The sequence below is a fragment of the Bufo bufo genome, chromosome 7 (genome assembly GCF_905171765.1).
Source record: "Bufo bufo chromosome 7, aBufBuf1.1, whole genome shotgun sequence".
NCBI lineage: Eukaryota > Metazoa > Chordata > Amphibia > Anura > Bufonidae > Bufo > Bufo bufo.
Genome location: NC_053395.1, coordinates 225,732,019 through 225,804,107, shown reverse-complemented (window position 1 = coordinate 225,804,107; position 72,089 = coordinate 225,732,019). Strand labels below are relative to the sequence as shown.

The following is a 72,089-nucleotide window of genomic DNA, read 5'->3' as shown; positions in this document are numbered from 1 at the left end:
CCTGCATTAGCCAAGACAAGCCTTTCTCTTCATATTCCAACTGCCATACACACAGTTTTACTCCAGGTTTCCATAACAACCCAGCCATTTTTTTTAGATTTTAGGCTTTGATATTGTCATGGTGTGTCCGCTGCAGCGACTGTTAAGTATTTTAACATATTGTGCCAAATTAAATATTGTGTAGTAACACTACTATTATTGCTCTATTTCCATGCAAGGGATGGGCAGTCTCATAATATACATTTTATATTTAATCCCTTCAATCACTACACACACACACACACACAGTATATTAAATATACAGTACATAAATAGTAAGATTATATTCAACAGATAATGATATTTAACCCCCTCAATTGCATTGTTCAGATTATTTGGCATTAGTCAACTGAACAACCCAGTCCGTGTGTCCGGCGTCGATTTATTTCTGTACAGAAAGGCGCAGGGCCCTGTTTAACCCAGTGACGACCACATACCTACATTACCTGTCGAAACATTGAATGGAAAGGAGCGGCAGTCCCCATCCGCAGGGGGCGTCCTCCAATACAGCTTTTTACCAAGTTGCGTCAGACATTTACATAAACGCATTTTGCAAATTTACCAACGCGTCTGCGCCATTTAAGGCTTCACACTATGGAGCTCCTTTTGTTTTCCGATCTCATGTAGCAATTGCCTTTAGGGGCATATACAAAAACGAAGAGGGCCCAAAACAAAGTGAGCGCCTCCGTTTGCTTCCCACCCCTTCATCCGCAGCTTGGTCGCCATCTTCTACCCTTTCCTGGGCAGGAGCCTCAGTTCCCCCCGCATCGAGCTGCATGCCATGTGTAGAAGTAGTGATTAGAGACCGCTGCATGTATAGGTCATTGGTAATATTATTAGGATGTATATCCCAGCACTGACAATGAAGAAATCCATAAAATCCAAAGAACCAGAAACCAATAAATAGTTTATTACAAATTTATTGGTGCTAAAAACAAGAACTACATAAAAGTCAAACAATAGAAAGAAACCAGTAAATCCAGCCATACGGATTAGAGTGCTGCCAGATGAACATTTCAGCCATTCCTCCCAACCCTCCATACACATGCATGCTCAGGACAGCCAAGTGTGCGCGTGTTCTCAATATGGAGAGAGGAGAAAGCTGCTGTCAGACCCATCAAGAACCCTCTGTCCTCCTCCATCTGGCAGCAGCTTATCTCTCCCCCCGAGAACAAAAGGATCAGGCATGATTATTGGGCAGACTAGATGGGCCAAATGGTTCTTACCTGCCGACACATTCTATGAAGTCCAACAGCCCTATCCTCCTCTCCCCTGTCATCTTTGGATGGTTGGCTGGTCAGGTCCAGATGACATTACTATGCATGGCCATCTTACATCTTATACTGGCCCCATAATTACATAAATAAAACCATGATGGGGGAGGACAGGGAGACGCCCCATGAACTGCCGGGCACACGATTCAAGTACAGTATAAAAGATTCACTGCCCGACAATCACAGATATACAAAGTGACAACGGAAATAAAATGTAACAATTCACTTTATGGACTAAAATACTAGAGGAGAAGGGGGTGCAGTAAAACCGCCAGATCAGGCTTAGAAGTGTAGAGGCGACATCTATTAGAAGTTCTCTCCTGCATTATCTAAACCCAAAGAGTGAAAAAAAAAAAAAAAAAAACATGGTGTCCCACAATGCACTGCATCTTGTGAATGCAGCTCTGGATGTGACAAGTATATGCATTTCTTAACAAAACTGAGATACAGATGTAACAAGGCTGAGTTGGTTATTCTGAAGATCCCATTATATATATATATATTTATTTATATTTATTTATTAGGGGATCTTCAGAATAACCAACTCAGCCTTGCTACATCTGTATCTCAGTTTTGTTAAGAAATGCATATACTTGTTGCATCCAGAGCTGCATTCACAAGATGCAGTGCATTGTGGGACACCATGGTTTTTAAATTCCTACTGCATTAAAAAACAAACAAAAAAAAAAAAAAAACACAACACTACATCTCTTACAGAGCAACACAGCAGAGCTCTGTGCGGACACTGGACCAGCAGTGGTTTCTCAGAACTTGGCAGAATAGTGAATACTGCTTTGGATGCAACTGAAATAAAACATTAGGCCTCATGCACAAAATAGTTTTTAATCGTCGGTCTGCAAAAAAAAAAAAAAAAAAAAAAAAGTGAAAATGAGCGAAAATTATGTGCATTCCATTTTTTTTTTTTTTCACTCCCAAAAGGGCTATTCTAATCTGCAAATATGGACAGGAGTAGGACCTGTGGGGAGATTTGAGGATCGATCTGTGAAGAAGAAACAGGTGTGTGCATGAACCCACAGAAATGAACAGTCGTGTGAACGAGGCCTTTTGTGAACCGATTAAAGCAATGACATCAAGAATAGAGAATTAAAGGAGTCTTTCCATGACAAACAAGTATCCACGTTTGTGCGATTGCTGGGTGTCAGGCAGTGGGGCCCCCATTATTCATCCATTGGAATCAGTCTATGGCATGGGACAATTAAAGGATTTTTGTGTAAATAAAGCGTCATTTTATAAAGAAAAGTTCTGCCACTTTTTTTTTTTACTTTTCCATCCAAGATCTCTGCTTTCTGTCAGTGAATGGAAACCTAAGGTTATGGTCAGACAGTGGATTCTGTCCACAGCAAAATCTGCTGCATATCACAAGGCAGAAACAGCCATGTTGTGGGTTTTCATGCGTCGTTCCCCCCCCCTCTAGGTTTAGCTCCATTGAATGGAACTAAACCACAAGCAGGCTCCCGCCGCAACTGTGCCAAGAACGGACCTGTACAGTCTTGTCGTGGTTTTGAAAATCCTCGGCCGTATGAGCTGCAGCACGGCCTCCCACTGAAAAAAAAAAAATGGGAGACGGTTTCAGCACAGATTAGGCCCAGTTTCCGGCACCAGATCCGCACTGAAACCCATGTCCAAAATCCTCCTTGCAAACATACTCTAATGCTTCTCGCGGAGTTTGCCACAAGTGTGTCCAATCTAGAAAATGCGCAACTATATAGAGAGTGGTCTCCAGGCTGCAAACATCGATACTGTATAAACTGAGACAAACCCTCAGCTGTGAAAAGCAATAGGGTCTGTACAGGTTTAATAAACAAATGTTTTCATTCACTGTCAGAAAGCCAAGATCTGATAAAATGGGAAGAATTGCAAAAAAAGTCTCAAAAAGTTGCAGAACTTCCCTATTTATTTACTGGTCACACTACACGATACCACAGAGATTCAGGACACCCAGCTTTCCCAAATTTCTGACTCAGGGGATTCTATAGTAAATCCAGGTGACATGTTGAAATAGATGCATCTAGGGCTGGATAGGAAATTAATAACTTGAGACAACGGGCGACTTAAGAATTTCTAGTTACCAAGTCAATGTAGGGAATCAGGTCTTCTGCTCGTGTAGACCTAAAGCTTCATTCTTGTATACGAAAAAGATGTGAAACTTTCTAATAAAACCATGTTTCAGATCCATGCCCACTTGCTGTCACTGAATGGAACATTAACGTCATCATAGGCTGAATACTAGTCACAGTCGAGAGGCTTTGTACAATTGTGTCCAGTGTCAGAAATCCTCTATGGACCCCAGACTGATACACTGTAGCAAGCTCTCAGTTCTGGAGAGAGGCGTCTGCTGCTATAGTTCAGAGGACTGGATGTAAACTGGATACAATTGTAACAAGCCCTCAGCTGTGTGAGCAGGATGGAGTTTGTGCAAGTAGAAGGTTCCTACTCAATGACAGAAAGCAGAGATGTTGACAATAGTGTGGAATTGAAAAGCAAAGTCTATTAGAAATTTGCAGAACATTTCATTATAAGAGGAAAATCCAAGAAAAATAAAAATCTGTTATAAACTAAAATGATGCCAAAATGTTCTGTACCATAATCTGCCACATCAGATGATGCCAAGATGTCCTGGGGCCCAATAAACTAGGGGGGAGGCACTCTGGGAAGTCGTCCCTTCCATTTCCTGTCTTGGGGCAGATTTCTTGGTTACTCCGTACAGTACAAGGAAAGTGCAAGAAAGAACGTCTGTCACAATCTCCTTCAAATCAAACGCTCCGCCGCTTAAAAAGTCTGGAATTCATAAATTCTCCTGATAGGGGTTGTAGTCCTTCAGTAGCTGGAGATCGCACCTCCGTCACTTACGGTCCACATAACGTACATTGATGGCACCCACTGGGCAGAGCAGTCCGTGTGTTTTTGGAAGGACACTTTGCGTCTTCGGTGAAGTCTTGATCTCAAATTTCTGAAGGAGCTGTGGGAAAATGTGAAAAATTAGGTAGATCTGGTTTTTAATCTAATTGGGTCCAAAATGTTCAGCCAGTTAATTTTATAAAAATATTCTTATAGCGGTCGGAGCTCCAAAGCCCCAGAATAGGTCACGAAATAAAATTCTGGTTACCAGCGGACACCACTAGGGGGAGCTCACCTATTCAGATCTACAGGAAGTGTGCGCCTCCTAGTGGTGACTGGCAGCAAAGAGACCAAGACCCGGTGACTGGTATAATGACGGATCGGCTTGGATATCTATTATAAAACTGGGGTCATAAAGACGTGCCGATTGTGAGGGTCCTGTTCCCCAAATACCCTCCGATGAATTGACATTAAACTGCAGTTTAAAAACCTCAGGAAAACATTGCTTACCGGTAATCATTTTTCTCGATACCCATGACGGCACCCTGTGCGACTCAGGACCTCCCATCAGGACAGGAAACCTGAGAAGATAAAAAAGGACACACCTCCACCCAACACCAGTGGAAGAAATAAATTGTTCTCCGGAGAGAAGTGACCAAGGGTTAAAGACCCCCCCCCCCTTTTTTTTTTATATATATTACTTCATATAGACCTGGCAAAATGAGAGAGATATATCTCTACCTGGGGAGGGAAATATCGGGTGCCGTCATGGGCATCGAGAAAAACGATTACCGGTAAGCAATGTTGTTTTCCCCTCACCCATGACGGCACCCTGTGCGAGATAAACTATAAGTAGAACCTAGGGGGGGGGGGGGTAACAGCCTGAAGGACTTTTTCCCCAAAAAAGGCATCAGAATGGAGCTGCAATCTGTAATGTTTAAGAAAGGTATGCGGGGAGCTCCAGGTAGCCGCCCTGCAAATCTGGGCTAAAGATACATCAGCTCTCTCAGCCCACGAAGTAGCCACTGCCCTAGTAGAATGGGCGCCAATACCTGAAGGAGGGGGGAGACCCAGGGAAATATAAGCTCTAGCTATGGCCTTCTTCACCCATCTAGCAATAACCCCGCGAGATGCTTTTTTCCCCTTATTTTCTCCTAAAAACTGGACCAGGAGGTTCTCGTCCTTTCTCCAAGGAGCCGTAACATCTAAGTAGACTAACAAGCATCTCTTAACATCCAGGCAATTAAACTTTTCCTCCAAGCTATTGGAGGGGTTAGGAAAAAAAAGAAGGCAACACAATGTCTTGGCTCCTATGAAAATCAGAGACAACCTTGGGAAGAAAAGAAGGCAGGGGCCTGATAACTATCTGGTTATCCTGGATGATCGTATAGGGCGGATATGCCGAGAAGGCCTGGATCTCAGAGATCCTCCTAGCAGAGGTAATAGCCAGGAGGAAAGCCATTTTAATGGATAAGATGTCAATTGGGACCTCTAATAAGGGCTCAAACGGTCTATCGGTTAGGGCCGTCAAGACCCTGTTCAGGTCCCAAGGAGGGGAAAGAGGTCTTACAGAAGGACAGATTCTGGCAGCGGCAGAAAGGAAACGCTTGACCCACGGGTGAATTGCTAATTGGAAGTCAAAAAAGTAGCTCAAGGCCGACACCTGGACTTTTAAGGTGGAGGCCTTGAGCCCCTTGTCTAACCCTGCTTGTAAAAAGTCTAAAATCTTAGGGATTTCTGGAGGACTAAATGGATCAGGGCTAGAACCTAGAAAGGAAGAAAAGACATTCCAAACCCTATTATACTTCCTAGCTGTTGAAGTTTTTTTGCCACCTAGAAGGGTGGAAACAACTTTGCTAGAAAGCCCTCTCTTCAACCAGATGTCCCTGTCAATCTCAATACTGCCAATTGAAGAATCCCTGGACTGGGATGCCATACGGGCCCCTGGGAGAGTAGATCCTCCCTTGGAGGGATCACCCAGGGAGGGCTTCTGGCTAGACTTAAGAGGGTGGAGTACCAGACTCTCGAGGGCCACTTTGGGGCTACCATGATTATGGTGGCTCCCTCCCTCCGCACTTTCTTCAGAACCTGCGGAATTAGGGAAATAGGTGGGAAGGCATAGCCGAGTTCCTAGCTCCAATCCTGAGCCAGACTGTCTACCGCTGTAGGATTCTCTGTGTAATTTAGGGAGAAGAATCTCTTTGTCTTCCTGTTTTTCCGGGTGGCAAAGAGGTCTATAGTTGGGGTCCCAAACTTTGTTACAATCTGGGAAAAAATCTCCTCGTTCAGACTCCACTCTGCCTGACTGAGCTCTACTCGGCTTAGAAAGTCGGCCACCGTGTTCTCTTTCCCTTTCAAATGTATTGCGGATAAGACCAGGTTTCTGTCTTCCGCTATTCTGAAAATTTCCTGGCAGAGGAAGATTAGGGATGGTACTTTTGTTCCACCCTGATTTATATAGGCCACTGTCGTTGAATTGTCCGAGTAAAAGACCAACTTTTTGTTGGAGACATCTGGAACTGCCACCTTTAGTACTCTTTCTACTGCGTTGAGCTCCTTGTAATTTGACGTGCAGTCCCGGGTTTTTAAATCCCATCTTCCCTGCCAGTATTTTCCCTCTGAATGAGCTCCCCAACCCCACGGACTGGCGTCTGTCGTTATCAGCATGCGTTCCATGAAGGACCAAGGCATTCCTACCGAGAGGTTCTTCTCGGACGTCCACCACAGAAGGGAGTACCTTGCTCTGGAGGAGAGATGAAATTTTCCCTCTAGTGTTTGTGGAAGACCATTCCAATTCTTCAAGATGTCCGACTGTAACGGTCTTGTGTGGATCTGTGCGAATGGTACGGCTGGAATTGTAGCCTTCAGGTGCCCCAGTACTGCCATCGCCTCTCTGATGGAACATCGTAAGGACCGGAAAAGGAACCAAACATGCTCTATTGTTGAGGACACTTTCTTCTGAGGGAGGAATGTCTTCTGAGCCGTGGAATCTAGCTGCATTCCTAAAAAGGTTCAAATTTGAGAAGGGGTTAGACAAGACTTCTCCTGATTCATCTTCCACCCCAGATCCTTCAACAGAGAGCACACCAGGACGAGCTCTGTTTGTAACTGCTCCCTTGTTTGGGCTACGAACAAAAAATCGTCCAGATAAGGTACTACTACTATCCCAGACGATCAAAGGAATGCCACCATCTCTGACACGACCTTGGTGAAAATTCTCGGGGCTTGAGAGACCCCAAACGGAAGTGCCCTGTATTGCAGGTGTAGAAGTTGGCCCCTTACTTGAACAGCCGTCCTTAAATACTTTTGGGAGGAAGAGTGAATTGGGATGTGATAATAGGCATCCTCTAAGTCTATACTTGCCATCCAGCAACCTTGGTATAACAGGTCTAAAGTAGTCTTTATAGTTTCCATCCGGAACTTCTTGTATCTCAGGAATTTGTTTAGCCGTTTTAGGTTCAGAATCATCCGAAAGGAACCGTTGGGTTTCTTTATTAAAAAGAGTGGGGAGTAGAACCCCCTGCCCTCCTCCTTCTTCTTTTGGACTTGGCAAACAACTCCTTTGTCCAACAATAACTGAACTTCTCTCTCCAGAACTGTGGATTTTAAAGGATCCTTTGGAGTTGGAGTGTGGGTGAAAAAGGCTTGGGGATAGGAGCGGAACTCAAACCTGAATCCCTCCGCTATCCCCCCCCAAAACCCACTTGTTTTGGGTGACGTTCGCCCAAGCCGGGAGAAAGGCAGAGAGTCTTCCCCCAACCTGGAGTCTGGCGTCATTGCTTGTCCTTTGGTTTGCTATCCTGGGATTTAAAAAGGAAGCCGCTAGTTTTTCTTGGAAATCTATCCATTTCCTTCCTATCGTAGGGCTTACCCCTCTGTTTTCTAAAGCCCTGCTGGTGTTTACGAAAAAAGGGGGTCTTCTGAGGGACAGGAAACCCTTTTTTCTTGTCGGATGCCTTCTCCAAGATGTCATCCAGGGAGGACCCAAACAATCTATCGCCCTCACACAGAAGGGCACAGAGTCTAGCCTTAAACCCCTGGTCTCCCTTCCATGATCTAAGCCAAATGGCTCTTCTTGCCGCATTCGTCATAGCTGAGGATTTGGCCGCCAAGCGCATAACATCCGTAGAAGCATCCGTTAAAAAATCCGCCGCTTTAGCAAAGGTGGGAAGAGAAGCTAAGATTTCCTCCCTGGGCTTCTTCTCTTTAAGATGTGCCTCTAGCTGTTCAATCCACAATCTTAAGGACCGGGATACCCAAGTGGCTGCAACTGCGGGTCTAAGACAAGTAGCGGAAGTTTCCCACGCCCGTTTTAGGTATATGTCTGCCTTCTTATCTAACGGGTCCGAAAGACAACCCAGATCATCAAAGGGGAGGGCAGATCTCTTAGCTATCTTAGCGACTGGAGCATCTACCGTAGGGGCCCTATCCCAGCTGGAGGAAACTTTTTCTTCATAAGGATATTTCCTTTTCACCGAGAAGGGTAAGAAATTTTTTTTATCAGGATTTTTCCATTCTCTATTAATGATCGCTTGCATATTATCATGAATAGGGAAGACCCTATGTTTTTTAGGGCCTAATGCCTGAAAGGCCTGGTCCGCAACTGATCTGGTCTGCTTAACGTCTTCCAACTGCATGGTTGCTCTGACCGCTTTTAATAACGGCTGCGTATCCTCAGGGGAAAAGAAGGATCTCCCTGAATAATCTTCATCTGAAGAGTCCGAATTACTAGTCAACAGTTGTCCGGATCCTCCACCATCATCGGAAGAGTCCAACTCAATACTGTCGTACTCTGTATCCCTCCCTGGTTTATCTGGGGACCTGGCACGGCTTTTACTGAATGCTTTAAAGGATGCCTTAATAATAGACTTCATGGACTTAGTAAGGGTCTGGGATTGCTCTGCTACCAGTTTATCTATACACGCTGAGCAGAACGCCTTCTGATAAGATGTAGATAGGGACGTTCTACATTCCGCACATTCCTTGTGTCTTGGCTTGGAAGACGATTTTTTAGGTGGCTTAGGGATCTAAAAAGAGACAATCATATGAAACACCACATTAGAAATAAAAAGGAACGCTCTCACCCCTTGAAGCTTTTTCCTTTTCCCTTTTCCCCCCATCCTCAGACCAGTACCGGACTTGCAGGCCTCAAGGGTTCCTGGAGTTCAGTGCGTCCTTCTGTAGGCTCCGACATGATTGCAACCAGGATCGCTACACGGCACATCCAAATTGTGCCCCAGCTGGCTGCCTGAACCTGCCGCCGTATTTGTATTTTAAAGGACGCGCTCCGGCCTCTACTTCCGGGTCCTGCACGGGCTAAGCCCCGCCCCCTCCGACGTCATCTCCAGGAGACGGCCCCGCGCATGCGCATAAGCGCACGGACGCGCGGGCGCCATCTTGGAACTGGGCAGAGCGAGGAAGAGCATGGGGAGCTGTCTGAACACGGCCACAGCGGCTCCCCGCAGGGCCGGAGAGAGGGCAGGCGCAGGCAGACTTATGGGGAGCGGCTTCCGGCACGGCCACAGAACTACCGCTCCCCAGGGATAGGACTTCCTACGGCACACAGCCACAGACCTTCCCCAGCTCCGGTGTCTTGGAGGTACGTCTTCAGCAGTGACTTGTGCTGCTTCTCAGGAACTCCCATCCGGAGGACAGGAAACCTGAACTGGTGTTGGGTGGAGGTGTGTCCTTTTTATCTTCTCAGGTTTCCTGTCCTGATGGGAGGTCCTGAGTCGCACAGGGTGCCGTCATGGGTGAGGGGAAAAATAAAGCATGAATTACATGTCACCAATGTCACTCACTGGGTGCCATCTCATGTAGGGCATAACTCTGGCTAATAGAAGGGGTTCCTTTTCAAGGCACCCAGGAACCACCTGCATTACCAGCTCAGCCAGCACACAAAGGGTGTAATATGCACAATCCTTTGCAGCCCTACAGCAGGGTTATACTTTCAGCAGTTTCCAGCTCCGCTTGACATATGGCTATGTCTCTGCAAATACCCCACCAGGGGGCAGGCTGTTGACATTGGCTGCAGGTGGGTATAAGTGCACACTCCTCCCATGCCCCAGCTACCTGTATAAGCGCCAGGTGAATCTCCAGTTCCGCGATTCTCCTCCCGATGCAGCTGCGGATTCCATAGCCAAATGGAATGGAGCCAAAGTTCTCGACTTTGTCCAGGTGTCCGTGCCGCAACCAGCGACTGGGCCGGAATTCTTCTGCCGCAGAGAAGTAGTCCTCATCATACGAGGTGGAATAGTGGCACAACGCCAGCTGGGTCTGGGGACACACACAGGACATCAACACCCATAGAGTCACCTTCCTGAGTGACAACCCATAAGGCCACCATTACAGTGGTCACCAAACTCCCGCATGGCAACATGATGACTAACTGCTGCAAAACAAATGACCGTCACCCAGCTTTCCCAGGTACAGATACAAAAAATCCTGGCAACAAGCACATCAGCCTCACATAATTTAAAGGGGTTGGCTCATGAACAATATTCTGCAGTTTTCTTACCGGCACCCGGATCTGAATACTTCTGTAATTACAGGTAATTAAAATTTACTATAGCCACTGAGCTATTCAATAAAATCTATCCGTACAGCGCCACCTGCTGTTTGTTCTTTCTTATTTCTCTGTCCACCTGAGGTGGACGCACATGCTCAGTTCCATCCTCTAACGGCACACAGAGCTATGGGGACTGGGTATTGCAGAAGTGCTAGCGGCCATGTCCTCAGCTCTATACCCAAAATCCCGATGACAGGTTCCCTTTAACTAAAAGGGCTCTATAATGACGGGGAAGCAGAGATACTTTCCTCTGTTATAACTCCGCTACATTTCTTTTGTAAAACTCAAGATAAGAGATAATTACCTGTATAATGCAAAACTTTACAACTTTCACGATGTCCGTTTGCTGTCAGTGAATGAGAACACTCTTGGTTACATTCAGAGCCAGTACGTAGCGAAACTCTCAGCTGATAACAGGATACATTGTATCCAGTCTAGACAATGCTCTGAACTACACACATCAGTAGGAGCTGCATGACTCTGCTAGTTTGATACAATGTATCAGTCTGGAATCTGTTTAGTTTACAGAGCATTGCCTAGACTGGATACAATTGTAACAAACCCTCAGCTGAGGTCAGGACTAGCTATGCAAGTCTTGCATCGTGGACTCATTTTAGCACAAAAAATAAATAAAAACTACAACACAGTGCTGAATCCATCATAAGACTGGTACCACCCGTGACGGACAGACGCTACTAACCTATACTGGGGTCCACTGGGTTCTGCCAGGGTGTCAGTAAGGCTACATTCACACGAACGAGTCCGCATCCGTTCTGCAATTTTGTGGAATGGGTGCGGACCCATTCATTTCTATGGGGCTGCAAAAGATGCGGACAGCAGCCCCGCAAAAATAATAGAACATATCCTATTCTGGTCCACAATTGCGGACAAAAATAGGCATTTTCTATGATGGGGGCGGCATGTGCGGTCCTCAAATTGCAGAACGCACATGGGCCGGTATCGGTGTTTTGCGGATCCGCAGAACACCATGTTCGTGTGAATGTAGCCCAAGTCTGATAAAAAGAAAATAGAAATTAGCACAATCACAAATGGAGTCTCCATGGTGGATTTGAAGTGTTCTCAGTCACTGAACGCAAACAGATCTTAAAATAGAGTGATTAAGCTTAATTTACATAAAATCGGGAGAGCCCCTTTAGAGGAAATGTTGTGGATTTGCCTGCAAGCACGCGACTTATGATAACTCACTCCTTTAGGGATCAAATATCCTCCGATCACCAGATCGTCCTGGGTCACTCTGCCGTTCCCTGGTAAAACTGGAAATAATCTAAGAAAAAAGGAAAAATGTAAACGTAACTAAAACTGAGAAACTCTCCACCCAACAGGTCCTCTTTAAAAGGATTGTGCCAAATTTGCAAGCTACCCCCTAGTTAGTAATAAGTGATCGCTGCTGCCCCGATTGCTGGCACCCCACCAATCCTGAGAACGAGGGTCCTGTTCCCCTGATCTGTTGGAGCGGCAGATCGAGCACGCACCTTGACCCTCCATTCCTCTCTATTGCTCCTTCAGAATTCGCTGAACGCTGTACTCCGCTATCACTGGTGGCTCCATAGAGATGAATGGAGAAGCAAGGTGCATGCTCGATCTGCCGCTCCAACAGATAAGGGGAACGGAACCCTCATTCTGTCATCAGTGGAGGTCCCAGCGGTTGGACCGCCAGCAATCAGTTATGTCCTATTCTGCTATAGGAGATGACTTGCACACTTAGCCCAGCACCTTTAAGCATCTTCTCTGCACCATCTGGTGGCCCAGCAGAACGGACTCCTCCATGAATACATGCAGTTGGCTGAGGGTGCAAATTATTTCAATATAGAGATAAGTGGCTGCCATGATGCCGCTTATCCCAATCCACACAGACGGCAGGCAGAATCAGCCAAGACAATCTAAGTCCATGGCCAGCATATGAGGCAGGTGAACCATAGCGACCAGTGCACCAATATAAGCCAGGCAAAAGTAAACACATAAAAATGCTGGTGCCCGGCAGAGTCAGGGGTGGGTACTGCACACTTTATATATTGCGGTGCAGGTCCCCAATATGTTCTATTCCCTTGGTGGGGATTCACCCCCTCACCTGAGGGTCTCCTTCAGCACGGCTCTCACGAGTGGCACCCTGGGGACGTCCTCTGCGGTGGGCACCACGTCCTTCCCTAGTTTCCGGACAATTTCATCATAAACGGTCTGCTGGGCACTAGGGTTTTTGGCCAGTAGGTAGGTCGCCCAAGAGAGTGTAAATGAGGTCTGAAGAAGGGGACATCAGGGGGTAAGTGGTTAACCATTATCACCCCATGACCCACCCCTCCCCCACACAAACAATACGTCGCCCCTCTGAAGCCCGGTTTACCGTATCGACTCCAGCAAGGAGCATCTCGGTCATGTTGGCGTAGAGTTCCTCCACAGATAGCTCCTTACTGATCAGTAGTGACGTCAGGAGCCCCCCTTTAACCTCCTCCCCCTTCTCCAGCTGAGATTCAATCTCCCTCAGCTTGTTATCCACGTGGATCTGACCTAGACATTAATAAAAAATACAAATTTTCAAAAACAGGTTAAAAAAAAAATATATATAAAAATTAAAAAAATAAATCAGCTATTATAATAATGTTCGATCCTTACTAAATCTGAAGAGGCCGTCCCAGGAGCGACAGAACTCCTCCCAGGGTTTGGGGATGAATGGACGCAACCACTTGGGTATGGCGCCGGCGTACATCGTGGTCTTAAACATGCTAAACATGAGCTCCAGGGCTTCAATGTACTCCAGGGTCTGCTTAGGAACGTGCCGATTCAGGCAGCCGAGCCGGCACTCGTACAATATGGTGGCCACAGCTGGAGGAAACCGGGCACACGGCGGTACAGATAAGAGATTAAAAAAAAAAAAAAAAAATTTTATTTTAAAATTTTGAACTCTTATTAAAAAAATAAGAGTTCAATCAAAATTCCTATGAGGACCGACAAGGCCGGGGGTGATCTACCTTCCATCGAGTATTTGAAGTAGAGGTCATTGACGTTGGTCACAGTTTCACCATCATCTTCTTGAGATCGTAGGAAGTGGATCCTCTTGATTAAGTCGTGGACCACTTCATTGACTCCCCCGGAATATACGGCCACGTCTCTGGGCTTCAGGATTTTCTGACGTAGAACGCTGCGCATGGCGAGCCACTTCTTACCTTCCCTGCGGAGACAGGAGCCAAGAATAATGGACATGGACCATGCTGGTATAACCTGGGCATCCCCTGTATATAATTATATATGTACAGCTGGTATAACCTGGGCATCTCCTGTATATAATTATATATGTACAGCTGGTATAACCTGGGCATCTCCTGTATATAATTATATATGTACAGCTGGTATAACCTGGGCATCTCCTGTATATAATTATATATGTACAGCTGGTATAAGTTATACATCTTCTTGTATATAGTGATATGGACCATGCTGGTATAACCTGGGCATCTCCTGTATATAATTATATATGTACAGCTGGTATAACCTGGGCATCTCCTGTATATAATTATATATGTACCGCTGGTATAACCTGGGCATCTCCTGTATATAATTATATATGTACAGCTGGTATAACCTGGGTATCTCCTGTATATAATGATATATGTACAGCTGGTATAAGTTATACATCTTCTTGTATATAGTGATATGAACCATGCTGCTATAACCTGGGTATCTCCTGTATATAATTATATATGTACAGCTGGTATAAGTTATACATCTTCTTGTATATAGTGATATGGACCGTGCTGGTATAACCTGGGTATCCCCTGTATATAATTATATATGTACAGCTGGTATAAGTTATACATCTTCTTGTATATAGTGATATGGAGCATGCTGGTATAACCTGGGCATCTCCTGTATATAATTATATATGTACCGCTGGTATAACCTGGGTATCTCCTGTATATAATTATATATGTACAGCCGGTATAAGTTATACATCTTCTTGTATATAGTGATATGGAGCATGCTGGTATAACCTGGGTATCTCCTGTATATAATTATATATGTACAGCTGGTATAAGTTATACATCTTCTTGTATATAGTGATATGGACCATGCTGGTATAACCTGGGTATCTCCTGTATATAATTATATATGTACAGCCGGTATAAGTTATACATCTTCTTGTATATAGTGATATGGACCATGCTGGTATAACCTGGGCATCCCCTGTATATAATTATATATGTACAGCTGGTATAACCTGGGCATCTCCTGTATATAATTATATATGTACAGCTGGTATAACCTGGGCATCTCCTGTATATAATTATATATGTACAGCTGGTATAACCTGGGCATCTCCTGTATATAATTATATATGTACAGCTGGTATAAGTTATACATCTTCTTGTATATAGTGATATGGACCATGCTGGTATAACCTGGGTATCCCCTGTATATAATTATATATGTACAGCTGGTATAAGTTATACATCTTCTTGTATATAGTGATATGGAGCATGCTGGTATAACCTGGGCATCTCCTGTATATAATTATATATGTACAGCTGGTATAACCTGGGCATCTCCTGTATATAATTATATATGTACCGCTGGTATAACCTGGGCATCTCCTGTATATAATTATATATGTACCGCTGGTATAACCTGGGTATCTCCTGTATATAATGATATATGTACAGCTGGTATAAGTTATACATCTTCTTGTATATAGTGATATGAACCATGCTGCTATAACCTGGGTATCTCCTGTATATAATTATATATGTACAGCTGGTATAAGTTATACATCTTCTTGTATATAGTGATATGGAGCATGCTGCTATAACCTGGGTATCTCCTGTATATAATTATATATGTACAGCTGGTATAAGTTATACATCTTCTTGTATATAGTGATATGGAGCATGCTGGTATAACCTGGGCATCTCCTGTATATAATTATATATGTACCGCTGGTATAACCTGGGTATCTCCTGTATATAATTATATATGTACAGCCGGTATAAGTTATACATCTTCTTGTATATAGTGATATGGAGCATGCTGGTATAACCTGGGTATCTCCTGTATATAATTATATATGTACAGCTGGTATAAGTTATACATCTTCTTGTATATAGTGATATGGACCATGCTGGTATAACCTGGGTATCTCCTGTATATAATTATATATGTACAGCCGGTATAAGTTATACATCTTCTTGTATATAGTGATATGGAGCATGCTGGTATAACCTGGGCATCTCCTGTATATAATTATATATGTACAGCTGGTATAAGTTATACATCTTCTTGTATATAGTGATATGGACCATGCTGGTATAACCTGGGTATCTCCTCTATATAATAATATATGTACAGCTGGTATAAGTTATACATCTTCTTGTATATAGTGATATGGAGCATGCTGGTATAACCTGGGTATCTCCTGTATATAATTATATATGTACAGCTGGTATAAGTTATACATCTTCTTGTATATAGTGATATGGAGCATGCTGGTATAACCTGGGCATCTCCTGTATATAATTATATATGTACCGCTGGTATAACCTGGGTATCTCCTGTATATAATTATATATGTACAGCCGGTATAAGTTATACATCTTCTTGTATATAGTGATATGGAGCATGCTGGTATAACCTGGGTATCTCCTGTATATAATTATATATGTACAGCTGGTATAAGTTATACATCTTCTTGTATATAGTGATATGGACCATGCTGGTATAACCTGGGTATCTCCTGTATATAATTATATATGTACAGCCGGTATAAGTTATACATCTTCTTGTATATAGTGATATGGACCATGCTGGTATAACCTGGGCATCTCCTGTATATAATTATATATGTACAGCTGGTATAAGTTATACATCTTCTTGTATACTGTGATATGGAGCATGCTGGTATAACCTGGGTATCTCCTGTATATAATTATATATGTACAGCTGGTATAAGTTCTACATCTTCTTGTATATAGTGATATGGAGCATGCTGGTATAACCTGGGCATCTCCTGTATATAATTATATATGTACAGCTGGTATAAGTTATACATCTTCTTGTATATAGTGATATGGACCATGCTGGTATAACCTGGGTATCTCCTCTATATAATAATATATGTACAGCTGGTATAAGTTATACATCTTCTTGTATATAGTGATATGGATCATGCTGGTATAACCTGGGCATCTCCTGTATATAATTATATATGTACAGCTGGTATAAGTTATACATATTCTTGTATATAGTGATATGGACCATGCTGGTATAACCTGGGCATCTCCTGTATATAATTATATATGTACAGCTGGTATAACCTGGGCATCTCCTGTATATAATTATATATGTACAGCTGGTATAAGTTATACATATTCTTGTATATAGTGATATGGACCATGCTGGTATAACCTGGGTATCTCCTGTATATAATTATATATGTACAGCTGGTATAAGTTATACATCTTCTTGTATATAGTGATATGGAGCACGCTGGTATAACCTGGGCATCTCCTGTATATAATTATATATGTACCGCTGGTATAAGTTATACATCTTCTTGTATATAGTGATATGGACCATGCTGGTATAACCTGGGCATCTCCTGTATATAATTATATATGTACAGCTGGTATAAGTTATACATCTTCTTGTATATAGTGATATGGACCATGCTGGTATAACCTGGGCATCTCCTGTATATAATTATATATGTACAGCTGGTATAAGTTATACATCTTCTTGTATATAGTGATATGGACCATGCTGGTATAACCTGGGTATCTCCTGTATATAATTATATATGTACAGCTGGTATAAGTTATACATCTTCTTGTATATAGTGATATGGAGCATGCTGGTATAACCTGGGCATCTCCTGTATATAATTATATATGTACAGCTGGTATAAGTTATACATCTTCAGGAGCCTCCTTTAATCACGACCCTACAGGGGACGATTACTACTCACGCAGATATGAGACCGGTGGATCGTCCTCTCATGTCCCTATATTCTTGCCAGGACTCCATGTTGGCTCGCTGAGGAGAGTCTCTTTCGGCCCGTAGAACCTGAGCAACCATGTCTCTGTCTGCAATTGATACCACAAACTGAGGACCAAAGTGCGACTTGAAGATTCGGCCATATTCACTGATGTGCTTTCGCTAGAAATGGAAGGAGAATTTATTGTATAAGCGGGTCGTGTCACTTCTCACATTTAGTTCCTACATTATACAGGTCATCCTCGCTCCCACCACTAACTTAAATTTTTAGAAGAGAACACTCCAGCGCCGTCCACCATCTTGACTGTAGAAACCACCATCTGCAGGGAGCAGCGCTAGGAAGTACATTTCCCTCCCCATGCCAATTTCTTAACCTAGCCCCTTTGCCCATGGCCCTTCCGCTGCCCCCCCTCCCCCCCACACCCACCTGGCCTCATTGATGGTGCACCCCTGGCTAAGAGGTTCCACGGTTCTCACCCAAGGCATTCCTGAGTGGTCACATTCTGCCTGATATTTTATTTTGCAGAGACCTAGAGGAGCAACATCAAAGAGAGAATTCACATAGAAAACTATTGTTACCACTGGAGTTCCCCTTTAAGAAAAAAAATTTGAAAGCAAAAAGGACCCGGAGGTGCAGGGCTCGTTAGTCCTTAGAGCTGTGCACTCGTGTGTCCATTCCATGATCAGTACTGATGGTCATCCACCAGAAGTAAACCATGAAGATTCTTCTTGAATGGCAGCAAGCAGAGATCTTGAAAACCATGAGAAATTATGAAGAAGCAGAATGTTTAGTTGATTATTACACACAGACCACAGTTCACAATAAGCTTCCCTGAACTCTTCACCATCCGATCCATTCAATATTTTTCAGATTTCTTGCATCATAATTCCCTGCATGTCATCTGTGGAGATTCCCAAAACCAGGGTGCAGTTCCCTCTACTGTCCACCAGGAGGAGCTCTCCCTCTGTAGTAGGAGCCAAATATGATGCCTGTTGCAGCTGCAACTGGGAAGCCACAGGTGGAAGAGGAGCCGGGAGGTTGGGTGGGAAAAGGAGTGTGGGATGGAAAAAGCTGGGTTAGGGTTATTTCTGTAACGGCAAAAAGAATAGCGGTGGGGAGAGAAAAAAAAAAAAAAAAAAAAAAAAAAAGCTGCTCTCTGGTTTGCAGAGTCATTTTTTCCAAGGTGGAGGTCATGCTCCTCAGGCGGAGGCAGAAACTGTCATTATGCTGCTTTGTTCATCTTATAAAATTCCAAAGAAAAAATTGTAAGTTGTATTATGTTTTTTTCTGTTTTTGTGAATAGAATGCTAGAAGTGCAGTGAGGACTGACACAGACAAAGCAGGATTATAACAATGCAGAATGAACATGTGGAAGGCCGGGCGACAACCCCACAGAGCTCTATAGTAGCGGAGCGGCCATGCCCGTGGGTGACCAGAAGTTGCGAGAACACATCAAACTCCGGAGGAAGGATTTTTCCGTATAACTGAGGAATGTAATTTGCCCATTTCACAAGGGGAATCGTGAGGAGATGTCAGCGAGGCAGCTGCTTGGCAAGAGGCCCAGGAAATCCGAACGCTAGATAGGAGAGCGCCAAAATAAAGGCGCTCTGTAAATACAGCGAAGAACCAGCAAGAACCGCCATCCGAAAGCAAGCTGCATGAGGTGTGACTAGAGGAGGATCCCGCCGCCAGAATCCAGCAGAGCAAACTCTCCAGGAATTAAAGGGATTGTCCAGAAAATGACGCAGAATAATTGTACAATGAAAAGTTTTTAATAGACTTTTGTTCACAGATGTAATGGGAAGGGGGGGGGGGACTGAAAAAGGCAAAACAAGAAAAAAAATGTGATAAAAAAAAAAAAACACACTTTAGAAAAACTTTGTGGCATTTGAAATGTGAAGAACACACCTAAGAGCAGCGACAGCGCTCCCCAGCACCACCACACCCATCATCCGTCTAGAGGAGCTACATGCAGGAGCCATGGCGGCTCAGATTACCCCGAGAGCGGCGACTAAATACTAAACACCTGTCTGCAGGACGGGGGAAGAACAAAGGACCAGTCAGAGACAGCGTGCTGCCGAGCCGTGTATCTAAGCCTGTCCTGTGTGATACTGTCTGCTGAGCCGTGTATCTAAGCCTGTCCTGTGGGATACTGTCTGCTGAGCCGTGTATCTAAGCTGGTCCTGTGTAACCCCATCTGCTGAGCCGTGTATCTAAGCCTGTCCTGTGTGATACTGTCTGCTGACCCGTGTATCCAAGCCTGTCCTGTGTAACCCCATCTGCTGAGCCGTGTATCTAAGCTGGTCCTGTGTAACCCCATCTGCTGAGCCGTGTATCTAAGCCTGTCCTGTGGGATACTGTCTGCTGAGCCGTGTATCTAAGCCTGTCCTGTGGGATACTGTCTGCTGAGCCGTGTATCTAAGCCTGTCCTGTGGGATACTGTCTGCTGAGCCGTGTATCTAAGCTGGTCCTGTGTAACCCCATCTGCTGAGCCGTGTATCTAAGCCTGTCCTGTGGGATACTGTCTGCTGAGCCGTGTATCTAAGCCTGTCCTGTGTGATACTGTCTGCTGACCCGTGTATCCAAGCCTGTCCTGTGTAACCCCATCTGCTGAGCCGTGTATCTAAGCTGGTCCTGTGTAACCCCATCTGCTGAGCCGTGTATCTAAGCCTGTCCTGTGGGATACTGTCTGCTGAGCCGTGTATCTAAGCCTGTCCTGTGTAACCCCATCTGCTGAGCCGTGTATCTAAGCCTGTCCTGTGGGATACTGTCTGCCGAACCGTGTATCTAATCCTATCCTGTGTGATACTGTCTGCTGAGCTGTGTATCTAATCCTATCCCGTGTGATACTGTCTGCTGAGCTGTGTATCTAATCCTACCCCGTGTGATCCTGTCTGCTGAGCCGTGTATCTAAACCTGTCCTGTGTGATACTGTCTGCTGAGCCATGTATCTAAGCCTGTCCTGTGTAACCCCATCTGCTGAGCTGTGTATCTAAGCCTGTCCTGTGGGATACTGTCTGCCGAACCGTGTATCTAATCCTATCCCGTGTGATACTGTCTGCTGAGCTGTGTATCTAATCCTATCCCGTGTGATACTGTCTGCTGAGCTGTGTATCTAATCCTATCCTGTGTGATACTGTCTGCTGAGCCATGTATCTAAGCCTGTCCTGTGTAACCCCATCTGCTGAGCTGTGTATCTAAGCCTATCCTGTGGGATACTGTCTGCTGAGCTGTGTATCTAAGCCTGTCCTGTGGGATACTGTCTGCTGAGCCGTGTATCTAAGCCTGTCCTGTGTGCAGGGGCGCACCAGGGGTAATATGGGGGCAGCGGAAGGGCCACGGGCTGGCGGGAAGGGGTTAGGTTAAGAAATTGACATGGGGGGGGGGGGGGGGGGTTTCAGTTTCCGCCTCAGGCAGCAGAAAGGCTAGGTGCACCCCCTCCTGTGTGACCCCATCCGCTGAGGGGGGGGGTGTCCGTCCCCCGTGAAATGTATCTAATCCTATAATGTGCCTATCCTGTCTGCCGAGTCTGTGTATCCAAGCCGGTCATGTAACTCTTCCCACTGTATCTCAGCCGGTGATGCGGCCAGCAGGGTATCTCAGCTGTACCACGTGATAGAGGCTCAGGCTCCGCACGCTACAATGTTTAGCTCTATGTAAAAACTCGGCGGCCACGCCCACGTCTAGCCTGCACATGAGTGGGCGGGGCTTGCTGACAGCAGATATGGAAGCCACGCCCCTGGTTGTATAACTGGAAATCAGAACACGTGGGAGCAGGAGAGGAGAGAGTTAACGCTGCTTAATTACAAGATTTAACCCCTACAGCCCCGAAAAGCACAGCACCTTCAGACACCAGGACTCCTGCACTCACAAATCATTAACCCTTCAATCCCCATGACACCTGATGATGCCCCCCCCCCCATAAGACACCCCAAATATAAAACCCTAAAAATCACAGTATAACATTACTATAAGCCCCCCACCAAAATACCATCAATGCATAATGCCCCAACTCCAGGAGCAGAACCCCCAAAATACAACCCAAAAATCCTCCCCCTATAGAAGTATATCAAGTTCCCCCCAAAATAATTATAACAGATCTGAGGGGCCAGTAATCAGTCACATAACCCCCCCCCCCCCCCCCCAGTAATCAGAGTGCTACCCCCCAGTAATCAGTCACCCCCACCCCAGTAATCAGAGTGCTACCCCCCAGTAATCAGTCACCCCCACCCCAGTCACATACCACCCCCCCCAGTAATCAGTCACCCCCCCCAGTAATCAGAGTGCTACCCCCCAGTAATCAGAGTGCTACCCCCCCCCCCCAGTAATCAGAGTGCTACCCCCCCCAGTAATCAGAGTGCTACCCCCCCCCAGTAATCAGAGTGCTACCCCCCCCCCCCAGTAATCAGAGTGCTACCCCCCCCCCAGTAATCAGAGTGCTACCCCCCCCCCCCCCAGTAATCAGAGTGCTACCCCCCCCCCCCAGTAATCAGAGTGCTACCCCCCCCCAGTAATCAGAGTGCTACCCCCCCCCAGTAATCAGAGTGCTACCCCCCCCCAGTAATCAGAGTGCTACCCCCCCCAGTAATCAGTCACCCCCACCCCAGTTATCAGTCACATACCACCCCCCCCCCAGTAATCAGTCACCCCCCCCCCCAGTAATCAGAGTGCTACACCCCCCCCCCAGTAATCTGTCACACCCCCAGTAGTAATCAGTCCCCCCCCCCAGTCATCAGAGTCACATCCCCACCCCCCAGTCATCAGTCACATACCCCTCCCAGTAATCAGTCTTGCCCCCCCAGTAATCTGCCACACCCCCAGTAATCAGAATCCAATACCCCCAGTAGTAATCAGTCACCCCCCCCCCCAGTAGTAATCAGTGATACCCCCCAGTCATCAGTCACCCCCAGCCCCCTTACCTGGATCTCATGGATGCGGCTGAACCCGTCTCTCCAGAAGAACTCCACCAGGTTGGTGATGGTGCTGGGTCCTGGCATCTCCTTCAGACTCCTCACCCCTTCCGCCATCTCCCTGACAGCCTGCCCTGCGCCCCAGAGATTGGGGGACCTATGCACCCCCCTCCTGCAGAGCCCCACAACTTCCATCTGCAGCAGCTGCCTCCCCCCCAGCAGAGCCATCCTGCCTGTGTGCAGTGAGCGCTGCTCTGGAGAGACTGGGCATCAGCTTACACCATTATTAAAGCCTCCCTCCCCCAGCACAGGAGGAAGGGGGTGGTCACAGGCTGCAATCAATGGCTTCTGCATCAAGTTTCCCCAACCCAGGGGGACAAGGGGACCCCTCTACCTCAGCGTCATTAACCCCTTCAGTGGGGACACAAGGACTTTCTGATCCTTTTTTTGCTTGGCTCAGAAGAAAACAGCTAAAATCTCCCCAGAAAGTAAGTGGAAAATGATAGCGGGCGCCGCTCGTCTATTTCAGTTGTTTTCTGTTCCTATTATGATGCCCTGGAGGTTTTTTGTTTTCTTACCACTGAACTGCTGGCATGTTGTTTTTTCTTTTCTTTTTCTTTTTTTTACCCCTTTGTGGTTTTGCTTTTTTTCGGTATTAAAAAAATCACCTGTGTCTCCCATTTCATATTTCCTACAGATCTACAGCAAAACATCTGGAGCTGGCGATTTTACCGCAAAAAAATAAAATAAACCCTACATGTGAAAGCAGCTCTGAGCAAAAAAAGAGAGGGAAACGTGTAACAAGGGGTTAAGATGGCAGGACTGTCCTGTGTGAACGAGGACCTTAGATTGTGAATTATTTCTTTTCGTTGCTCACAGATACGGAACGCATCGCCGACATATACAGCGGCGGACCACGCCCATTGACTGAAGGTAACTGTGGGCTTGGGAAGGGAAAGCAGAAATGATGTGAAGGGAAGGTTACTGTTTTTGTAAATAGAATGCTAGAAATGCAGTTAAGACTAACACAGAGGCAGAGCAGTGACGAAACTAGATTGAAAAGTGCAGTCTACAAATACAGTGAAATATAAGGCACCTGTATACCGCCACATACCTGCGACACATCGACAACACACCACTAATACACTATAGGAGGCGAAGGACATGTCAGGGCCCGAGATTCTGCACTTGTTCTGGAGCTTCACGTAACATTCCCTATTCTATCTAATCTATTATCTTTTCCCAGGATTGTGAGATTTATCATAAAGGTCATAAAATAGGTGCATCCTCCGGCCGTGCACTGAAGGTGAAAAGATTGTAAAGTGCGGCAGAATATATTGATGTTATATAAATAAAGATTAATATTAAATCTACAGCAGCTCGGAGTTAACTGGTGTCAAAGAAGATACAGTGCCATGAAAAGGTATTCATACCCCTTGAACTTTTCCACATTTTTTCACGTTACACCCACTAAGAGCCTAGTCGCAAAACACGGATACTGGCCAGTATGCATTGCGCAATGTGGCCACAACCATAATAGAAAATGCCTATTCTTGTTTGCGGACAAGAATAGGACATGTTCTATCTTTTTTGTACGGAATAACGGATGCAGACATCTTTTGAGGGCCCATAGAAATGAATGGATCCTCAGACCTTCTGCAAAATTGCGGAACGGGTGCAGGTCCGTTCATACGTCGGTGTGAATGAGCCCTAACTTAAATGTATTTTATTGTGATTTTGTGTGATCGACCAACACAAAGTAGCAAAGTGTGTATGAAGTGAAAAGAAAATGATACATGGTTTTCAAAATGTTTAATAAATACAAATCTGAAAAGTGTGACATGGATTTGTATTCAGCCCCCTGTACTCCGATACCCCGAAATACAATCCGGTGTGACCATCTCACACAGCACTGTTCAATCCATTATCCAAAAACAGAAGGAGTATGGCACAACTGCAAACCTACCAAGACATGGCCGTCCACCTAAACTGACAGCCCGGGCAAGGGGAGAACTAATCAGAGAAGCAGCCATGAGGCCCACGGTCACTGTGGAGGAGCTGCAGAGATCCACAGCTCAGGTGGGAGAATCTGTCCACAGGACAACCATTAGTCGTGTCCTCCACAAATCTGGACTTTATGGAAGAGCGGCAAGAAGGAGGCCATATTTGAAAGCAAGCCATAAGTCCTGTTTGCAGTTCACCACAAGTCATGTAGGGGACACAGCAAAGATGTGGAAGAAGGTGCTCTGGTCAGATGAGACCAAAAGTGAACTTTTTGGCCTTAAAGAGGACCTTTCATGTTTTTTTTTTATTCTAGATAAATACCTTTAATTGCGGGGTACCCTAATGCTGCCACCCTGCCTGTTTTTTTGTTAGTTTTTTTTTTTATATCGCTCGTATGCCCCCCTGTAGTTTTCCCACTCAGTATGTTAATCCTGAACATTGGTACAGGGAGGAGGAGACCCCAGGGTTTCTCAGAGGGTGTCTCCTTCTCCCTGGCTGTGCCGCTCTCCGCTGTGATTGGATCGCAGCACAGCCAGGGAGAAGGAGACACCCTCTGAGAAACCCTGGGGTCTCCTCCTCCCTGTACCGATGCTCAGGATTAACATACCGAGCAGGAAACAGTGGGCGTAGGAGCTATATTTAAAAAAAGACAGGGTGGCAGCATCAGCGGGGGTACCCTGCAAGTAAAGGTATTTATCTAGAATAAAAAAAAAACATGAAAGGTCCTCTTTAAGGCCAAAAAGTTCACCTTTGGTCTCATCTGACCAGAGCACCTTCTTCTTCTTTAATGCAAAACCCTATGTTTTGTGAAAAACTAACCCTGCACATCACCATGACACACCAACTCCACCGTGAAACATGGCGATGGCAGCATCATGCTGGGGGAGGCTTTTCTTCAGCAGGGACAGGGAAGCTGGTCAGAGGTACAGGGCAATCCTGGAGGAAAACCTGGTAGAGGCTGTAAAAGACTTGAGACTGGGGCGGAGGTTCTCCTTCCAGAAGGACAACAACCCTCAACATCCAGACAGAGCTACAATGGAATGGTTTAGAACAGGGATGCCCAACCTGTGTCCCTCAAGCTGTTGCAAAACTACATCTCCCAGCATGCCTGGACAGCCTAGAGCAGGGCATGGTGGGAGTTGTAGTTTTACAAAAGCTGCAGGGCCACGGGGTTGAGCATCCCTGGATTAGATCAAAACTGGTAGAGACATATGCCAAAAGACCTGCAACTGTAATTGCAGAGAGGTGGTCCTACAAAGTATTGACTCCGGGGGGTTGAATACGAGTGCACGAGAATTTTCAGATTTATAATTATTAAAAATGTTGAAAATTTTACTTTCCCACTTCACACATACTTGATACTTTGTGTTGGTCTATCATATAAAATTCTAATAAAATATATTTGTGGGTGTAACTTGAAAACGTGGCAAAGTTCAAGGGTATGAATACTTTTTCAAGGCGCTGTAAATATTTTGTGCCCAAGGGCCCCGGCTCCTCCATTGCTTCTCAGGAAAGTGGCAGGAGTGGCATAGAAATGCCACTTGCGCCTAATTTTCAGCGCAATGGCGTTTAAGAAGTTGCAAACACAAGGTTTGTGACTTTTTATGTCCAAAAACTGGTATGGGGGGGGGGATGATAAATTTTATTGTTTTTGGGATTTTTCGTTCTTTTTGGCTGTGATTAGAATAATTTCCCCAGAACTGTCCGCACTAAAATCCATAAATGTCAGCTCCTCCTGTCCACGTCCAGCAGAATAATTCTCTGTATTTTTCTGGAGACAATGGATGAGGCCGGGGATGGTGGGGGGAGGGGGGGACATGTTGTGACCTCTGCATCAAGATTGGAAAATTTGTGGTGTCACTTTAGGTTCAGCTCGGGGTCGTCTTTATGAGGTTGTCAGGATGCCTCTTTAATCATGGTTTATGTTCATCCTAATGAAAACCTTGGTTAATAGGAAAGTTGCTGCAGTCCCAGGATTAGAAGTATGAAGCCTGCTGGGTGTTGTAGTTCCACATGGAGACCAGCACACTGCACACCACAAGCGATGGCAATAATACTTTTAATGCTCCTGGTTAAGAAAAGCAGTAAGTGAATAATTTGTTCTCTAATCACATCCAAAGTTACAAAAGAATTCTGTTGTTTGCTTGAAATAGAACTGGAAACCTGCAGAATTATGGATGAAGCCGCTACACAGCAAACGGTGATGTCCTGACACCTTTCTGTCATCGCTAGCAGTAAAGTTGTCTCTACAGTAGCTCGGACCACACAGGCCTTCAACTGAATGTTTAAATTCTTTGCTAATTTACAAAAAAAAAAGGGAAAACAAAAATCTTGCATTGACCTAAGTCTTCGGCCCCTTTACTCAGGTCTTAGTTGAAGCCCCTTTGGTGATTCCAGCCTCCTGTCTTCTTGGAGATGATGCCACAAGGTTTTCACACCTGGATTTGGGGATTTGCCATTCTTCTCTGTAGATCCTCTCCAGCTCTGTCAGGTTGGATGGGGGCCATCGGTGGACAGCCATTTTCAGGTCCTCCTGAGATGTTCCATTGGGTTCAGGGCTCTGGCTGGGACACTCAAGGATATTCACAGGGTTGCGCCTAAGCCAGGGGCGTTGCTAGGGTCTCAAAAGATCTGGTGGGGCCTAAGCCCCAATGAATATGGCCCAGTTCTCTAAATCGACCCTCCCCCCGCACTTTCCTGTACTTGCTATACAGAAGAACATACCTGTCACATCCAGGTGACGTCTCCTCCAATGTAGATCTTCTCTGTCATCATCTTCTCCATTTGGGCCGGATGTCACATCTGTGACAGGTCCCAGAAGGTCTGAAAGATTATCTACTCATTAGTGATCTGACGGCCTCTTTTGGTTTCACTTTGTCTGTGTGTAGCTGGTATGTCCTCATCTCCTGGTCAGGTGTGTGGATCATGTGACCTTTACCTCCCCCTATTTAGTCTGACTTTTCCCATCACTCCTTGCTTGGGATAGCTTCATTTGGTCTTGGAAGAGCTGGAGTGTGGTTCGTGTTGAAGTCCTGTTCATCCATCATCCTCTGAAGTTAAGTGTTCCGCTTGTCGTGTTTTGTATCCCCCCCCCCCCCCCCCCCCCGGTTGTTTACTAGGCCTCAGTGAGACGTTAGTTCCTTCACCAGGGAAGGAACAGGTGGTCTCTGCCCTGTCATTATCTTGAGGGCATCTGAGGGTCACCAGGGTTTTCTAGGTTCCCGTGTATGGGTATCTCTACCATCGAGAGGTGCCCATACGGATAGGAGTTAGGGCCAGGAGCAGGGTTTTATAGGTGGTGACCCTTTTCCTTCCCTAGCGGTGAGGCCTAGTGTCTTTCCCCTTCCTTCTTGATTGTCTTTTGGTGTTCTCCCCTACTACATCCGTGACACCGGACTTCTCTCAGCCGCCTCGTCTCTGCAGAGTGTGACACACAGACATCTTAGCTTCCTCACATTTCTATCATCATCCCCCAACCTGGAGCCCCCACAATACCCCCAAATACTATCCTGAAGAAATATCAGTGCCCCCCATAGTAATAGTACTCATAGTCCCACCGATAGTAATTCCCTTCTATAATGCCTTCATTAGTAATAGTGCCCCCTACAGTGATAATGCTCCCCAAGAGTGCCTCCATTAGTAGAAGAGCCCTCCAGTATTAATAATACCCTCACAGAGCCCCCCCAGTAAAAATAGGACCCCCTATTGTTCCCCCAGTGGTAATAAAGCTCTCTAGAGACCCCTCAGTAGTAATAAGGCGATCTAGAAGTCCCTCCTATAGAACCCCCAGTAGTAATAAGAAGGCCTATAGTTACATAGTTAATACGGTTGAAAAAAGACATACGTCCATCAAGTTCAACCAAGGGATCAGTGGGAACGCGAATCCCAGAAGGAAGTGAGACGCCGATTTCTACACGTTTTCATAAGTATTAATGTAATTTACTTTCAAACCGTCCCTTGTCTATTTCACAGATTCACAGTTCTTATAGTAAAGAAGCTTTGACGCTTCTGGAGACTGAACTTCTTCTTCTTCTTCTCCAGTCGGAGGCAGTGCGCCCTTGTCTTTTGAGGGGATTTTACATGGAACAGTTTTTCACGATATTTTTTGTATGGCCCATTTATATATTTGTATAAGTAACGCCTATAATGTCCCCTGGATTTATAATACCCCTACAGTGCCCACAGTATTTATAATGCCCCCTGCAGTGCCCCCTGTAGTTATATTCCTCCCTCCACCATACAGTCCTATATAAATAACACTATTTCCCTCCCTTCACCATAGAGTCCCATGTAAATAACATCACACCATCTCTCCAGCCCCCTCCAATATACAGTCCCATGTAAATAACATCCCTCTCTATCTACAGCCCCCTCCAATATACAGTCCCATGTAAATAACATCACACCATCTCTCCAGCCCCCTCCAATATACAGTCCCATGTAAATAACATCCCTCTCTATCTACAGCCCCCTCCAATATACAGTCCCATGTAAATAACATCACCTCCTCCCCAGCCACCTTCAACATTTAGTCCCATGTAAATAACATCACCTCCTCCCCAGCCACCTTCAACATTTAGTCCCATGTAAATAACATCACCTCCTCCCAGCCACCATCAACATACAGTCCTATATAAATAACATCCCTACCTTCAGCCCTAACATACAGTCCCATGTAAATAACATGACCCCCTCCCCAGCCACCTCAAACACAAAGTCCCATGTAAATAACTTCCCTCCCTTCAGCCCTAACATACAGTCCCAGTTAAATAACCACAACTCCCAGCATTGCTCTGCCTCTCCCTTCACTTACCTCTCCTCATGTAGCAGACATCACCACAGCTTCTTCTCCTCTTCACTGCCCTCCTCTCCTGCACCGGTCACATGATAGTGGCATCCTCGCAGGTCCTTCTCAACCACTGCCGGTTTTACTGGTCACATGATCTGTGATGTCATTACAGGTCCTTCAGCTCTTCCAATGCATTAGATTTAATTGTATTGCTGTCCTGAGGACTTACAGTTGTATCTAGCTGGCAAGACATTCGGGGCCTGGGACAAAACATCAGGGGCCCCAAATGTTTTAACCTAGCAACGCCCCTGCCCTAAGCCGCTCCTGTGTTGTCCTGGCTGTGTGCTTAGGGCCATTGTCTTGTTGGAAGGAGAACCTACAGTCCAGTCTGAGGTCCAGAGCTCCGGAGCAGTTTTCATTAACATCTCTGTACTTTTCTCCATTCAGCTTTCCCTCCACCCTGACCAGTGTCCCCAACATGATGCTGCCACCACCATTGCTTCACTGTAGGGATGTTATTGTGCAGGTGATGAGCGGCACCTGGTTTCCTCCTGACATGATGCTTAAACTGAGGCCAAAAAGTTTTATCAGACTAGAGAATGTTGTTTCTCACGATCTGAGGTCCTTTAGGTGCTTTACTACAAACTCTAGGCGGCTTTTATGTGTCTGTTACTGAGGAGAGGCTTCATTCTGGTCACTCTGCCATAAAAACCAGATTGGTGGAGGCTGCAGTGATGGTCAACCTTCTGGATGATCTTTGGAGCTCAGCCAGAGTGACCATTGTGCTTCTTCTCTTACCAAGGCCCTTCTCACCCCATTACTTAGTTTGGAGGGGCAGCAACTCTAGGAAGAGTCCTGGGTGTTCCAAACTTCTTCCATTGAAGAATTATGGAGATTACTGTGCTCTTGGAAAGTTTCAGTGCAGCGGAAATGTTTTTGCCCTCTTCTCCAGATCTGTTCTTCCCCACAATCCTGTCCCTGAGCTCTACAGGCAGTTGTTTCCTCCTCATGGCTTGGTTTTGGCTCTGATACATTGTCAGCTGTGAGATCTTATACAGACAGGGCTGTGTCTTTCCAAATCATGTCCAATCCACTGAATTTACCGCAGGTGACTCCAATCAAGGTGCAGAACATCTTAGAGATGATCCAGAGAAATAGAAGGCCTCAGAGATAAATGTCAAGTGGCAGAGCAAATGGGCTGAATACTTATGTCCATGTGAAAGGGGTATATATCACTGGGTAAGGTAACTTTTCTCCAGGGTGATAATCACACATCTTGTCTTATTACATGTGACTATTCTACACAGCAGCCGGTGATCGGTCACATTGCGGGTCATGCTCTGCATTAGTCTTGTGTTTTGTTCTATCTATGCAAATTTTATTGATTGTAGGGAAATTTTTATCTCTTAGGCCTCATTCACACATATGTGGATTTTCACGGACCACGGTCCATGAAAACATGTCCTGCTGAGTGCACGGCGTCATTGGTTGCTATGACGCCATGCGCTTCGTGCCGCTGTACAGTAATTGATGTCACAATACATGGAAAATAAACACAGTGATGTCACAGTACAGGGATAATAAACACGGTGATGTCACAGTACAGGGATAATACACACAGTGATGTCACAGTACAGGAATAATAAACACAGTGATGTCACAGTACAGGGATAATAAACACGGTGATGTCACAGTACAGGGATAATAAACAAAGTGATGTCACAGTACAGGGATAATAAACACAGTGATGTCACAGTACAGGGATAATAAACAAAGTGATGTCACAGTACAGGGATAATAAACACGGTGATGTCACAGTACAGGGATAATAAACAAAGTGATGTCACAGTACAGGGATAATAAACACAGTGATGTCACAGTACAGGGATAATAAACAAAGTGATGTCACAGTACAGGGATAATTAACACGGTGATGTCACAGTACAGAGATAATAAACACGGTGATGTCACAGTACATGGATAATAAACAAAGTGATGTCACAGTACAGGGATAATAAACACAGTGATGTCACAGTACAGAGATAATAAACACAGTGATGTCACAGTACAGGGATAATTAACACGGTGATGTCACAGTACAGGGATAATAAACACAGTGATGTCACAGTACAGAGATAATAAACACAGTGATGTCACAGTACAGGGATAATAAACACAGTGATGTCACAGTACAGAGATAATAAACACAGTGATGTCACAGTACAGAGATAATAAACACAGTGATGTCACAGTACAGGGATAATAAACACAGTGATGTCACAGTACAGAGATAATACACACGGTGATGTCACAGTACAGGGATAATAAACACAGTGATGTCACAGTACAGAGATAATAAACACAGTGATGTCACAGTACAGAGATAATAAACACAGTGATGTCACAGTACAGGGATAATATACACAGTGATGTCACAGTACAGGAATAATAAACAGTGATGTCACAGTACAGGAATAATACACACAGTGATGTCACAGTACAGAGATAATAAACACAGTGATGTCACAGTACAGGGATAATAAACACAGTGATGTCACAGTACAGGGATAATAAACACAGTGATGTCACAGTACAGGGATAATATACACAGTGATGTCACAGTACAGGGATAATAAACACAGTGATGTCACAGTACAGAGATAATACACACAGTGATGTCACAGTACAGGGATAATACACACAGTGATGTCACAGTACAGAGATAATACACACAGTGATGTCACAGTACAGGGATAATAAACACAGTGATGTCACAGTACAGAGATAATACACACAGTGATGTCACAGTACAGAGATAATAAACACAGTGATGTCACAGTACAGAGATAATACACACAGTGATGTCACAGTACAGAGATAATACACACAGTGATGTCACAGATAAATCACACAGTGATAAGAAAGAAATACAGAAGGAGGCGCTCCCTGGTGTGATACCCTCAATAAGGAGGATAGAGCAGATCGGTAAATGCACCTTAGATAGTGTTGTGCATCTTAGGTACAACACTGGAGAAGAGCAGGAGTGCTCCCATAAGGGCAGCAGTGCGGGGCTGGTCAGACCTCTCAGGACGCCCGAAAAACCATGTAAAGACCAGTTGCTCAGAAGCAGGAAAACAAGAGGCGGCTGCACTGGGATATTCCAAGGTATTCTTTTATTTAAAACAATAAAAATAACATAAAAACAAGAACTTAGGGTACTTTCACACGAGCGTTTTTCTTTTCCGGCGCTGAGTTCCATCCTAGGGGCTCAATACCGGGAAATAACTGATCAGTTTTATCCTAATGCATTCTGAATGGAGAGTAATGTGTTCAGGATGCATCAGTTCAGTCGTTTTGACTGATCAGGCAAAAGATAAAACCGTAGCAAACTGAAGACTTGCCTGAATGCCGGATCCGGCATTTTTTCCCATAGGAATGTATTAGTGCCGGATCCGGCATTCAAAATACCGGATCCGTCCTTCCGGCCTGCGGATGCGCAGACCGGTAAAAATGTGAAAAAAGATACAAGCGGAGAGACAGATCTGTCGTTGCAATGCATTTGTGAGACGGATCCGCATCCGGATCAGTCTCACAAATGCTTAAAGTCAGCGGCAGATCTGGTAGCTTTACATAAAAACAGGGGCTAGGCATTTCCCTGATGGTCCGTCACTTTCCTCAGGCTCCGAGGAAGGCCCTGCTCGCAAGAGCTTACAATCTTTGAGGAGATAGGGGTGACACAAAAGGTAAAGAATTTTCCTTGAAAGGGCCACAATTTAGACGGCACGAGAAAAAAACATGATGCGACATGCAGGTTACATTACGCAGTCTGATAATAGATTCCCTCGTGTTTTTTGGTTACCGGACGGACGCCTTTTCTCAGCTTTACAAAACACGTTACAATGTTACATCTCTCCAACTTATTTCCCATAGATATTCTGGGGCAATGACCAGTTTTAGTCTACGGCCAGTTTTCCTACGGACTTGGCTGAATATTAGGGTCCGTGTTATGGTAGCACCACCCAGACCCCACTGTATTTCTACTGAACCACAGTGATTTTGATGCATTTGTGGCTGACGAAACGCGTCGCTGATGAATATATACAACGGACATTTCAGCAGCGACGCCAAGTGATGAGCAGCTTCACATTCACAGCTACGGAAGGGTAACTCAAAACGCGCGGAAGTAGTGAAACAAAGAGAAGAGTCCCCAGCCAGTATAATTAGTGATCTGCCATCATATTGGTGGCCGTTTCCGGATAAGTGTTTTACTGTCTCATAATTTTTAAGATCTCTGCTTGATTCAGTGAATGGGAACATCTGGTTTGTATTTAGAACCTGAAAACCTGTTCTGCTCCTGCTAAAGAAGCCGTTTGTTACAATGTATCAGAGTAAGTTTAGGATTTCACACGGTGTATTTATTACACTGCTGACCTGGCCTATGAATCCACAGCAAAATGTGGGGCGTTCCCGCCGTGGATAGGGAATCGGAAAATGCGCAGCGTGTAAACCCAACAATCAACCTGAAGTTCAGGACAGAAGTCTTCTCACAAAGGATTGTCCAATAAGATACATTGTAACAAACTCCAGCTCTATCAGCAGGACCAGTTTTCAGACTCTGAAGAGACACGAGAATATTCACATTCAGTGACAGCAAGCAGTGATCTTGAAAATGAAATTAAGTCTTAGAAAGATGCAGAACTTTTCATTATTCTCTGATTACATTTTTTTAAAACATTTTTCTCTGATGTATCTTGACCTGATGTCAGTGGAAAACACAAAATGCAAATGAGATGTCGCAGATTATTTACAGATTAGGAATAAATTATGTAAATGAGGATCTGCTCGCTATGGTCAGCGCTAAGGGTGGGATTCCAAAAAAACAATTGTGATATCACCCCTCCAGTGACACTGCCAAACTATAGCCGCAGGCCGCTCTTTCGTCACATCTACTCTAGTCACATTCAAAGCTGCATACACTGCTGTTCTCCAGTTCCAGGCTGCAAAAGCCAACCTTTTCCTGCACTGTCTGCACAGAGCGCGCCCAGCTGTGGTCATCTGCACATAGAAGAATAGCTCCCACAATGCATTTCACCAGTGCAGGGGCATAGCTATAGGGGGCGCAGAGGCAGCACTTACACCTGGTGCCTGAGGGGCCCAAGAGCCTTTCTGCCACTTAAGACCCTGGCATTATAAATGGCACCTAGAAGTTGGGGGCCCAGAGCATCAAGACGCCCCTCTGACCCATCCATCATAGGATCTACAGCTTCTATACTGGACCAGATGTTTACTAGTGCATAGCAATGGTCTGACAGGTGGCAAGAGGCATCCAGCAAATTTAAGTGCAGCTTTGGATGTGACTAGAGTCTTCGACATAAATCTTAGGCTTCATGCACACAAACGTGTTTTCATTCCGTTACGTTTTTTTTGCGGTCCGTATACGGAACCATTCTTTTCAATTGGTCCGCCAAAAAAAACAGAAGTTACTCTATGTGCATTCCCTTTCCGTATGTCCGTATTTCCGTTCTGCAAAAAAATAGAACCTGTCCTGTTATTGTCCGCATTACAGACAAGGATAGTGCTGTTCCGTTCCGCAAAATACGGAATGCACACGGATTTCATCCGTAATTTTTGCGGACCGCAAAATACATACGGTCGCGTGCATGAGGCCTTAATAAGGAAGCAGAGAGAAGACATGGCTTCCTTCCTTGTGCCTGGGGTCTCGATGTCGCCCAGCTGCAGGAAATTGTTCTAACCGGGTCAGACGCATCATGTGTTTTTTGTATGTCAGGGCCTCAATCCGCCAAACGAGCAGCTGGGAAAGGCCAAGCAGGAAATCTCATTTACGGGGTGTGCGGATTACGCTGCCGCAGGAACTGGCCCCCGATTAGCACTGGGATCTGCTTCTCCTCAACGAGATGCAGACAAAATATCAATGTGTGATTCATAAGACTTGGCAGAGGAAGGGTGAATACGTCAGCCATGTCTCATTCCCGGAGATCGCTGTGTACACTTCTAAGGAGTTGTGGAGGATCAGAAAAACGCGTCTGATATTTGTCCAGAAACAGCGCCACACCTGTCCACGGGTTGTACCTGGTATTACAGCTTAGTTCCATGGAGTATGAACTGCAGTACCACACACGACCTGTGGACAGGTGTGGCACTGTTTCTGGAAGAAAGCAGCCATGTTTTTTTTCTATCATTACACAAAGGGCTCATGCACACAAATGTAAGGGTTCGGTGCACGTATTGCGGCCGGTCCGTGCTGCGGCTGCCGACCCATTGAATGAATATTGTTGTTTATAGTTTGTGTTGGAGCCAAAAACTCGAAAAAAATGAAATGCTGGCAAAAGCAAAAAAAATCAGATTCAGATGTGAGGCGGCAGCGCGGATCAGAGGCGTCCCAATGTTTACCTCACACCCCAGAAGATAAACGCATCACATATACGTAAATGACCCCATGACGTCTGCGGAGTGCCGCCGTCTCACAGGACAGATGTCCCGTCACACGCTCTGTGCACAAACACCAGACAGAAAATGCTGAAGGCATCTGTGAAACGGCTTGGTTTACATCTTGTCTGCTCTAGTCAGACCCAAAGCTGCTTCCATTCTTCTGGTTTCCTGTTAGCAGAGACCTAGTGTTCAACTCTCACACAGACCCGAGCTGCGTTCATTATTGTATAAGGAAGGGTTCTGCTTCATACTGTCTTGCCATTTTCAGCATCTCTGCTTGCTGTCGGTGAAAGGAAATATTCTAGTAATAGAAATTCTTGCACAGTTAGGGCTCATGCAGACGAACTTATTTTCTTTCCATGTTCGTTCCGTTTTTTTTGCGGAACCATTCATTTCAATGGGTCCACAAAAAAAATGTTAGTTAGGCTACATGCACACGACTGTGCCGTTTTTTGCGGTCAGCAAAAAACAGAAGCCGCCCCGTGTGCCTTCCGCAATTTGCGAACGGAACGGGCAGCCCATTGCAGACATGCCTATTCTTGTCCGCAAAAGAGAGCGACAAGGCTTTACAGAGAAACGTTCTGAGGTGATGGACAATGGAACAATAGAACATCACTTTGCGGATTGGAGTCCAGCTCAAGGACCAGGGTCTGCAACCTCCGGCGCTCCTGCTGTTGTGGGACTACAACTCCTAGCATGCACAACTGCTTGGCTGTTCTTGGAACTTCCACAGAAGTGAATGGAGCATGGTGGGAGATGTAGTTTCACAACAGCTGACCCCTGATATAGACTCTCGATGGGACGGGAATACCGCCTCCGTTCACTCTACTACTGTTCTGTATGACAGCCTTTACTGTACTCGTGAAGGAGGAGGCTCAGGATGAGCACAGTGATACATACCTACTCTGGTGATGAATCCCCTCTCCTCAGACCAGTGACTAATAACCGATTTATTGAAACAGAAGAGCTGATACCAGAGAGCAGTAAAAGGTGGACAAACGTCACGACAAGATGAAACGTTTTATTAGCAGGAAATAATGGGACGTTCCATGTTACACACAGTCATCAATGTCGGACACAGGAGCTAGTCCGTGCCAATGTAACGCTACATTGTAACCAGAAAGATATGTTACAGATAAGAGGGGAAACTCTCATTGTTTACTATTCCTGTAAGGAATACTCATCTCTGTGCATCCACTGCCATCGGCAGGAAAATGCAGCAATAAATACTTTTGAGGCTTTAAAAAAAACAAGTAGGTAAAAGAATAATCTGACATATTTCATGATGAGCCATTGTACTGGCGCGTTTCAGGGTTTGCCGGTGTTCTCCTGCTTCACCTCACTGTGTGGACAACGTGTCAGATCCACGTCAGCAGAACCCAGGATCTCATTTGCGGAAACGCTTGAAAAGCGGGTGCACGTGCTTGCTGTTGGCACCTTTGTTTCTGGGAGCCTGGTATTCCATGTACATGGTATCGTCTGCCCCAGACATGGAGCTCATGGTGCCAACACGCCGGGCCAGCTGTGGGGGGAAAAGGAGAGGTGTCACCTCATCAACATGGATCACCGGGCAACATCACAGATCGGGAAGAGAAGGGATAACAATGCATCCCGGGCACAATCACAGATCGGGAAGAGAAGGGATAACAATGCATCACCGGGCAACATCACAGATCGGGAAGAGAAGGGATAACAATGCATCCCGGGTACAATCACAGATCGGGAAGAGAAGGGATAACAATGCATCACCGGGCAACATCACAGATCGGGAAGAGAAGGGATAACAATGCATCCCGGGCACAATCACAGATCGGGAAGAGAAGGGATAACAATGCATCACCGGGCAACATCACAGATCGGGAAGAGAAGGGATAACAATGCATCACCGGGCAACATCACAGATCGGGAAGAGAAGGGATAACAATGCATCACCGGGCAACATCACAGATCGGGAAGAGAAGGGATAACAATGCATCACCGGGCAACATCACAGATCGGGAAGAGAAGGGATAACAATGCATCCCGGGTACCATCACAGATCGGGAAGAGAAGGGATAACAATGCATCACCCGGCAACATCAGAGATCGGGAAGAGAAGGGATAACAATGCATCACCTGGCAACATCAGAGATCGGGAAGAGAAGGGATAACAATGCATCACCCGGCAACATCAGAGATCGGGAAGAGAAGGGATAACAATGCATCACCCGGCAACATCAGAGATCGGGAAGAGAAGGGATAACAATGCATCACCGGGCACAATCACAGATCGGGAAGAGAAGGGATAACAATGCATCACCGGGCACAATCACAGATCGGGAAGAGAAGGGATAACAATGCATAGAAACCTAGAATGTGTCGGCAGATAAGAACCATTTGGCCCATCTAGTCTGCCCAATATACTGAATACTATGGATAGCCCCCGGCCCTATCTTATATGAAGGATGGCCTTATGCCTATCCCATGCATGCTTAAACTCCTTCACTGTATTTGCAGCTACCACTTCTGCAGGAAGGCTATTCCATGCATCCACTACTCTCTCAGTAAAGTAATACTTCCTGATATTACTTTTAAACCTTTGCCCCTCTAATTTAAAACTATGTCCTCTTGTAGCAGTTTTTCTTCTTGTAAATATTCTCTCCTCTTTTACCTTGTTGATTCCCTTTATGTATTTAAAAGTTTCTATCATATCCCCTCTGTCTCGTTTTTCTCGTATCACCCGGAACCAGGGCCGGCGCTTCCATAGAGGCAACTAACTATAGGCAGGACAGTCACACAGGAAGATGAGCGCTTTCATTGTGGAAGCGCTCATCTCCAGTCATCTGTATGGCCGTCCTCAGGACAGCGATACAGATGGCTGTGCAGAGGGGCAGGGGAGGGAGAGGCGTGTCCCTTCCCGTTCCTCTGATAGGCTGCAGGCACTAGGCTGGCACGGCGCAATGACGTCATCGCACCGCCTGAGCCCTGATCCGTACAGCGCGGGACACAGGCCGGAAGAGGCCTGCATCACATCGCTGCCAAGGAGGTAAGTAGGTGTTTTTTTGTTTTGTTTTTGTCAATACTGGTGGCTACTGGCACATGATATAGGGGGGCCTATGGCTACTGGCACATGATATAGGGGGGCCTATGGCTACTGGCACATGATATAGGGGGGCCTATGGCTACTGGCACATCATATAGGGGGGGCCTATGGCTACTGGCACATCATATAGGGGGGGCCTATGGCTACTGGCACATCATATAGGGGGGCCTATGGCTACTGGCACATCATATAGGGGGGCCTATGGCTACTGGCACATGATATGGGGGGGCCTATGGCTACTGGCACATGATATGGGGGGGCCTATGGCTACTGGCACATGATATGGGGGGGCCTATGGCTACTGGCACATAATATGGGGGGGCCTATGGCTACTGGCACATGATATGGGGGGGCCTATGGCCACTGGCACATGATATGGGGGGGCCTATGGCCACTGGCACATAATATGGGGGGGCCTATGGCCACTGGCACATGATATAGGGGGGCCTATGGCTACTGGCACATGATATAGGGGGGCCTATGGCTACTGGCACATGATATAGGGGGGCCTATGGCTACTGGCACATGATGGGGGGGGCTTAGGCTACTGGCACATGATGGGGGGGGCTTAGGCTACTGGCACATGATGGGGGGGGCTTAGGCTACTGGCACATGATGGGGGGGCTTAGGCTACTGGCACATGATGGGGGGGGGCTTAGGCTACTTGCACATGATGGGGGGGCTTAGGCTACTGGCACATGATGGGGGGGGGCTTAGGCTACTGGCACATGATGGGGGAGCTCTGGCTACTGGCACATTATTGGGGGACATCTATGGGGGCATTTATTACTGGCACATTGGGGGCACTTCTTACTGGCACATTATTGGTGGGCACTATAGGGGCATCTACTGAGGCCACAAAGAACGGCTATTTTATATGGGGGCTCTGTATAGGGGCATTTTATACTGGGACACATTATGGTGGGTACTATGGGGAAGGTGGGAGAGTAGTACTATGGGGTCATCTACGGGTGGGCACTAAGAAGGGGTATTTTATGCTTACAAATTATGGGGGACACTGAGGGCATCTACTGGGGCACTATATATGGGGCATTTTATACTGGTACATTATGGGGGGCACTAGGAGGGAGGGGGGAGAGGAGCACTATGGGGGCATTTACTGGGGGCACTATATAGGGGTATTTTATACTGGCACATTATGGGGGCACTATGGGGACATTAGCTCAACTGGGGGCATTACAAGGGGTATTTTTTGCATTGTTACATTATAAGGAGAATTATTTCTACTGGGGGGGGCATTATGGTGGGCTTTATTATTCCCCCATGGTATGACCCCCTAGTATCAGCACCAGCCTCTCCCTGCTCTGCTATCCCTCTGCCCCTTCTCCAAATCCTTATTATGAAATCTTTCTCATTAGGATAAAACACAACATCAGCTCCGCCGAGCCCCCGGCCAAAGTGTGGAAGTGGCGTCCGAGATCCCCAAGGGCCAAGTCAAGTAACTGTAAGTTTTCATGTGAAATATTTTTATGTTATACACATATAGCATCCACTGTGCCACACAATGTACAGTATACCGCTACACTGTGCCCCACAATATACAGTATACCTCTACACTGTGCCACACCATATACAGTATACCTCTACACTGTGCCACACAATATACAGTATACCTCTACACTGTGCCCCACAATATACAGTATACCTCTACACTGTGCCACACAATATACAGTATACCGCTACACTGTGCCACACAATATACAGTATACCGCTACACTGCCACACCATGCACAGTATACCTCTACACTGTGCCACACAATATACAGTATACCGCTACACTGTGCCACACAATATACAGTATACCGCTACACTGTGCCACACAATATACAGTATACCGCTACACTGTGCCACACAATATACAGTTTACCTCTACACTGTGCCACACAATATACAGTATACCGCTACACTGTGCCACACAATATACAGTATACCGCTACACTGTGCCACACAATATACAGTTTACCTCTACACTGTGCCACACAATATACAGTTTACCTCTACACTGTGCCACACAATATACAGTATACCGCTACACTGTGCCACACAATATACAGTATACCTCTACACTGTGCCACACAATATACAGTATACCGCTACACTGTGCCACACAATATACAGTATACCTCTACACTGTGCCACACAATATACAGTATACCGCTACACTGTGCCACACAATATACAGTATACCTCTACACTCTGCCACACAATGTACAGTATACCTCTACACTGTGCCACACAATATACAGTATACCGCTACACTGTGCCACACAATATGCAGTATACCTCTACACTGTGCCCCACAATATACAGTATACCGCTATACTGTGCCACACAATATACAGTATACCTCTACACTGTGCCCCACAATATACAGTATACCGCTACACTGTGCCCCACAATATACAGTATACCGCTACACTGTGCCACACAATATACAGAATACCGCTACACAATATACAGTATACGGCTACACTGTGCCCCACAATATACAGTATACCTCTACACTGTGCCCCACAATATACAGTATACCGCTACACTGTGCCCCACAATATACAGTATACCTCTACACTGTGCAACACAATATACAGTATACCGCTACACTGTGCCACACAATATACAGTATACCTCTACACTGTGCCTCACAATATACAGTATACCGCTACACTGTGCCTCACAATATACAGTATACCGCTACACTGTGCCACACAATGTACAGTATACCTCTACACTGTGCCCCACAATATACAGTATACCTCTACACTGTGCCTCACAATATACAGTATACGGCTACACTGTGCCCCACAATACAGTATACCTCTACACTGTGCCCCACAATATACAGTATACCGCTACACTGTGCCCCACAATATACAGTATACCGCTACACTGTGCCACACAATATACAGTATACCGCTACACTGTGCCCCACAATATACAGTATACCTCTACACTGTGCCTCACAATATACAGTATACCGCTACACTGTGCCTCACAATATACAGTATACCGCTACACTGTGCCACACAATGTACAGTATACCTCTACACTGTGCCACACAATATACAGTTTACCTCTACACTGTGCCACACAATATACAGTATACCTCTACACTGTGCCACACAATATACAGTATACCGCTACACTGTGCCACACAATATACAGTATACCTCTACACTGTGCCACACAATATACAGTATACCGCTATACTGTGCCACACAATATACAGTATACCGCTACACTGTGCCACACAATATACAGTATACCTCTACACTGTGCCACACAATATACAGTATACCGCTATACTGTGCCACACAATATACAGTATACCGCTATACTGTGCCACACAATATACAGTATACCTCTACACTGTGCCCCACAATGTACAGTATACCTCTACACTGTGCCACACAATATACAGTTTACCTCTACACTGTGCCACACAATATACAGTATACCTCTACACTGTGCCACACAATATACAGTATACCGCTACACTGTGCCACACAATATACAGTATACCTCTACACTGTGCCCCACAATGTACAGTATACCGCTACACTGTGCCACACAATATACAGTATACCTCTACACTGTGCCACACAATATACAGTATACCGCTACACTGTGCCACACAATATACAGTATACCTCTACACTATGCCCCACAATATACAGTATACCTCTACACTGTGCCACACAATATACAGTATACCGCTACACTGTGCCCCACAATATACAGTATACCTCTACACTGTGCCACACAATATACAGTTTTTTCTGTAAAAGTCATCAAGTGTCATGGGGGGGGGGGGGGGGGGGGGGGGCCCTTATAGTTTTTCGCCCCAGGGCCCCATTTCACCTAGAACTGGCCCTGCCCGGCACCATCACAGACAAAGAAGAGAAGGGATAACAATCACAGCTCGGGAAGAGAAGGGATAACAGTGTAAGAACCGCCATCGCACTCACATGGGTGGACTTGGACCCGAACTCTCCGGCGACCACTTCCTCTTCAGCATCCAGGTCGGAGGCGGCCAGCACTTTCTGAAGAAGCTGCTGCTGTTCCTCCTTGGTGGAGAAAGCCAGGTCCTCCTCTTCCATGCCGGCCAGCTTAGTAATCACCTGTAATTAATCCTCCATTAATGATCCAACAACATGCAAATAATAGCTCCTCCGCCCCAAATGATGCCCTAAATGGCAGAATGGTAAGTTTAAGTTATTTTCCAACTGGACCTTCAGTCCTGTACCCAAAATCTGAACTATTTACTGTTAAAGGGGTAAGCTCACTTTAAATGACCCCCTTAATTATATGAAAGCCATAAGGGGGGCGTTCCCCTGCAAATGGAAGGTATGCACCCCTGTATTAGCCAAAGTGGCAGACATTGTAGCAGATGGTGAAATGAATAGCAAGAGGCCACTTACCCCCTGATATCAGCTCACAATCAGCTGGACAGTTATTATAAACCACTGCAGAATCTATGGTTATATCTCTGCTTGTAGCGACCCCCCCCCCCCCCCCCCCCCTCACTGTATTTTACAAGTTGTGGTACTTCAAGTCTGGGTGACCACCAGGTAGGTACATGCTACAAATACAAAGGAAGTTGTATCCGCTGTACAGCAAACTGTCCCTCTATACAGCACAGACTTGTAGGATATTAAAGGGGAATTCTGGTCGTGACAAGTTATGCCTTATACATAGGATGGGGGATAACTATTAGATCAGTCGGGGTCCTACCACTGGGACCCGCACCTATCACTAGAAAAGAGACCCTGTACCCCTTGCAGACCCCCTGAAATGAACAGAGTCGGAGGTCCGGCATGCTTACTGCCCCTCTAATCATCTCCATGGGAGTCCCAGAAAGAGCTGAGCGTTTCAGGGGGTCCCCATTCTCATGATATCTGGGGGTCCCAGCAGTAGGACCCCCACTGATCTAATAGTTACCCCTATTCTGTGCCCCCCTGCACCACTCATACCTTAAAGCTGTAGCCCTGATCCACCAGGAATCTCTGCCTCTTGGTGGAGTAGGCCATTTCCTGAGTGTCCTGAGACACCAGAGAATAGAAGAAGGCGTTGTACTCCTCGGCGACCATTCCTTGAAGAAAGCAAGAGACGAGCGTGTGACCTACACAAGTATCACTATACAGAAGGTCGAAAACCTCCCCCCTCCGCCACAAATTCTCTGGACCCATTTTCTTCTCCAGTCACTCCCAAAGTAAAAGCCAAAATTCTGCCGTTCTCACAAAAAAATAAAAGCAGAGGCTGTAAACCGATACAGGCTAGATGCTTCCCACAGCTGAGGGTTTGTTGCAATCTTCAACTCTGTCTCCTATCCTGATAGTTTGTTACAATGTATCAGTCCAGACGAGCTCAATGTTCAGACTGGATACAATTGTAACCGAGCCCCACATGTGAGAAGGTCTGTACCAGCCTCAGGATGTAAGCAAGAATGTTCCCATTAACTGACAGCAAGCAGAGATCTTGCCAATACTGAGGAAGTTGATTCGAAAATTGTAGAACTTTGAAAAAAGCTTTATTTATTGCGACTGTAACAGGCACGGGGCTGAAACATCTGGGAAATGAGCCGCAGTCGGAGCCATCGCCGCCGGGATTTTTGCGAAGAAGCATAAATCAGAGCGGACGCAGGCCGCAGAAAGCTGAGCGCAGGAGGGAGAGATAATGAAGAAAGTCAATTATTAAGGAGACCTGGGGGGAGGGGGGGCCTGCAGTGAATAAAAGTTAAGCACCCCCCCTCTACTGCCCCCACAAGGTAACAAAGTGGTGGGGGTTAAAGGCCGTGAGAAACGTTCGAGCCTATTAGTTGCACTTAATAAGTGACGGAAATGCACGGGCTGCTATGTGGGAAGAATCAGACCAGAGAAATGGATTTCAGGTCGTAATTATGTGAAACTTCTTCGAAAGCCGGGCGATGACTAATATGAACGCCTGTTACAGACCTCAAAGGGGACGGACACCCAAGCTTTCCTAGAAGTAGAGACAACAGACCTGCCTTGTTGTATGGCGGTAACAGGCAAACGAGCCACTCGGGCGCAAAGAAATCCGGGTGACAACAGAATGGGAGCAACAAGCGCTAATTAACTAACGAAGGGGAAATCAACTTGAGGGGTGTGAAAACTAGATTTGGCAACGGCTCATTCACAACTGAAAACATTTACACACAGACCAATTACATCAAATCCAATGTCCACACAGGACTGCGCAGGGATCAAGGTCACAGAAAGCAATTACACGGAAAACAAACGGCGTATAGGAGGACCACAGTGGTCACAAGAAACCACACTGACCCCCGGACTCACCAGATAAGAAGCCGACTCCAGAGCTGCACTCCCTATTCTGCTGGTGCAGTCACTGTGTACATACATTACTTATCCTGTACTGGTCCTGAGCTACATCCTGTATTATACTCCAGAGCTGCACTCACGATTCTGCTGGTGCAGTCACTATGTACATACATTACTTATCCTGTACTGATCCTGAGTTACATCCTGTATTATACTCCAGAGCTGCACTCACTATTCTGCTGGTGCAGTCACTGTGTACATACATTATTTATCCTGTACTGATCCGGAGTTACATCCTGTATTATACTCCAGAGCTGCACTCACTATTCTGCTGGTGCAGTCACTGTGTACATACATTACTTATCCTGTACTGATCCTGAGTTACATCCTGTATTATACTCCAGAGCTGCACTCACTGTTCTGCTGGTGCAGTCACTGTGTACATACATTACTTATCCTGTACTGATCCTGAGTTACATCCTGTATTATACTCCAGAGGAGCACTCACTATTCTGCTGGTGCGGTCACTGTGTACATACATTACTTATCCTGTACTGATCCTGAGTTACATCCTGTATTATACCCCAGAGCTGCACTCACTATTCTGCTGGTGCAGTCACTGTGTACATACATTACTTATCCTGTACTGATCCTGAGTTACATCCTGTATTATACTCCAGAGCTGCACTCACTCTTCTGCTGGTGCAGTCACTGTGTACATACATTGCTTATCCTGTACTGATCCTGAGTTACATCCTGTATTATACTCCAGAGCTGCACTCACTATTCTGCTGGTGGAGTCACTGTGTATGTACATTGGAAGATTTTTACCTTTTTTGGCTCTAAGGACACGGCCCAGACGCTGTGCTTCCTGCCTGCGGGACCCCCCGTGTGATGAGATTTGGATCAGTACATTGGCTTCGGGCAAATCAAAGGAAGTGTCTCCAACCTGCAGAACAGAAACTTACTTGGTTTTGGGTGCAGTAAAAATCCAGGCAGAGAACACTGATCCTCAGTCAATGGGGTTATCAGACGGCTTGTGCTTAGGATTACTAAACACTGGATTTATTTGTATCTAGTCCTCTCCTTCCATCTTCAAGACGTGTGTTTGCTGTCAATGGATGGAAAACATCCAGAGGCAGAATAAAAAATGCTGCATGAAATGCTGCAACATTTTATTAGCCCCACAGCGAGTGTGAACGTGTCTTTAGCACAGAGCAGGACTTGGTCAGGAGAACTAACACACGGCATCGGGCCCCGCAACTACATGTCCTTCACGAGGGTTTTCAGCATCTGGGTGTGAACTATGAAAGCTGCCATTCACTGAGGGCAAGCAGAGATCTTGAAAATGGCAAGGAACTGAAACACAAAGCTGAAGAAGGGTCCGTTATACAACAATGAATCTTTATTTCAGCTTCTCACCTTTGATATAAAGATGGTGTTTATTTTCGGATTGTGCTTGAAGTTTTGTAGAATTTGCATCCTTTCCCCCTGGGAGGTCGGGCCGTAGATGTACGGTCTGAAAAAAAAGGGCCAAAGTTACTGTGACCTTTAAATTCTCAATTCACCTTGTGCAACTCTAACATCAGGTCTTGTGAATGCAGCTTTGGAGGTGAATAGAGTAGAGGACAAGACCCCAGACCAGGTAAAGCACCCCCACCCCCCCACCCCCCCAAATCCGCAGTGTTAAAGGTGGCAACAAAAAAAAAAGTCTGCAACTGCAACTCCATATGTTGGTGTAAAAAACGACCCCCAGTGTTTATGGCGGATTCCAGTTTTGGAAACCTTTTGACATAAATTTAGTGACTCGCCCCGGGGTGATGTGACATCTTATAACCGTCACCCCGAGTTCATTCCTTGCCCGCTCGCACGGAACAGTGAACACATCTAGTAATCCCTGAGCACCGCTTCGGCTAATCTCTTTTCAGTCAAGATTAAAGGATCGTTCCCAGAAGAGACCCGTCTGAAGTGCCGTATAATTACCGCTAAATACCTAAAATACACAGCGTTTCACCATTTTGGTCACTTGACTAGAAAGCAACCAGTAAATTCCCTGCTCCTGCAGCGGCGCGGCGCCTGCTGCCACATCTGCAGACAATGTATCTATTGAAGCCACATCCTATGAGAGATCCAAAGCTTTCCTATGAAACTGATACATTTACAGTAGACGGAATGTGAAACATTGTATCTTACATTGTCATGAAAAATCCAAACCTAATCACAAGCAGCTTTTCTGGGATGGATTTCAATGCAAGTCGTATGACTACAACTCCCTCACCACAAGGCAGCATTTTTGGGGTGTGTATGACTTTTTGATCACTTTTTATTAAAAAATTTTAAGTGACAATCGGCCATTTTAACTTTTTTTTTTATTATTACATCATTCACCATAAAGAATAAATACATTCATATTTTATTAGTTCAGGCATTTGGGATGCGGCGATGCATATGATCTTTAGTATTCTTTATTTTATTATTATTACGGGGAAAGGGTGGGATTTAAATTTTTATATTTTTTTATATTTCTAAAAGCTTTTTCTTTTTTTTTTTTTGCCTCCGTAGGGAACCTAAACATGCAATCATTAGATTGCGTTTCACATACACTAATGTGAATTTATACATTAGTGAGTGTGAAATTCAGTCTCAGTCAGGCATGCTCAACCTGCGGCCCTCCGGCTGTTGTAAAACTACAACTCCCACAATGCCCTGCTGTAGGCTGTTCGGGCATGCTGGGAGTTGTAGCTTTGCAACAGCTGGAGGGCCGCAGGTTGAGCATGCCTGGTCAATACAGTTCTGCCATCTGCAGGCCTACAATGGAATATACCCGCGATAGGCCTGGTAGCCTCATACAGGCTCAGGCCTATCACCCCTAAGGACCGCCTTCCCAGATCTATGTGAAGGGAAGGCATTCTGGCGGATACCTTGGCCAAAATTAACTACAGCGTCTGAGGGGTCAAATGTTGGATTATCGCGAATTGCAGACATTAGCCCCGGGTGTCCGCTGTGTGAAAAAGCCGGCACCCAGAGGCTATGGTGTCTGCTCCAGGTGCCATCTTTAAAGACCTGACATCTGCCATACATGTACGGTGGATGTTAGGAAGAGGTTACAGTACTTTGGACTTGGGAATTATTTGCTCCTCTAGTTAAAGGGGATTTCCAGGAATACAATACAATATTGACCACCTATCCTCAGGAAAAGTCATCCACTTTTGATCGCTGGTGGCCAGACTCCTGGCACCACTGTTGATCAGGCCATGGCGCTCTTCCTAGGCCAGTGACATCACACTGATCGGTCACAAGGCTTAGGTGTGGTAACCCTGCATTTTCACCTCTCTGTTTTGCTGCAGCTGATACATTGTTGCATCTCATTGCAAGACGCATTCTCTTAGGCTCCATTCAGACGTCCGTAGTGCATTGCGGATCCGCAATACACCCGGCCGGCCCCCCCATAGAACTGCCTATTCTTGTCCGCATTTGCAGACAAGAATAGGACATGTTCTATTATTTTCCGGAGCCGCAGACCGGAAGATCGGGGGGCGCGCTCCGGAAATGTGGAGAGCACATAGTGTGCTCTCTGCATCCATTCCGACCCCATAAAGAATTAATGGGTCCACACCCGTTCGGCAATTTGCGGAACGCATTCGGACCCATTATATGGACGTGTGAATGGAGCCTTAGTGTGAGCACAACCTAAAATGAAATCTTCCCACCCCTGGTGGTCTGAACACAAGGGAACTGGACCCCTTAAAACCCCTCTAATAAAAAGGTACAAAACAGTCCATTGAGAGGGCGGCAGCGCCTGCGCCTGATTGTCATGCGCGGCCACTTACTTGTTGAGCTTGATGGCGTACTCCTTCAGCGCAAACACATTGTCCGCAAACACAATGATCTTGTCATTCCTCCGCTCATGGAACTTAATCAGGAACTGGCAGGCTCGGAATTTATTTGGGTTCATGGTGTAGAACAGAATCCTCTTCTTTGTCTTGATGGCAACGTATTCTCTGTAAAACTCGGGGGACATGGGGCACCAGACCTGAGGGACAAAAGGAAAGCGAGGAGGGAGCAGGCGGCCAAGAGGAGAGGCCCGGCCGCATTCTGAACACGCAGCTTGTGTGTCTGGTGAAAGGAAGAGGCTGAATAGACCCCCCCGGGCAATAGCGTCAATACGAGCCGCGAGGCACAAGAGCGCTCACCACGGCAACAGCTTCCTCCGGCCGTCAGGGAGACGTCTTAATCGGGACCCTGACGGCTTTCATGAAATGAGTTGGCAAACTGGCTGAAGAAGAATAAGTGACAACACAAACATACACAGCAAACAGGGGAGGGGGCCGGGGATTAGGAGAATGAAAGCCGCCATCTCTCCCGACACGTCTACCAGAGGCTCCTTTCACATCGCGTTTCCCATGCACATTTCCCGTACGCGCCGGATGCTGCAGAGCGCAGTGTGAAAAGCGCCTTAACCAGTTCTCGCATTGTACATTAAATGAGTCATTCCTCTGTTATTCCTCCTGAAAAGGTGTGAATAAATTGATATCTACGTGTTACTAGTTGGGGAGTGGCCCCTACACACACTGACGCCATGCAATCGGCATTGCCGTGTATGGGAGGACACCCCTTTGACAAGGAAACTGGTAACATCCAGTTGCCAATTTATTTGTGTATGTCCAAGAGGAATACAAGAGGAACACTACAAAAGAGTGTTGCAAGAAGAGATGCTGCCGGGTGGTTGTATTATGGAGTAAACCAGGAGAGGTGTCAGGTCCTCTCTTTCATGGGGCTATTGGACTTCCCTTTATTCACCCAGACTGGGCGCAGACTAGACACACCCCAAAAGCACACGAAATCTAAAAAGAGAACGTACTAATATATTACATAAAGTAACAGTGAAGAAGCAGCTTGCATGGAACAGTAATAACCGTGGCCCCTGCAGATGCGCCCCCTTGTGATACAGCTCTGCACACTACACTTTGCAGCATTAAAAACGTTAACTTACTCCGATCCCACCCAGAAATGTCCCAATTCTGCCCTTTTTAGCCTCACTGTCTCTCTTAGTAGGTATAATAATTGGCACTGGGCTGCCACGTGTCACGTGGTGGATGCCACTTACCTCTGCGCACTGCACCTTTGCGATGTAGCCGTTGTTTTGCAGCTCCATCCAGTTGGCTTCATACAACTTTGGGCCGATCAGAAAATTCAGGTCGACGATTTTGTCGTCCTCTCGGACCAGAGTGGCCGTCAGGCCGACCTTACAGTGAGCCTGGACGATGGTCAGGACGCGACGGAACATCTTGGCTGGAATTAAAAGGAAAAATACTAATCAAAGTATCAATCATCATAAAGAGCATCGTTATATGGATAACAGCTAAGGGCTACTTTCACACTAGCGTTGTTTAAATCCGGCGTTCAATTCCGACACCGGAACTGCCCGCCGGATCCGGAAAAACGTGTGAAAACGGATTACATTTGAATCCTGATCAGGATTTTGATCACAATGAAAAATTGTGATCAATTTCACATTTTTCGGGTTTAACATGCAAAAGCCGGATCCGGTTTGACTGAACACACAGCGCCAGATCCGGCGTTAATGCAAGTCAATGGGAAAAAGACCGGATCCGGCGTTAATGCAAGTCAATGGGAAAAAGACCGGATCCGGCGTTCAGTCAAAGTGTTCAGGATTTTTGGCCGGAGGTAAAAATACAGCATGCTACGGTTTTCTGAAAAGCCTGATCAGTCAAAAAGACTGAACTGAAGACGTCCTGATGCATGCTGAACGGATTACTCTCCATTCAGAATGCATTAGGATAAAACTGATCAGTTCTTTTCCGGATTTGAGCCCCTAGGACGGAACTCAGCGCCGGAAAAGAAAAACGCTAGTGTGAAAGTACCCTAAATACAGTGCTGGGCAGAGCTGCAAATGTGTATTATACTCTAGTCACATCCAAGCTGTATACACAGTTTATCCAAGTCCTCAGATCTCTCCGCTGCCATCTGCTTGATGAACACAGCAGGATCTACTGCAGGGATGCTCAACCTGCGGCCCTCCAGCTATTGCAAAACTACAACTCCCAGCATGCCCTAATAGCTGTAGGCTGTCCAGGCATGCTGGGAGTTGTAGTTTTGCAACCGCTTGAGGGCCGCAGGTTGGGCATCCTTGATCTACAGGGATGTTCTGTGGGAAATGGACCATCTACAATGATTCGTTATCGGAGACAACCCCAGTGATCAGCTAATAGAGTCCAGGGGACGTTCATTATTAGTGCAGCTTTGGATGTTGCTGGAGTAGAAGGCTCGATGTAATATGCCACCCCCTTCCCCTGTCCACCATTCAATACGACATGATTGCAGACTTGCTATCCCGTACCTGGAATAGTGTGCACTTCATCCAGTATCATCAGCCCCCACTCCTGACTTTTCAGCCACTCCATCACCCGCTCGGCCTCCCATGACCTCTTGGTGGTGTGCCCCAGCATGGAGTAGGTGCTTATGGCAATAGAGCACCCGATGGGCTTGTCCTTGGCGTCGGATGTGAAGCGACAGATCTGGCTGTCGTCAATGGTCGACCACATCTTGAACTGCGCCTTCCACTGCTCCACCGACACAGCCGAGTTCCCCAGCACCAGGCACCTCTTCCGCACTGTGCAGGCAGCGGTGACCCCGACCAGAGACTTCCCGGCACCTGCAGACACAAATGGCCCCATACAGAACTTAAAGGGGGCGTCCAGTCCGATGGAAATCAAATGTATTCACCGTGCAATAGAAAAATTTCCAGCATCCTGGCGTTTTGTACCTCGGTCGTGATCTACTCTGGAGTGCTGGAGCGAGGCCCCAGCCGTCTTACTGAACCGGGGGCATCCCTGGCCCTCCACGCGCCAGTTCGCAGAAGGTCGCGCCCCTCCCAAGTCCTGCCCACCTTTCAGAAAAGCAAAGCCACAAAAGCAAAGCCACTAATTGTTGCGTCTAGCAGGCGTGCGGCAACATCTGCGCGTTTTCTCGCCAGAAAACTGGTGCACCAGCACTAAACCTCTCTCGTTGCATCTCAAGTTACCATTATCAAGATCTCTGCTTTCTGTCAGTGAATGAGAACATTGTAATTTACACCGTCTGGCTTAAAACCCACCCAAAACTTTTTCTCACAGCTGAGTGTTTGTTACAATTGTACCTAGCCCAGACAATCCTGGATGGCAGGCGGATACACTGTAAGAAAGCATCTGGATGGCAGAGAGACTTGTGCTGCTGATGTGGATTGTCCAGACTGGATACAATTGTAACAAACCCTCTGCTGTGAGAATTTTTAGGATAAATATACCAAAAGCACCATATTTTCTTGAGATTTTAGAATGTCAATCTTTCTATTAGACAATAGGAGCCTAAACCACTGCATTAATATGAGCACCCCTGCTGCAGTAACCCGGTGGAGAGTGGTCGGTTCTGTAGTCCTCCAGCGCCGCTGACATTATCTTAGATCAGTGGTCTACAACCTCTGAAAACTACAACTCTCAGCATACACACTTGCTTGAGTGTGCGGAGAACTCTCATCGAAGAGAATGGAGCATGCCTGGAGTTGTAGTGCCCCCCAGGTGGCGCGGCGGAGGTTGTTGACCCCTCTTAGACATTACAAGCCATGGTGTTCTGGCGCCCTCTGCTGTTAGTTTTGGTTGGTTGCTTCCCTTACACAGACCGGTCCATTAACATGCACGGACCACTCACCGCAGGGCAGTACAATCACCCCAGAGCGAGCACGCCCGTTGCCAAACATCTTGCGCAGGCTCTTCTCTTGGTACGGGCGCAGGACGGCCGTGGGCTTCAGGTCGATATTGATGTCTGGGTTCATGGTATCATTCCTGAAGTCGTACTCTGCCAGCAGTGGGTACTCCAGGTGGATGCAACGCTTCTGGAGAACCTCAATCATTTCCTAACAAGACAAGGCAGTCATTACTGGACGGACGAGGAGGAGTAGTAGTCCTTACAGCGAGGCAGAGAAGTCACCGGACCAGAACAGATTCACTCTGAAGCCAAATTTCTAATTATATTGTTTAAAAAAGCAATTATGGAAATGTATTCTCATTACTGCAACAGAGGGTCCCACCGACCCCCAGGGAGGAGAGGAAAGCAAATCAGAAGACTACAGGTGACATAGCGTTCGATTACTGGAAACCATCAGCAAGTGTGTGGACAGATAACAGGCAAGTCTCTGGGTGACATGTTGTACCTGTTTAACCTCGAAGGACACCGTCTGCGTCTCTTCCTCCTCTTCTTCTTCTTTGTCCATCTGTTCGTAGAACTCAAACAAGTCGGCCGGGACATCGGTCTTATTCTCTGTCTCCCCGACCTGGGAGGTGGATGGGTCGCTGGCCGGATCAGTTGTCTTGGTGATCTGGAAATACCAACTATGTTTGAGCAGATCTGCACCGATACGCAGCAGCCTATCTGAGTAAGTAGTGCTGCAGTATAAAGCATGAAGGAGGGAAAAACCATTAGCCCAGGGGTAGGCAACCTCCGGCACTCCAGGTGTTGTGAAACTACAACTCCCAGCATGCATACTTGCTCTGCTCTTCTCAGAACTCTCATAGAAATGAATGGAGCATGCTGGGATTTGTAGTTTCACAACAGCTGGAGTGCCGGAGGTTGCTGATCCCTGCATTAGCCTAACCCCCAGGAGATGGGGTTCAGAATACTTCAGTCTCCAGGACCACTGAGACCCTTAGCTTTCCGCATAGATAGGTCAAAGTTTCCAATGTAGAACCACACAGTCTGTCAGTGACTGGACTTACAGCGGATTTGCTAGTAAAGGTCTCGGTGATCAGATCCGTTTCCTCGCCCTCCTCGTTCCTCAGTCGGCAGCTGCGGATGGTGCTGTCTTTAAGGAGATCCTGGATAACGTCCGGGTGGGCGCTCTCCACAAAGTACCTGCGGAGATCATGTGATAACATTACTTCTATTACTCAGGTCACTGAGGGTCTGGCAACAGCTGCGATCAAGAAAACGGACCAGATCTGATACCAGCTGCAGCCGCTCCTGAATGGAGGTTCGGTAAAGTGCGTTGCTCTCTGGATCTGTTGGGGGCCGGCACCAGACCCCAGTAGATCATGTTATAGCAACATATTTTGCAGCGTCAGGTTTTGCCACATACTGGCGTGGCATTTGCATGGCATTATACATCCTGTAGGCCAGAGACCTGGCATTACAGTGTCATTTGGAGACAACAGTATCTTATTTCTGGCCACAGAATTGGGATAACATTCGGCTCATGAACAGTTACCAGCTCTGACAGCCCCCACACTCTGTTATATCAAGGGGGCGGTGGAGATGAGCGGCTGCAGCGTTGTTTATCTGCCACACGGCTGGGTATCCTGCGGGTCCAACCAGTACAAGGTGCAGAACCAGCGCAGCATTACAGACGTCAGATCCCAACTTACTTGTTATGTTTCAGCACCAGCTTCACCTTTCCATAGCTGACCGTGCAGAGCTGCAGGGGAAAGATAAACATCTATGTAGGAGACAATATAAAACTACCGGCAGTTAAAGGGTCAATGCCATTCCACTTCAGACCCCTCCTGACTGAGCGTTGCTCACACAGGTGCATGTCTTGTGACATCAGTGCTCCGATACTGTAATAGGCTCTGCAGCACAGTCACTCGGGCACGATGAGAATGTAAACAAGAATGTGACCATTCACAGACAGCAAGCAGAAATCTTGAAAATGGTGTGGCATTGAAACAAACTAAAATCAGGGGTTGCCCCCAACCTACTGGCTACCCGTAGCAGAGAAGCATTTTAAAAGGGTATGCCAAAGACGAGGCTGCCCCTTTAATCTACCTGCATCCGGACCGCTCACCTTGATGAACTGCACGATGCCCTCGGGGACGCCGGTTTTGCTCAACTTCTGCAAATACTCGATGATGTCGGACGTTTGCAGCCCGACACTGACGGCGGCGTACAGGGAGTAGGCCGTGAGCTTATACTCGTGGACGTGCACCGGCCGACAGACGGGCTCAGAGATTGCGACAAGAAAGTCCTGGGCGTATTTATAGACCGGGGAAAAGGCTTCCAGGAAGATGTGTCCATCCGGGGCCTAAGGAGAGGATGGAAAACGCAAGTCATAAATTATTACAGTCTCCGAGACATTATAAACCTCAAATGAAAAGCTTCCATTTTACAGTAAAGATATTACATGATGGGAGTAATCCTCTGAGATACATACATCAGCAGCACTGTTGTTACAATGTATCAGTTTTGTGCAGGCTGTTTAGACCTGTCAAACAGCAAACTGTGAGAAGCATTTAAAGGGATCGTCCAGCTTTGGCTTCATCCACCCCTGGAGTTTTCCCCCCGTTTCCCTAAACATTAAAAATCTCTTTCCTCTGTCCATGGTCCCGTGGTGGTCTCTTCATGGCCGCTTCTTGTACCCGCAGGCTCAGGAAGCGAATTGGACCCGTGACTGCCCTGGTCAATCACAGGCAGCTTGAACAGTCAATCACTGCTATGACCAAGTAATGGGGCCTGTGATTGGCTGCAACGGGTACGTGACCGAGCAGCTTCTTTGTCCCGCAGGGACAGGAAACATCCAGGACCGCGGACAGGTGAGGAGTGTTAGAACCCCCTGTGGTTGTCGGCTCCAAGGCCGGACAACTCCTTTAGGGTACCCATACAGCTGTTCCCCTTGACTTGCACAAACGCAGTCAGCTCAGCTGAGCACGCAAGCGTTTACACAAGACCAGTCCCACCAAAAGTGGAGGGTTCTTTACTGTCGATGCGCCGAAACGACGTTTAGCTTAAGGCCGGATCCGGATTAATGCCTTTCAATGGGCATTAATTCCGGATCCGGCCTTGCGGTAAGTGTTCAGGAATTTTGGCCGGAGCAAAAAGCGCAGCATGCTGCGGTATTTTCTCCGGCCAAAAAATGTTCCGGTCCGGAACTGAAGACATCCTGATGCATCCTGAACGGATTTCTCTCCATTCAGAATGCATTAGGATAAAACTGATCAGGATTCTTCCGGCATAGAGCCCCGACGACGGAACTCTATGCCGGAAGAAAAGAACAACGCAAGTGTGAAAGAGCCCTTAGTAGGACGTTATTTCTATGGGGAGGGACAGAAGTGTCTGCCATGCAGACCTGGAGCCGCTTATCCCCAGAGCAAAGGAGAGGAGTCAGACTCTCTACAAGACACCTACCACCCAGAGCGGACGGGACGCGTGGTCGCCCTTCAGGGGCATTTGTGATCTATAATCCTTGGCGTTGTACTCATCCAGTTTGGTGCCCGCCTCGTCCACCTGCTTTCCCGCTGCAGAGGGCACCGCTTCCTGGTCATTGGTGGTCGCCTCATCATCATCCTCCTCCTCTTCATCGTAGTGACGCTTCTTGGATTTTTTCTTATCTGTAATGAAAATGATCACCAAGGGTTAAAATCCACAGCCTCCCTGCAACTGGCACAACGCCATGCTTACATCAGGGCTGGACAAATCCCGGTCTAGATGGCGACTGCTGCGGGTACTGTAGCCTGGCACAGCCTATGTTCTCATACTGCCCTCTAGTGGCAGCCAGAATTTTACCACAGAGGAGCCGTCCTCACTCCTGACAGTTTCTCCTCGTATCCCCCATGAAATAACTATTCTGGAGATTTTTCTCAGAATTCTGTACTGTGTTGTTCCTCTGTTATTAGCCCTGGAAATTTATGGTTAAAATTTCTAACTGGGTGTCGCTCAGGGCTCGAGTCGAGGGGGAATGGGTGGGAACGGCGTTCCTGCACTTTTTTCATGGCAGGAACGCCGTTCCCAAAGTTTCAGGGCAAAAGGACTAGGAAGGAAGCGGTGAATGCTTTGTACTCACCGCTTCCTGGTCCTCGGCTGTCGGCTCTGCAGGCTGCGCAGTGCGCACAGGAGTGAGTCGCTCTGTGACGTCACGCTGTGCGCAGCCTTCACAGCACAGCCGACAGCAGGAGAAGAGGAACGTCTGCGTCCAGGAGAGGTAAGTGTTTTTTTTTTTTTTTTCATATATTATGGGCAGTGGCTGATGAGAGGCACTGGGGGGGGGGGGCTGATGAGAGGCACGGGGGGGGGGGGGGGGGCTGATGGAGAGGCACTTGGGGGCGGGCTGATGGAGAGGCACTTGGGGGCGGGCTGATGGAGAGGCACTTGGGGGCGGGCTGATGGAGAGGCACTTGGGGGCGGGCTGATGGAGAGGCACTTGGGGGCGGGCTGATGGAGAGGCACTTGGGGGCGGGCTGATGGAGAGGCACTTGGGGGCGGGCTGATGGAGAGGCACTTGGGGGCGGGCTGATGGAGAGGCACTTGGGGGCGGGCTGATGGAGAGGCACTTGGGGGCGGGCTGATGGAGAGGCACTGGGGGGGCGGGCTGATGGAGAGGCACTTGGGGGCGGGCTGATGGAGAGGCACTGGGGGGGCGGGCTGATGGAGAGGCATGGGGCTATTATCTGAGGTCTGATTGTTGGTCATTCATATTGAGATCTGATCTGAAGTCTTATTGGGGATCTTATTGGGGCTGTTAGCTGAGGTCTGATTGGTGGTCTGACCTGAGGTGTAATGAAATATATATTTTTCTTATTGTCCCCCTCTAAAACCTAGGTGCGTCTTATGGGCCGGTGCGTCTAATAGGGCAAAAAATACAGTACTTGCTTGCTCCAGCCGACCCCCTGCCCTTTGCGAACGCCGTGACATCACGCGGAGGCACTTGGGTGAGTTCCCACACTTTTTTTCCCAGGACTTGACCCCTGGTGTCGCCAATCCCCTTGTCAAGGGGGTGTGCCCCTACACAATCTGACAACACCAGCACTGATTGGACAGTGTCAGATGGTAACACCAAGTTATCAATATACTCTGAAATTTCCAGGAAGGATAATGGAGGAACAACGCAATGTAGAGTTCTAATAGGTGAATTGTAATATTATGGGTAATTAGACATTTTGGGGGTACAGCGGAAGGCAAGAACAGGGGCGACTGTCTAGCTTCCAGAGCGGGGGACATTCTGGGGCCCCCACAGCTCCTTATAGAATTAACGTATTCAGGGGGTGGAGATGATGGCGAGAGACCGTCCGCACAAGAATGTGAAAACTACAACTCTCCGTGTGCCATATAGGACAATGATGCGGGTCTACAAAGGTTTACACAGTGACTACAACTCTCAGCATTTATATGATTAAACTGTGGTATTACAAGTCTCTACAGTCTTATGTGAAAACGACAACTCTCAGCATTGCATATACGACAAGCCTCTACACACTGACTGTAACTCTCAGCATTCACTGACTATTCTGTGGCACTACAACTCTCAGTATTTCTTATCTGACAATACTGTGGCACGACAAGTCTCTACGCATTGTGACTACAACTCTCAGCATTCACTAGCTGAATATACTTTGGCACTACAAGCGTCTGCATACTGTGACTGTAACTCTCAGCATTCACTATCTGATTATTCGGGGGCATCTAGTCAGTAAGATGTGAAAACTACAACCCTCAGCATTCACTAGCTGTGGCACTAGCAGTCCCAACTCCACGGCACTAGAGGAGGCTCAGCACTGAGCGCATCATGGGAGTTGTAGTCCCTATAAAGGCTCAGCCTCCTACCTCGATCCCATTTATCCTTCTTGCCCATGACGTAGGCTTCACCGGCAGCCGGTACCGACTGGATACAGGGCCCGCACCACTGGACAGAAAACCCCGCCCCCCTGAAGAGGATTAACCAATAATATCGCACATAGGAAGTCGAAAAGCGGAAGTTTCCAAAACTTCCGGAAAGCTGACCAATAGACATAAGGGGGCGTGGCTCAATCTACGCTTCGTATGTTGGGATTGGAAACTGCGTTTATTTGTTTGTTGCAGGGCATGCGCAGTGGCAAATTACTGATACAGCGAATCCACGCATGCGCAGAACACGGTTGTCGCTTGTGAAGAAGGAATGTGACTTCAGAGTAGAAATGTCCCTTGGAGATGAGATTTACCAAGTTCCCCTCCAAGTAACAAGGGCTTGTCTGTGCAGTGACCAGGGGTAAAGGTGGCCTCTACAGCCAAGGCAAAGCAGCTTGTTGTCTTTTCCCTGTGGCACCCTGCAGCTCCCAGAGCTTAGGCTACTTTCACACTAGCGTTTTAGTTTTCCGGTATTGAGATCCGTCATAGGGGCAAAATACCGGAAAAAAACGCTTCAGTTCTGTCTCTGTTCATTGTCAATGGGGACAAAACTGAACTGAACAGAACGGCGCGCTCCAAAATGCATTCCGTTCCGTTTAGTTGCGTTCCCAGACCGGAGAGCAAACCGCAACATGTTATAGTTTGCTTTCCGTCCTGGGATGCAGAGCAAGACGGATCCGGCATGACCCCCAATGCAAGTTAATGGGGACGGATCAGTTTTATCTGCCACAATAGAAAACGGATCCGTCCCCCATTGACTTTCAATGGAGTTCATGACGGATCCGTCTTGGCCATGTTACAGATAATACAACCGGATCTGTTCATAATGGATCCAGTGAAAGTCGCCTAAACAGCTGTAAGTCTCCCGATTTCTGCAGACGCCTTATCATTTCAGTGAAGGGGATGGAGCTGCAATAATCTGCAGAGTTACTAAGTAGCCCAGGGGTTGTGAAACTACAACTCCCAGCATGCATATGCATGCTTATTTTTTCCCCTATAAGACGCACCTAGGTTTTAAAGGAGGAAAATAAGAGAAAAAAAATGTTTTCATCAGACCTCAGCTCAGACCCCCAATGCTAATAAGACCCCCGATCAGACCCCCAATGCTAATAATAAGACCCACAATCAGACCTCAGCTCAGACCCCCAATGCTAATAAGACCCCCGATCAGACCACAGATCAGACCCCCAATGCTAATAAGACCCACAATCAGACCACAGATCAGACCCCCAATGCTAATAAGACCCCCAAAGCTTATAAAACCCTCATATTACTCATATTTCAGATCAGAGACAAACAAATAAATCCACTCCCCGCTCCTGTTCTGGACCCTGCCGCTTCGCAGATCCAGCTCCGGCTCTTCCTGCCGCCCTGTGCTGTCACCCCATGTCGCACAGCGTGGGGTCACAGAGCGCGTCGACCTCATCACGCTGTGCGCAGATCACAGTACAGCATGCAGCCGAGGAAGACCAGGAAGCGGCGAGTACAGAGCCCGCACGGGGAGCACTGCATTCGCTGCTCCCCGGTCCTCCAGTACTAATGAGCACTTCCATAATGGAAGAGCTCATTAGTATTCTCCTCATATGATGCACGGACATTTTCCCCCACTTTAGGGGGGGAAAGTGCATCTTATAGGGCGAAAAATACGGTACTTTCGCTAAAACTCGACCTCAATGATTGTCAGAACTTGGAAATACTTGATGCCTATTCAGATAATACATGCACCTGGTGCTGCAGAGTCCAACAGAACTACTGAGGAGACCTGCATATTCCATGAAGTACCATGTTGGCCAGGAACTAGAAGACATGTCGCATGGATTTATGTCCTTCTACAGATCTGTAAGGAATTCAACTCTCGGACCTCCTGGGTTCATCACATCCATGGACTGGATATGTATCAAGGGACAATAAAATGTTCTCACTCCTTATCTGTAACCGCAAGAACAATTTACTGCTACAACAGTTTCCTCCTCCGCTCAGATTGATCTGCTTTACATCACTTGTCTCACCCACCGCACTGTTCAGATACTGTTATAACATGGCTGAGGAAGAAGAGACCTGAGCCATTTAAGGGTATTAAAGGGGTTCTCCAAAGCTGTATTTTCATGTCTACATATTGCATAACTCATGTGGACAGCGCCCTATAAAGTCAGCTGTAGGCAGCGCCAGCACTAGTCACATGTCTGTGAAGACATGCAGACAAGAGGATCAGTGGTTCATCAATGCGGAATCCGTACTCGGTCCGTTTTTGTCAATTTTTTGCCCTTCATGTGTCATCCGTATTCCACAGACACTGCAAGGCTGAAAATTAATTTCCATGTTCTAACAGTAATCTGTGAAAACCACAGACGGCATCCATGTTGAGTCAGTGGTTTTCATGGACCCATGGACTGTAACGTGTGTGAGGGATCTGTAATCTCAAACTAAAATACAGCACGTTTCCATGGTGCCACCACAGTCCATGGAAAGCCACGGATATGTGAATTACACACATTAAGGAGGTTTTTTCTTTTGCGCTTTAATTTTCCCTTTCATCCTCCATGACGGCATACCATGAGAGATGAACCGACTCCATCCGGGTAGGGACAGGAAGAATAAACTCGACCCTCCTCCGGCTCCTCCTCAGTGTCTTCCTGTTCCCTAGCTGGGTTTCTGAGGTGCTGGGGAGTCTGCAGGTACTGGGCTTCTGCTCCTGACCTCCCGCTCTGCGGGTCGGGCGTGGACGTCCATCTGGTGATCGGACACTCTTGTGCGCGCTCCCTGTCGCAACCCGATACTTTCGGCTCTTGCGATGATGTCACAGAAAGTTGGGTGCGTTCCACATGTGTTCCAGCAGGAACTTCCGGTATGCGTGACATTTGTAGAGGGGGCGGAGAGTAATTTGGCGCGCGGATCAAGGCGGAAATCACCCTCTGATCTGAGGTCTGCAGGTAAGGTATTTAAAGGGGACTAAGGTTTTACAGAGGCCTAGCAGTATGTCTGAACTGGGGACAAGCCAGATGGAGATCTCTCTGGGGCCTACTGTTGTAAGTTATTCTCACTTGGGGGGATGCTGTATCATTTTACTTACCGTATGCGCACAGAGAGCTAAAGCAAGTCCAAAAAATAGGAAGTGTGTGATATGTTCGGTAAAATTACCAGAGGTTTGTAATAAGAAGCTGTGCAAAAAATGTACTGCCAATACGGCAGAAGATTTGGTTCCCTTTATTAGGAAGGAGTTAAAGGGAACCAGGATTTTGTGTATAGAGCTGAGGACATGGGTTGATAGATGGCCGCTAGCACATCCGCAATACCCAGTCCCCATAGCTCTGTGTGCTTTTATTGTGTAAAAAAAACGATTTGATACATATGCAAATTAACCTGAGATGAGTCCTTTCCCTGACTCATCTCACATACAGGACTCATCTCAGGTTAATTTGCATATGTATCAAATAGGTTTTTTTTACACAATAAAAGCACACAGAGCTTTGGGGACTGGGTATTGCGGATGTGCTAGCGGCCATCTAACAACCCATGTCCTCAGCTCTATACACAAAATCCCGGTGACAGGTTCCCTTTAAGGGATGTAATCTGAGAAGAAATGCGTTTAGCCCTATCTGAAAATCCTGTGGCCGTTCCTGGTCCCGCCACATCTAAACGTAGGGACCCTAAAAGGGCCTGCTTAGATTCTTCCTCCTCAGACTCAGAACAAGACTCTGAGTTAGAGAGTTTAGATTCAATTAATTCCTCCGGGTCTGACACGGAATTCAAAAGTTTTCTTTTTTCCTTGGAGGATACGAAAGAATTGATAAAAGCGGTCAGAGCAACCGTGAACCTCTCACATGGGAAGGTCCAAAGGTCAGTCCACGATGAGATGTTTAGTGGACTAGAACAAAGAAAAAAGAGAGTTTTTCCAGTCCATAAAAACATGCATGAATTGATAAAAAGGGAATGGAAGGCTCCAGATAGGAAGCTATTTATTCCAAAAACAATCAGACGTAGACTTCTTTTTAGTGAAGAAGACGAAGCGTTGTTAACCTCCTGTCCAAAAGTGGAGATGTCCCTTTCAAAATTAAAGGATCTAATGCACTTCCTTTTGAAGATATGGGGTCCCTAAAAGACCCCATGGATAAAAAAAAGTAGATTCCGGTCTGAAAAAAACCTGGGAGACTGCTGCTGCCCTTTTCAAGCCAAATCTGTCACCAGATCTCTTCAAAGATGGTTACAACAGTTGGAATCCCTGATGAAAGAAAGCTCCCCTTATGACTCATTAAAAGACTCCTTCCCTCTCTTACTAAAGGCAGTGGATTTCTTGTCAGATTCTACCGCGGAGTCTGTAAGGATGACGGCAAGAACCACTGGGCTGGCGGTTGTGGCTAGAAGGGCTCTATGGTTAAAATCCTGGACAGGAGACATCAGTTCAAAAGATGAAGCTATGTAGTCTTCCTTTTCACGGAAACCTAATGTTTGGTCAGGATTTGGAAAAAGCTTTGGATTCTAAAAAAATCTTTTCCCCGTGAAACAAATAGAAGGAAGTCTCCCTTTTGGAAAGTTAAGAAAGGAGGTTCCTTCCAGTCCAAAAGATCTGACAGGGAGGGACAGTGGTCCAGGTGGAAAAGTCAGAAGATTGGTAGAGGGAGAGGGTTCTTGTTTAACCCCAAAAATTCTGAAAAAACTTGAAAAAACTAGAGGTTTTTTCAAGTTTTTGTAAGAAAAACAAACAGGAAATTCCGTCTGATAATAAACTTGAAGAGCCTGAACAGAATCATAAAATACGGGAAATTCAAGATGGAATCTATAAAATCCACCTTAAGTCTGCTAAAAGAAGGAGACTTTCTTGCTTCGATACATTTAAGAGATGCATATAACCATATTCCGGAATGCGAGAGAGCTCAAAGATTCCTTCGTATAGCAGTTTTTCTGGGAAAAAATCGACATCATTTTCACTTCCAAGTCCTCCCCTTTGGGATCACCTCCGCTCCGAGGGTTTTTACAAAAGTAATGATAGAGGTGGTGGCTCACCTGAGAACACGAAACATCATAATAATCCCCTATCTAGACGATTTCCTAATTGTAGGAAATTCAAAAGAAGGTCTAGAAAACAATCTGTTCCAAACCTGTCAAACTCTTTATCGAACAAGCTGGGTGTTAAATTGGGAAAAATCAAACCCCTGTCTGTCCCAAAGGTTAACCTTTTTAGGGGTTCGGTTAGATTCCACACATCAAAAAAACTTCCTTCCCGCTAAAAAAGTGGCAGGGGTAATAGAGAAAGTTTCAAGCTTCCGGGGGCATTCAGCTTGTCCGATCAGGGAAGCTATGAGGCTGCTGGGCACGATAACATCATGCATCCCAGCGGTAAAATGGGCCCAGTTCCATACTTGGGTTTTTCAGCAGTGGTTACGAGGGAACTGGAAAAAAAAGTCAGGATTCGTGAGAGGAAACGATTCAAATTCCCTTGTCAGTAAATCAGTCTCTGCAGTGGTGGCTAAATCCAGATCATCTGCAGAGGGACCTTCCCTGGAGTCCCAGGCACCTAGAGATTGTCACAACAAGCCTTTGGGGATGGGGAGCTCATTACTCTCATCTCTCTTTCCAGGGACAATGGTCCGGAGATCAGACGGCTCTATCTTCAAACCTGAGGGAATTATCCACAGTCTGGGAAGCTCTAAAAGCTCTCTCTCAAAATATACAGGGTGGGCCATTTATATGGATACACCTTAATAAAATGGGAATGGTTGGTGATATTAACTTCCTGTTTGTGGCACATTAGTATATGTGAGGGGGGAAACTTTTCAAGATGGGTGGTGACCATGGCGGCCATTTTGAAGTCGGCCATTTTGAATCCAACTTTTGTTTTTTCAATAGGAAGAGGGTCATGTGACACATCAAACTTATTGGGAATTTCACACGAAAAACAATGGTGTGCTTGGTTTTAACGTAACTTTATTATTTCATGAGTTATTTACAAGTTTCTGACAACTTATAAAATGTGTTCAATGTGCTGCCCATTGTGTTGGATTGTCAATGCAACCCTCTTCTCCCACTCTTCACACACTGATAGCAACACCGCAGGAGAAATGCTAGCACAGGCTTCCAGTATCCGTAGTTTCAGGTGCTGCACATCTCATGTCTTCACAGCATAGACAATTGCCTTCAGATGACCTCAAAGATAAAAGTCTAAGGGGGTCAGATCGGGAGACCTTGGGGGCCATTCAACTGGCCCACGACGACCAATCCACTTTCCAGGAAACTGTTCATCTAGGAATGCTCGGACCTGACACCCATAATGTGGTGGTGCACCATCTTGCTGGAAAAACTCAGGGAACGTGCCAGCTAGATGAACAGTTTCCTGGAAAGTGGATTGGTCATCGTGGGCCAGTTACTGTCACGGCACCGGACGGGGTTAAAAGCAGAGTGTGCATGCTGTGCCTGCACTCCCTGGACCTTGTGTGGCTATCATGTCCCATAAACAGGTAGGAACTAGTGTTAGGGACCACTCATAGAGGCGACCTTGACGTGGTGAGTGGCTTATTACGCTTTGGCCAAAATGTACACCAATGCCTCATCCAGCATGGAGGCAGGGCAGAGTGCTGGTTGCAGAGTGCTATTGCATTTGTGTTTTTGAGTATTAGGATTCTTGCAATCAGGGTTCGAGAAAGGGTTGCGCCCAAATACATTAAGAGTCCATATCTTGGCATTAAGTTCGATTAGGGATCTCCTGTGGGTCATCCGGTTTCTTAAGGGGGCAGATAGATTGAGGCCTTTCCTAAGACCAGTGGTATCGCCCTGGGATCTTAACTTAGTCCTATCTGGGTTGACTGTAGCCTCCTGTGAACCTCTTTCCGAAGCCTCTCTAAGATACATTTCAATGAAGACCCTATTTTTAGTGGCCATTACCTCGGCACGCAGGGTAGGCGAGATTCAGGCTCTAGAAATGATTGAACCATTTTTTACTGTGTTTCCTGACAGGATAGTTTTCAGATTGGATGATACCTTCCTACCCAAGGTCGTATCCAATTTCCACAGGCAGGAGGAAATTATAGTCCCCTCATTCTGTTCAGATCCAAAATCAGAGGGGGAAGAAATATTTCACAAGTTAGACGTGCGTAGGGCCATTTTGTTCTATCTTGAGGCCACTAAATCATTCAGAAAGTCAAATTATTTGTTTGTGCAATTTCTATAAATGATGATAAGAAAGGTGAGGAATCAGCCCAGAACTACAAGGGAGGAGCTGGTCAATGACATGAGGAGAGCTGGGACCACAGCTTCAGAGCTCACTGTCGGTAGAACACTACGCCGTCATGGTTTCAGATCATGCATTGCACGGAAGGTTCCCCTGCTCAAGTCATCACATGTCCAGGCCTGTCTGAAGTTTCTCACTGAAAAAAGTGGTCTAAACGGGTGAAAATGCTCCAAACCACTATGGAGGCATGTGAGAGTCTGGCTGTGAGTTGGTTCAGACCCTGTTCACACACTACGGGCAGTTGAGTGGTAGGACCCCATGCGTGCTGAGACACCGTGACGTGGTGCATGAGGGGCTCCGATATGTTCCTGACTGGAAGATATTGGCAAAGTTCTCAGCTTTTAACATCGGCCTGAGGATTTAGCTAGTATGGTCAGTTCCGTATCATTTTGGTGCATTTTTTGCAGTGAATTGTCCCGTCTGAAGTTTACCAATGACCATCTGGAGGATCCAGAGGAGGCCTGGGAGAAAGTCATGTGGTCAGAGGAGACCAAAGTAGAACTTTCTGGTCTAAACTTCACTCGTCGTGTTTGGAGGAAAAAGAAGGATGAGTTGCATCCCAAGAAAACCATCCCTACTGTGAAGCATGGGGGAAGGGGGGGTAACATCATGCTTTGGGGGGGCTTTTCTGTGAAGGGGACAGGATGACTGCACTGTATTAGGCCTCATGCACACGACCGTTGTGTGCACCCGTGGCCGTTGTTCCGTTTTCCGTGATTTTCTGCGGACCCATTGACTTTCAATGGGTCAGTTGAAAACTCGGAAAATGTACCGTTTGTCATCCGCCTCCGTGATCCGTGTTTCCTGTCCGTCAAAAAAATACGACCTGTCCTATTTTTTTGACGGACAATGGTTCACGGACCCATTCAAGTCAATGGGTCCGTGAAAAAACACGGATGCACACAAGATTGGCATCCGTGTCCGTAGGCTACTTTCATACAGACGGATCCGAAGATCCGTCTGCATAAAAGCTTTTTCAGAGCTGAGTTTTCACTTTGTGAAAACTCAAATCCAACAGTATATTCTAACACAGAGGCGTTCCCATAGTGATGGGGACGCTTCAAGTTAGAATATACTACGAACTGTGTACATGACTGCCCCCTGCTGCCTGGCAGCACCCGATCTCTTACGGGGGCTGTGATCAGCACAATTAACCCCTCAGGTGCCGCACCTGAAGGGGTTAATTGTTCGTATCATAGCCCCCTGTAAGAGATCAGGGGCAGCAGGGGGCAGACCCCCCTCCCTCCCCAGTTTTAATTTCATTGGTGGCCAGTGCGGCCCCCCCTCCCTCCCTTTATTGTATTATCATTGGTGGCCAGTGTGCGCCCCCCGGCCCGCCCTCTGTGGTGAAACCAACCTCGCCACTGGGTTTTGGAGAGGCCTGTTTACCAGCCTCTTGCCTCAGGATTATGGCCCATATTAACTTTAAAGGAGAAGACAGACCGGCCGCACAGCTTAAATCTGTCTTTGGAATTGTATTTTATGTTATGGGAGGGTACCCAGATAGCTAATTTTATTGTATTTGTGTATTCTGAGTGCCATTCACCTAATGATATGCACTCAGACTTAAGCTATCTGGGGACATGTTAAATGTCTGTGTTTGCTGTGAGGGTGTGACATTGTGTGTTTGGGTGGTGATTTCTGTCCTGTTGTCTCCACATGTGTATTGGCGATTTCCCTTTGTCCTGAGAGATAATTGAATTGCTCCTCGGGTGTCTCCAGGGCAGAGAGGAGGAAACCATGATGCATTGTGGGGATGTGTTGTGTCTGTGCATCCTGAGTTGCTACGTATCTGTCCTGTGTCACAGTCTTCCTTCTGGTCCCCTAGGGGTGTGTCCACCAGATGGGGACCTGCATAAATACAGGCGGGTAGCCCTCAATAAAGTGTGCCTGTTTTATCCTTTATCATGTTGAGGCTGATGTTTGGGTAACTGATCAACACTGGGGGATTGCTATACGCTGAAGATTTGCTATACTCCCCTGGCTTTACTACTAGCTCTTGTAAAAGCTGTTCCTGCTCTCTGGTTTTAGGAGAGGTTCACCCACTGGAGCCTGGAGCCTTGTCGTAGGTCCAGGGTGGGTAGGAGACGGTGAGACCTCAACCAAGCTTCGGCAGTTCGTGGGGTCTGCAGTGCGTACGGTGTCAAGTGGAGTGCACTGGAGTCCTCGGAAAGCACTAGGAGCATCTATCAACGGAGGTACCCGGTCGGGGTGCCAGGAGATCCGTTACAGCCTGTGTTAGAATATACTGTCGGATCTGAGTTTCACGATCTAACTCAAATCCGATGGTATATTCTAACATAGAGGTGTTCCCATGGTGATGGGGACGCTTCAAGTTAAAATATACCATCGGATTGGAGAAAACTCTGATCCTATGGTATATTAACTCCTGACTTTACATTGAAAGTCAATGGGGGACGGATCCGTTTGCAATTGCACCATATTGTGTCAACGTCAAACTGATCCGTCCCCATTGACTTGCATTGTAAGTCAGGACGGATCCGTTTGGCTCCGCGCGGCCAGGCGGACACCAAAATGACTTTTTTTTCATGTCCGTGGATCCTCCAAAAATCAAGGAAGACCCACGGACGAAAAAACGGTCACGGATCACGGACCAACGGAGCCCCTGTCGTGTGCATGAGGCCTTAAGGAGAGGATGAATGGGGCCATTTATTGTGAGATTTCAACCTCCTTCCCTCAGTCAGAGCATTGAAGATGGGTCGTGGCTGGGTCTTCCAACATGACAAGGACCCGAAGCACACAGCCAGGATATCCAAGGAGCGGCTCCGTAAGAAGCATATCAAGGTTCTGGAGTGGCCTAGCCGGTCTCCAGACCTTAATCCAATAGAACATCTTTGGAGGGAGCTCAAAACTCCATGTTGCTCAGCGACAGCCCCGAAACCTGACAGATCTAGAGGAGATCTGTGTGGAGGAGTCGGCCAAAATCCCTGCTGCAGTGTGTGCAAACCTGGTCAAGAAGACAGGAGACGTCTGACCTCTGGAACTGCAGACAAAAGGCTTCTGTACCAAATATTAACACTGATTCTCTCAGGTGTTCAAATACTTCTGTTCAGCCGTGCAAGACAAATACATTCTTTAAAAAAATCATACAATGTGATTTCCTGAATTTTTTTTATTCTGTTTCTCAGAGTGGGAATGCACCTACAATGTGAATGTCAGACCCTCCATGATTTCTAAGTGGGAGAACTTGCAAAATTGCAGGGTGTTCAAATACTTCTGTTCCTTACTGTATCTCATGGTATGCCGTCATGGAGGATGAAAGGGAAAAAGCATATTACTTACCAGTAATTTCTTTTTCATGATTCCTCCATGACGGAATGGGTTCCCTTCCCCCCCCCCCCCCCCCAAAAAATAAAAAAATGTTTCGATACATATATAGGTGAAACTTGAAAAATTTGAATATCGTGCAAAGTTCATTTATCTTAGTAATGCAACCTAAAAGGTAAAACTAATATATGAGACTCATTACAGGCAAAGCGAGATATTTCAAGCCTTTATTTGATATAATTTGGATGATTACAGCTTATGAAACCCCCAAACCATTTTCCTGTACTTGCTATACCTCTCACATCCAGGGCCTCCCAGGTGACATCTCCGATTATGTAGATCTTCTCTCTCATCTTCTCCATTCGGTCCGGACACATCTCTCAGCCGCCTCGTCTCTGCAGAGTGTGACACACAGACATCTTAGCTTCCTTACTTTTCTGTACCCCCAAATACTATCCTTAAGAAAAATGAGTGCCCCCCAAAGTAACAGTACTCCTCATAGTCCCACCAGTAGTAATTCCCTTCTAGAATGCTCTCATTAGTAATACTGCCCCCTACTTGACCCAACAGTGATAATGCTCCCCAAGAGTGCCTCCATTAGTAGAAGATCCCCCAGTATTAATAGTGCCCTCACAGAGCCCCCAGTAGAAATAAGGCCCCCTATTGTTCCCCCAGTGGTAATAAAGCTCCCTACAGACCCCTCAGTAGTAATAAGGCCCCCATAGTGCTCTTAGTAGAAATAATGAGGATCCCTCCTATAGAGCCCCCTAATGTCTCCTGGATTTAAAATCTCCCCACAGTGCCCCCAGTATTTATACTGCCCCCTACTCCTATAATGCACGCCCTGAAGCGCCCCAAGTATTTATAATGCCCCCTGCAGTGCCCCCTGTCGTTATATTTCTCCGTTCAGTTTCCTCAGAAATTATAATTCCTCAGCACCTCCGCCATACAGTCCCATGTAAATAACACTATTTCCCTCCTCCGCCATACAGTCCCAAATAAATACCATCACACCATCTTTCCAGCCCTCTCCAAAATACAGTCCCATGTAAATAACATCACCCCCTCCCCAGCTGCCTTCAACAAACAGTCCCATGTAAATAACATCACCTCCTCAATATTCAGTCCCATATAAATAACATCACCCCCGCCCCAGGCACCTCCAACATGCAATCCCATGTAAATAACATTACCCCTTAACATTCAATCCCATGTAAATAACATTACCTCCTCCCCAGCTGCCTTCAACATACAGTCCCATGTAAATAACATTACCCCTCAACATACAGTCCTATGTAAATAACATCACCCTAACCCAGTCACTTCCAAATTTCAGTCCCATGTAAATAACTTCCCTCCCTTCAGCCCTAACATACAGTCCCAGTTAAATAACTACAACTCCCAGCATTGCTCTGCCGCTCTCTTCACTTACCTCTCATGTACAGACCTCACCTCAGAGCCTCTTCCCAGGACTTCTCTTCACTGCTGAGCCGTCCTCTCCTGCACTGGTCACATGATGGTGATATCATCCCAGGTCCTTTTCAGCTACTGCATCTAGAATTGATCACATGACCTGTGAGGTCATCACAGGTCCTTCAGCTCTTGCAGTGCATTATATTCAATTGTATTGCCATCCTGAGGATGGTCATACAGTTATATCTAACAGGCAGGGCATTCGGAGCCTGGGACAAAAGATCAGGGGCCCAGGCCCCGAATGTTTTGACCTAGCAACACCCCTGCAGCTAATTAATCCATAACACCTGCAGAGGGTTCCTGAGCCTTTACATTGTTTCTCGGTCTGGTTCAGTAGGAATCACAACAATCAAGGGAAAGACTGCTGACCTGACAGTTGTGCAAAAAACCATCATTGACACCGTCCATATGGAGGGAAAGCCTCAAAAGGTAATTGCAAAAGAAGTTGGATGTTCCCAAAGTGCTGTATCAAAGCACATTAATAGAAAGTTATGTGGAAGGGACAAGTGTGGAAGACAAAGGTGCACAAGCAGCAGGGATGACCGCAGTCTGGAGAGGATTGTCAGGAAAAGGCCATTCACAAGGAGTGGACTATGGCTGGAGTTAGTGCATCAAGAGCCACCACACACAGACAAATCCTGGACATGGGCTTCAGATGTCGTATTCCTCTTGTCAAGCCTCTCCTGAACCACAAACATCAGAAGCGTCTTACCTGGGCTAAATAAAAAAGAACTGGTCTGTTGCTCAGTGTCCAAAGTCCTCTTTTCTGATGAGAGCAACTTTTGCATCTCATTTGGAAACCAAGTACCCAGAGTCTGGAGGAAGAATGGAGGCACACAATGCAAGAAGCTTTAAGTCCAGTGTAAAGTTCCCACAGTCTGTGTTGATTTGGGGAGCCTTGTGTAATGACCCAGAGTGCCATTACCACTCCTTTTGACACCTTGCTACCATTTCCTATGTGTTAATACCTGTCATCTAATGTATTTCATGACATCTGAGAATAATGTGCATATTTATTCCATGTAACTGTTATGTTTCATGTAATGTGCCTGGATACCACAAGGTGGCAGCAAACATTTGGCAGTGCTAGAGCAGAGAATGTACTGGATTGTCCATTCTCTCTCTCCCTCTAAAGCAGGGGTGTCAAACTCAAAATTATCGGGGGCCGCA

General features: G+C 46.5%; 2 protein-coding genes across 3 annotated transcripts; both read right to left on the bottom strand.

The window, feature by feature from the left end:
* Positions 1 to 3,929: 3,929 nt before the first annotated feature.
* On the bottom strand, positions 3,930 to 22,813 carry LOC121008632 (cytochrome P450 27C1). The gene is made up of 9 exons (XM_040441293.1): positions 22,660 to 22,813; positions 17,711 to 17,901; positions 13,725 to 13,924; positions 13,369 to 13,578; positions 13,100 to 13,263; positions 12,830 to 12,996; positions 11,947 to 12,025; positions 10,245 to 10,448; positions 3,930 to 4,293 (listed from the first exon to the last, which is right to left on the bottom strand). Exons 1-9 carry the CDS (start codon positions 22,765 to 22,767, stop codon positions 4,177 to 4,179), a joined length of 1,440 nt encoding a protein of 479 aa, XP_040297227.1. The 5' UTR covers positions 22,768 to 22,813; the 3' UTR covers positions 3,930 to 4,176.
* A 14,081-nt stretch (positions 22,814 to 36,894) lies between these two features.
* ERCC3 (ERCC excision repair 3, TFIIH core complex helicase subunit) lies at positions 36,895 to 58,965 on the bottom strand. 2 transcript variants are annotated; one of them, XM_040439866.1, is made up of 15 exons: positions 58,877 to 58,965; positions 56,465 to 56,667; positions 55,128 to 55,364; positions 54,709 to 54,758; positions 54,064 to 54,199; positions 53,502 to 53,666; positions 53,000 to 53,204; positions 51,654 to 51,968; positions 50,400 to 50,584; positions 49,123 to 49,325; positions 46,715 to 46,811; positions 46,124 to 46,241; positions 43,967 to 44,085; positions 42,962 to 43,114; positions 36,895 to 37,415 (listed from the first exon to the last, which is right to left on the bottom strand). In XM_040439866.1, the coding sequence occupies exons 1-15, from the start codon at positions 58,902 to 58,904 to the stop codon at positions 37,281 to 37,283; spliced, it is 2,349 nt and encodes a 782-aa protein (XP_040295800.1). In that variant the 5' UTR covers positions 58,905 to 58,965; the 3' UTR covers positions 36,895 to 37,280. The 2 variants fall into 2 exon arrangements, 1 of the variants encoding a protein (XP_040295800.1); XR_005780464.1 differs by lacking the exon at positions 46,124 to 46,241 and having other exon boundaries at positions 37,318 to 37,415.
* Between the last annotated feature and the right edge of the window lie 13,124 nt (positions 58,966 to 72,089).

Excerpts from the sequence above, each read along its gene's own strand:
- LOC121008632 (XM_040441293.1), bottom strand. The coding sequence starts at position 22,767 with ATGGCGGAAGGGGTGAGGAGTCTGAAGGAGATGCCAGGACCCAGCACC. Across the intron at positions 13,925-17,710 it reads TCCACCGGTCTCATATCTGC|GGAAGGTAAGAAGTGGCTCG; the intron begins GTGAGTAGTAAT and ends CTGTCTCCGCAG. Across the intron at positions 12,026-12,829 it reads GTGCTGAAGGAGACCCTCAG|ATTATTTCCAGTTTTACCAG; the intron begins GTGAGGGGGTGA and ends CTTTTTTCTTAG.
- ERCC3 (XM_040439866.1), bottom strand. The coding sequence starts at position 58,904 with ATGGGCAAGAAGGATAAATGGGATCGAG. Across the intron at positions 56,668-58,876 it reads GAAGGATAAATGGGATCGAG|ATAAGAAAAAATCCAAGAAG; the intron begins GTAGGAGGCTGA and ends TTTTCATTACAG. Across the intron at positions 54,759-55,127 it reads GCATCGTGCAGTTCATCAAG|CTCTGCACGGTCAGCTATGG; the intron begins GTGAGCGGTCCG and ends TTTCCCCTGCAG.